Genomic DNA, 56,030 nt, shown 5'->3' with positions numbered 1-56,030 from the left:
TTCTGTTTAAATAAAAAAGAATGTTTAAATGTTTTCAACAATGATGAAAGTATTTTCATTTTCCGAATTTAATTTAGATGAAATTTGGATTTATGAAAAAATAAGTTATTAATTGGTACATGTATTACCTAGCTATCATTTCGGTATCAATAGAACACAATAATAAAAGATGAACTGCAATTACAGTGTTATTTCCTGGATTTACATTGAGAAAATATTGTTACACCTCGGGTAAATCTCAAGACTTTACATTTAATGAAAGCTAGTTGCCTATAATTAAGATAATAACTAACAGTGTTTCAGGATTTTTTCCTTATACTATTAAAGCATGGGTCCCTTCTCAAAAGTCTCCCAACTATTTCCTTGATTTAGCAAGGTATTCTTTGATATTTTTGTTACGTTTATACGCTATGATAGGTACCTGGGTGAAGATTTCACTACATTGTTTGTCTTTTTGTAGAGTGCTCCAATGTTTTCTTATAACCTTACTAAGGTTTTTTACCATTGGATTATATTTAGTAATGAGAGTGAGTGGGACATTCTTTGTCCTATCGGCCTTCAATAAGGTTGTTTTTCTGCTTGTGGTATCTTTAACGTTTCTAATAACATTCTCTGTTTTATTTTTACAGTATCCTCTTTCAACTAACTTATCTTGTAAGTTAGTTAAATGTCTATCTAACTCATTGATGTCACTATTATTTCTAATATGACGTATAGATTCACACACTCACTGTAATACTTGTGAATGTGTGTTTCGGATGTGCACTAGTGATTGGTAAATATTGATACGTTTCAGTTTTTTTAATATGTGATTTAACATCAAGATGTTATTATTATGGAATCTTTCACCTTTGTACACTTCGGTATCTAAATAGGTCATACTAGAACTAGACACCTCAAATTATAATTAAATGCGGTTCCTCCAACCAACATACGTAATAAATCTCAAGTTATTAAGTGCAAAAATCAAACTTTTTAGAACATGGCGTTGTCGCATATCAAATGAAAGCTCATCTACCCTGTTTTACATATATCATACTTCCGATCTCAAAAATGTATGCGGATGAGGTCATTAAGTGTAAAAAGCGAAAAGTTTCAGAAGGTATGCTTGTCGTATATCAAACGAAAGGTCGTACAAAGAACATTACGAAAACATCACTTTTACAGGAAAGACCTTTCAATTGTTTAAACAATTGAGATACTAGTTATTACGAATTTAATTCTTTGCACAAAGATATTAGCATTATTATGATATTCTGGTTCAATGAGTTTTCCCAGATTTTTGCCCATTAGGACTTCGAAATTCTGTGCAATTCAATGTGTACTTTGTCACCACAAGTCAAATGACACTCCCACAAGGTGAGTTAATGATAGGAGCATATTTCATATTTTTAAATGAACATGACCAAATAATTATTCATGATTATCTGTGATCAAAATTTTAATCAATATTTAGCACTGTAATTTTTCTCTATTTATTTTTAATGAATACTTGTTCAAAATTTAACAAAACATTTAACCCCCTGACATTCTACTAATAATATACTATATAAATATACTCTAAAATTTCACCCAAAAAAAATCACTCCAAAATCTCACTCCAAAAATTTCACTCCAAAATCTCACTCCAACACTCCACTCCAATACTCCACTCCAACACTCCACTCCATAAAATACATTATGCCTAAACATAGCAATTAATATCATGAATGAATGAATGAATCACAACTGAATTAATGTGTAAAATTCTTTGGTATTATCAGTCTAAATAGTACTAAAGACATCATACGATACGCAGAAAATTAAAACTTATTCACTTGATCATAAATAGTAAGCGTAATGCCTAGTTAAATGTGAGCTCAGGATTATTATGCCTGTTCACTAGCTACACATTACTTTACATAACATGACTTTACATAATCATTTAAGTACGCCGGTGTTTTGTTTATTCTTCCTGACGTCCTGAGTTGTGTTGCTGGTTCTTCTCTTTTTTTTTCTTCATTTACAATTGTCAGTGGTATTTTAACTTGCTTATAAAACGAAGAATTTCGAGTGATCGTGTGTCCATTATCTCTTTTAGCTGTTAACATTGTACCATTCCTTTCAACTATTTTGTATGGATTTGAGTTATACGGAGTTGAAAGTTTGTTTTGTTTGTCTTGCTTGACCAATACAGTGTCACCAATTTGTAAATTTGACGGTTCGGCATTTCTTCTTGTATCTGCATAGTCCTTCATTTTATCCTTTTTCCTCTCGTCAGTTTCTCGAATTTCATTGACGTCATATTTTTGTGTTAAAGTTGGTAATTTGGTTTTGATATTTCTGAGGCCCCTCATGGGGGGTCCTAGTAATCACATAATCACCATTTTTTTGCCAATATAATCACATAATCATTAAATATTTGCTTATCTTTAGTAATCAAATAATCATAAACTAAAAATACAGTCCTAGGTAATCAAATAATCATGAAATATTTGGCTTAATAATCAAATAATCATTAAAAAAACGGCCAAGTAATCACATAATCAAAAACCCCATGAGGGCCCTCATTTCTCCCAAATAAAAGTTTTGCTGGTGAAACTTCCGTTGTGGCGTGTTTTGTCGCTCTATAATTACGGAGGAATGTAAACATTTCCTGTTTCCAATTTTGATGTTGCGTGTGTGCTGCTCTGATTGATTTTCCAATGCTTCGCATAAATCGTTCGCACTCTGCATTGCTCTGAGGCCATAATGGTGTTATTTTTCTATGCTTAAATCCCATATATGTCGCAAAGTCTCCGAATTCTTTTCCTTGCCACGGGCTTCCATTATCGGTTTTTACTATATTCGGTATTCTAAATGTTGAAAATACTTTGTCAAGAAGTGGTATAACCGCTTTTGCAGAAATTGTTGTTAGTGTTTCTACAACTGGATATCGTGAATACTCATCCATTATCACCATGAGATAATGTCCACTAGGAAATGGTCCACAGAAGTCCATGCTAAGATATGTCCATGGTGCCTCTGGTAGTTCTGACATAGCTAACGGTTCAAAAGTTTTCTTTGGCGTAGCTGCTAAACATGGAATACAAGCTTTACATGTATCTTCTACACGTTTATCTATACCAGGAAAATAAACTTTTTCCCTTAGTAACTGTTTTGTTCGCACAATTCCCTGATGACCTTCGTGTGCCAATGTTATAACTCGGTCTGTAAGTTTGTGCGGAATGACAATTCTATTATCATGCATCAATATTTCTCCTTTGTCTGTGTTCACTGTCGTTAATTCGTTCTTTAAACGAGCAAATGTATCAAGAGATTTATTGTCATATGAATTTTCCCAGTTTCCCGATTTCACGGCCTTGATAACATACTGAATATTCATATCGGCTTCGGACTCTAACGCAATTTCTTCAATTGTCATTGCTTTCGGTATTGCGTTCTCTGATATATAATTCACGAGTTCTTCTGCTACCTCGGAATGATCTGTTCGATTTGCTTTGTTAATATTCGGATGTCTTGACATGTAGTCTGCGGCATTTGATTTTCCTGATTTGTTCTTAACATCGAAATTATACGTTTGCAGTCTTAATCTCCATCTTTGAATTCTCGCTGGCGGTTTCGATTTTGGATTGTTGAAAATACATTCCAGTGGTTGATGATCGGTAACGAGTGTAAATTTGTGTCCGTACAGGTAAAGATGAAAGTGTTCTATAGCCCAAACTATGGCTAGTCCTTCTCGCTCTGTCTGACTATATCGTTTTTCTACATCACTAAGCGCACGGCTTGCGTATGCGTTAACTCTGCCATCCTGAGTAAGTAACGCACCAACACCTACTGGACTTGCATCAACTATAAGAACAGTGGCCTTTCTTGGATCAAAATAAGCCATTATCCTATTGTTCATTAATTCCTGTTTAAGTGCATCAAACGATTGTTGTTGTTCTGAAGTCCATGTCCATGTCACTCCTTGCTTAGTTAAACGTCTTAATGGTTCGGTTATTGTAGAATATTCTGGTATAAATCTTCCAACGTAGTTAGTCATCGCTAAAAAACTACGTACTTCCGATATGTCACTCGGTATATTGGTGTTACGAATTGCTTCAACTTTTCTCGGATCTGCTGATATTCCTTTTGAACTGAATATATGTCCATAAAATTCCAAGCTGTCTTTATTAAATTCGCATTTCTTTTTGTTAAGTGTTAAACCTTTTTCGTTTATACGTTGAAATAAGGCTGTCAGTCGTGTATCATGTTCGTCTTGAGATGCTCCAAAAACAATTATGTCATCGGAGATATTTCTCACCCCGTTAAGACCTTCTAATGCTGTACTCAGCGTATTCTGGAATATTTCAACAGCAGACGTGACTCCAAAGCTTAGACGTTTGTATCTTCTTAGTCCAACATGTGTTGTGAAAGTAGTAATATTTCGTGACTCTTGTGTAAGTTCTAACTGATGGTACCCGTTTAAAAGGTCCATTTTGGAAAATACCTTTGCTCCATTAAGGTCAACTATTAGATCATCTATAGTTGGAGTTATGTGTCTCTCTCGTTGTATTGCCTGATTTGGTAGTCTCATATCTACGCATATTCTTATTTCACCTTGACTTTTAGGTTTGGGTGCTACAACTATAGGCGATACCCAGGGAGTTGGTCCATGTACCCTTTCTATAATGTCTAACCGCTCTAACCTTTCAAGTTCGGTTTCTACCTGTTTCCTTATATGAAACGGTATCCTTCTATGTGGCTGGACTATAGGTTTTACGGTTTTGTCAACATGAATTTTCACTTGCGTTTCTTTAAGTTTGCCCAGTCCATGAAATATATCTTTATATTGTTCACACAATTGTTCGTGTTTGTTCCCTGTTGAGAGCCTCGATATTTGCGGGATTATCTGTAGTTCTAATGACGTATCATAACACAGTAAATTACCGCTTGTCCCTTTAGAAACATAAACAGTTGCACGTGTTAGCTTATTTCTCGTTTCAATTACAGTGTCAAACTTTCCCACGAATTCTAAGTTTTGATGAGATCCATATGTATATGCGAAAATATGCGAAAACTTTGGTCTTTGTAGCTATCAATTTTGGTTTTCTCTTCATCCTGTTGTAGGTATCCTCATCAATTACATTGATACTTGATCCAGTGTCGATAAGAACGTTGATGTCCGATTCATTGATTTTGACACAAATTCTTGGTTGTTCACGTTTGATAGAATTCACGGTTCCTTTTAGCGATTCTGCCTGTAGTCCGAAAACATATTCATCATCTGAACTACTATCTATCTTTGTTTGACATTCGAAATTGTTTTCAAAATCTGAATTCTCTAGCGTATTGACAGATTATTTAGTATGATTATTTCTTTTTGACCTACACATCTTCTCAAAGTGATTAGGCTTCTTACAAAAGTTGCAGGATTTTCCTTGAGCTGGACATTTCCCTCGGTGTGGAAATTCACCTCCACAATTCCTACATTTGTTGTTTCGATTCACACGTTGGTCATTCACACGTTGTTCCGGACGCTTATCTTGTTGTAAATATCTTGGTTGATTTTTCCGAAAATTTCTCTTCTTGTGTAAAGCGTTGGTCTCAAGTTTCTCTTCTTTGTTCTCGATTTCGTTTGCTTGTCTTTCAGATAGTTCCAGAGCTCTTGCTGATGATAACAATTGTTCCAAAGTCATATCTTCTCTTAAAGATTTTTCTCCTCAGTCTTGAAGATGAACATCCTTGAACGATTTGAGATTTTACTTCCCGATTGTCATCATTAAATTCACAGTTGACGGATAATTGTCTTAACTTTGTATGAAACGCATCCATTGTTTCATTTGTTTCTTGCTTTGCCTGACGGAATTTATATATTTCGTATTCAACGTTTTTCTTCGGTGCAAAGTATTCAGTAAGCTTCGTAAGTGCTGTATCGTAATCCTCTCCAGTTTCTTGTAAGGTATCAAAAATGTCATTTACTTCTTCCCCTGCGTAATGCAAAGTAACGCTCTTTGTCTCACTTTATCCTTGATATTCATTCCAACAAGTAAATTTTGAAGTCGTTTTGTCCATTTTTTCCAGCGCTGATCAGCTGCACTTTGAGTTTCATGTACACTGAAAGGTGGAAACACAGGTAGTGCTGATGCCATAATGGAACTAATCAATACTTTTAATTAATCCAATTGTTCATTTGTTAATCCAATTTGTCTCGTCGCCATTATAAAATAGCTACTAATTGCTAGAGAGGTAATAAAGTCGTCTGCACAGTTTCATGGTTTTAATACAACTGATAAACTAATACAAGTTACACACATGATAAGACGCGATTATAACGGTCTGCATCTGTTAAAGTAATTAAGTTCTGTAGTGACCTTAGATAAACAATTTCAATACATTACAGTGGTGACATGATTCGGTTAAGTGTTTTGAAATTCGTCATAGTTTTGATTAAGTTTGTCATGGTTTAGATCCAAATTAATATATATGTGTTTCAGCTCAATATTGATAAAATTGAGAATGCGAATATGCCAAAGAGACAACAACCCGATCAAAGAGCAGACAACAGCAGAAGGCTAGCAACGTAGCGAGATTGTCCCGCACACGGAAGTGGTCCTCAGCTAGCCCCTAAATAAAATTGTGTACTAGTCCAGTGAAAATCGACATCACACTAAACTCCAAAACATATTAATCTGGGACTATTATACTAACATAATAGTCCCAGTATTAATGGAATAACATTTTTAAAAAACATAATAGACTAACAAAGGCCAGAGACTCCTGAATTAGGACAGACGCAATAATGTGGCGAGGTTAAACATGTTTTGTGAGATCTCAACCTCCCCAAACTTATAGCTAATGTAGAATCAAGAAACACATAGCCATACGCGCAGTAAAACTCTATTTAAAAGAAGTCCGAATCTGATGTCAGAATTACGGGGCGCCGAATGGGACTCTTGTGGTTTTGTCGACAAAATTCAATTTTGTACGGACAAAAGTGAGTTTTGTTCAACAAAAACGAGTTCAGTTTAACAAAATTTGTAGCATACTACAAATTTCAATTTTGTCATACAAAATTATCTTTCGGTGGACAAAAGTTAGTTTTGTCATGACAAAATTCATTTTTGTAACACAGACTTTACTTTTGTTACCTAATTTGAATATTGGGCGACAAAAGTCAATTTTGTATGCAAAACAGGTTTGGTTTGGATTCTGTGAACTAATTTGCATACAAAACTGAGATTTTGTCACAACATTCAATTTTGTGTTTATTTTTGTGTAGACAAAATTGAGTTTTGTTAAATCGTGAGAAATGAAAATTTAACACAAAAGTCAATTTTGTGCCACAAGAGTCAATTTTGTGTCACAAAAGTCAATTTTGTCTTCACAGAATTCACAAAATTGTATTTTGTGTGACAGAAGTCAATTTTGTCATGACAAAAATGAATTTTGTCATGACAAAAATGACTTTTGTAATGACAAAATTCATTTTTGTCGACAAAATTCATTTTTGTCATGACAAAAGTCATTTTTGTCATGACAAAATTCATTTTTGTGTCACAAAATTCATTTTTGTCATGACAAAATTGACTTCTGTCACACAAAATTCAATTTTGTGTTTATTTTTGTGTGGACAAAATTGACTTTTGTGACACAGAAGTGAATTTTGTAATGACAAAATTCATTTTTGTCGACAAAATTCATTTTTGTCATGACAAAAGTCATTTTTGTAATGACAAAAGTCATTTTTGTTGTGACAAAATTTAATTTTGTGTTTATTTTTGAGTTTTGTTAAACAGTACGGGGCGCCGAATGGGACTCTTGTGGTTTTGTCGACAAAATTCAATTTTGTACGGACAAAAGTGAGTTTTGTTCAACAAAAACGAGTTCAGTTTAACAAAATTTGTAGCATACTACAAATTTCAATTTTGTCATACAAAATTATCTTTCGGTGGACAAAAGTTAGTTTTGTCATGACAAAATTCATTTTTGTAACACAGACTTTACTTTTGTTACCTAATTTGAATATTGGGCGACAAAAGTCAATTTTGTATGCAAAACAGGTTTGGTTTGGATTCTGTGAACTAATTTGCATACAAAACTGAGATTTTGTCACAACATTCAATTTTGTGTTTATTTTTGTGTAGACAAAATTGAGTTTTGTTAAATCGTGAGAAATGAAAATTTAACACAAAAGTCAATTTTGTGCCACAAGAGTCAATTTTGTGTCACAAAAGTCAATTTTGTCTTCACAGAATTCACAAAATTGTATTTTGTGTGACAGAAGTCAATTTTGTCATGACAAAAATGAATTTTGTCATGACAAAAATGACTTTTGTAATGACAAAATTCATTTTTGTCGACAAAATTCATTTTTGTCATGACAAAAGTCATTTTTGTCATGACAAAATTCATTTTTGTGTCACAAAATTCATTTTTGTCATGACAAAATTGACTTCTGTCACACAAAATTCAATTTTGTGTTTATTTTTGTGTGGACAAAATTGACTTTTGTGACACAGAAGTGAATTTTGTAATGACAAAATTCATTTTTGTCGACAAAATTCATTTTTGTCATGACAAAAGTCGTTTTTGTAATGACAAAAGTCATTTTTGTTGTGACAAAATTTAATTTTGTGTTTATTTTTGAGTTTTGTTAAACAGAAGTGAAAATTTAACAAAGAAGTCTATTTTGTGTTACAAAACTCAATTTTGTATCACAAAACTCAATTTTGTATCACAAAACTCAATTTTGTATCACAAAACTCAATTTTGTATGCAAATGAATTCTCTCATCACGAAGAAGTAAGAAGGCCTCTCATTGGATATAGTAACCGCGGGTCTCGCAGGTTCAAGGATACATCATATGGATTATGCGCTATTCTGCAAAAGACTGAAAAGTAAGTATAGATACCTTATTAAGTATGTATATAGCAAATATAGGACATTTTGTACAATATTGTTTATTCTAATATGACGTCCTTCTTTGGCTAACACTGTGTAATGTATATATAAATAGGATACATCCGACGTCAGTTGTTTTATACGAATTTCGCGAAATCGCACATGTTTTCACCGCCCATCTAAACATTTCTGTAAAAAAATTAGTTGCCATTTATTACAAAAAAAAATCTATAATTCTAAGCTTGTTTCTCTTTTTTGAAATCATATGTACCTGAGAATCACCAAATAAGCTGGAGGTGGAGTACATGTATACCACCAATTTATGTATGTTATATAGTTATCAAAATCATTTAAAAATATATTTTCGGTATACTTTTTTTTCTATGGACTCTCATTTAAGTCCCACCCTATTCAACATTTTCATAAATGATCTACCTCAAATTTTTAAACAGGATGACTGTGATCCCTTGAAAATAGAAGACAAATATTCGAAGTCTCCTATTTGCTGATGATATTTTGATAATGTCTGAAACTAAAGAGGGTCTTCAGTCAAGTTTAAACCATTTGTCTCAATACTGTGATAAATGGCAGGTAACTGTAAATTGAAAAAAAACTAAAACTATGATTTTAACAGGTTGGGAACAAACCCCCCTGGATGGTGATTATACCTGTATAGAGGGATAAACCTTCTTTAGAGGGATAAAATTATCCCTCTATAGAGTGGTATTTGTGTTTGCACTGGATTTAAATTTCATGGTAATATTATTAGTCAGAATGGAAATCTTATTCATTCAGCACAAGAATTAGCCAAAAAATCTATGAAAGTAATGTATTCTATAAAAACATATTGTAATTCGATTCATCAGACTCCTGTAAATTTGTCAAACCATTTATTTAACTCACTCGTCAGACCTATATTAACTTATAACAGTGAAATATGGTATATGGATGCATACTCATCCTTTTATTAAGCTTCAATTAAAGGAGATAAAAATAACAAAAAAGTAGATACTCTTAATTTCATTGACAAAAGTCCACCTGATAAAGTACTAAATAAATTTAATAAGTTAACTTTAGGAGCAAAAAAATGCTCTTGAAATATAGCTGCTCGATCTGAATTAGGCAGCTACCCTATTGATTGCTTTATAAAAAGACAAACTCTTCTTTTTCATGATAGACTATTAAGGGAAGAAACTAGTCCCTTACTAAAAGAGACACTAAATTTGGCAAAAACTTTACATAATGCAGGTATTTATTCTTGGTACTCCTATGTAAATCATGTCAGAAGTCAAAATGATTTAGAAATTGTTAACCAAAATAAGGATAAAAATAATAGGCTAATATACAAACAAAATCTAGAAAACTCCTATGAAAATTTATATAATGATAAAATATTAAATTTACAAAAGAATAGCAAACTCCAACTTTTTAAAAAAATAAAGAAAAGCTATAACTTTGAACCATACCTACTTTCTCAAAACTTTGAATATAGACAACTAATTTCTAAATTTCAAATAAGTGACCACTGCTGATTAATAGAAACTGGAAGATCTATACAGGAAAATTCCCAGAGATTTAAGACTATGTACACATTGTGATGTACTAGATGATGAGTTTCATTTCTTTTTTAAATGTAAAATAAAGGAACATTTAAGAAAAGAATTTTTAAATGAAAATAAATATAATAACTTAAATGATATAGATAAATTAAAACATATCCTCAATCCTGAAACAAAACAGGACACTTGCAAATTAGGCTCCTTTTTAAAAAAATCACTAACACTGAGGGCAGGGAGTCCTTGATATAATTTGAATCTCTTATATATATATTGATTTAAAAAAAAGACAAATTATAGTTCAAAGTGTCTCCGTTGTTTATTTTCATTGTTTTATGTTAACTGTATATTATGTATAATGTTTTAAGCCATTGGTCCATATGGGCGTAAAGTGCTTTTCAATAAAGAAAATTATAATATAAAAAAAGAAAAAAAAGAAAATTCATTATAGAATGCACCACCAAACTGTTGACAGTCAGAAATGCTCATTTATTGTCCCCTCTAAAAAATTATGTGAGATTTTCATACAACTTGTCTCCTTTTTCAATATTTTTATACTGTTCTTACATCATGTACATATTAGAAAATTTGTTTTTCATTTATATTTATTGGTGTCAAATTTTATCCTTTTAAATCAAAAGAGAAAATGAGAATTTTCAGTTAGGACTAAATTCAGATACTAATAGTCAACTTTGAGAATTTCTGTAACTTCATAAAATGACCTGAGATTTTCATAGAATAAGGCCATTATGTCATGTTTATACTGTTCTTACAATACATGTAAAATCTTAACTCATTTAGAGATATATACTACATGTTGAATAGGCAAATTCTACAATTGTTTTCAGTAAATCATGACTGTCAGTGATAGCAACTGTTATTTTTTTCAAGTCATAAGATTGTTACAGACCTTTACAAGCATACTCCATGCAAATTAGTCCTAAATATTACATTTTGTGATTACTTAACACAAGATTTGAAAATTTGAAGTTAAATGCAAATGGAATTAAACTATTTGATAGGAAACAATTGTTGATAAATAATACTCCAAATTGACAACAACACTTCAAATTAGATACCAAGCTAGGCTTTAGAACAATTTCATGTATCATATAATAGTAAAACGAACTCAATTTACATTGTAAAGAAACTTTAATTTTCTATATTTATCTTATCTATTTAGAACTCTATTGCTAATTTCACTTTTCATTGTTTCTCTCACCATGACGTCAAATTTAATGCACCACTTTGAGTACTTCAGGGATGAATTTCTGTATAAAAATTGTCCTGATGAAGCCTGCCTTGCAGGCGATACATGTAGACCACAGCAAATAAAATTGCAGACCATTTGAAGTGTTGTTGTCAATTTGGAGTATTATTTAAATGTTGCATTCATTTGCATAATTTGACAACCCGGCATATCAAGGTATCCACTTCAGGGACTCTATCGAAATGATTCACACAGGCGTTGGTTCACCTCTTGGAGTTTAGTTGTTGATAAAGTTAATGAAATATTTAATGTTTTATATATATTAAAATGTTAATTGAATATTTTATATATAAATTAATAGAAATAAGGTTGAGTCCCCCATTAACAGTTTGATTTTTCCCAACAAAAAAGCTAGGGTCTGCCCCTGTCACTATTCTTAGTAAAAAATGATTTTGCCCTGCCCAAGTTTGCACATGCCAATCTCGCAGATAAATATTGAACAGTCCCTAAATAAAACCACATTTAAAAGAATGTCTGTTTCCCCTCCCCCGGGTCTACCCTTTGTAAACAGACCAGGAAGGCAGGTTCTTTTTTTTTTTTTTTTTTTGAACTGGTAGTGATTGTCATAGCATGGTCACATGAATAGACCACTTTCAAGTTCATCCGTCACTGGAAAAAACTCGTCAATTATACGCGCCTTTATCACCGTCATTTTTGCGTTTAGGGGCGTCGTCACTTCCTCCCAATGTTGAGAGAGTGGTTGGAAAACTATAATTCTATATTGTACGAATTATTCGGCAAATTGAATTCTCAAAATTGACAATCAACACTGCTGTCATTAGGGAATTGTCAGTAAGTACCTACAGAGCAACCATTATTTCTAGTTTATCCTGCACAAAGACGATCACTAAGACGCTTGATGAACGTAAATAGTGCAGGGATACAGGCGAGCTCCTCTATCTGGTAAGTGACGTCATAAAGGAGTGCATAATTGACGAGTTTTTGCCGGTGACGGATGAACTCGAAAGTGGTCCATTGTTTGACTTGTCCAGTCCAGGCCACTTATCAGTTGTTTGTGCTCAATTTTATTGTATTTAATTTTATTTAGATTATCAATCCTTCAGCTTTCAAGCACTTTCCAAAAATTGAAACAAATTATTTTCAGGAAAGGGGGGGGGGGGGGGGGGGAAAGGGAAACAAACATATTTTTAATTTTGGCCTAGCAAGTTTTTAAATATCATATCTTATGAACTTTTAAATTTAATCCAATTCAATTATCGGAAAAGTAATGCCCTTAAATATTGTTACTATGACAGTAAAAATTAATAACAGCTGTGACAACATCTTATAACACATAAGAATTGGTTTATTAATTTAAAACCATCTAAAATATGTATTAAAGATAATTATAAATATTCAATGCATATATTTTATTTTTGTCCTTGAGAGATAATTCCTAGGATATCTGTTAAAGATGTCTAAATTGACCAATAAGGCTAAAAAAAAATTATTATTCATTTCTAGAGACAAATGATACTAATTGATATTTTTCTTCAATTTGAGTAATTTTAAATCTTCTATTAATATCAAACATGCATACCATACTATACTTTTGACAACTATCAAGAACTGATGACCTTTTGCACACAATGTCAAAATTGAGCACAACAACGGATGTTATGATTTTTTTTTATTTACGCAAGAGAACATCGTGAGGATAAGGGGATACAAGTATCTACTAAATTAACACAATCAACTTTGACCACATTTATTTGAAGAACTGGCCCAACTGGAAAAAAGTTTGTTACATTGTCGAGAACTGATAACACTGATAGAGATTACAAAGGACATTTCGTTGAGCCGGCAAATGACGATGGCCTTCTTTAAATAATGGAGTGTATTGCTGCCGAGTAGAGCGAGGCGGAAAAAAAATAATGGTGATTGTTGTAAAAAATAAACAAAAAATAACGAAAACACATGAACTCTTCCTACAGAAGGGACTGATCATTTAACTTTAAAAGGGGGGGGTCATGTTTTTTTTTCTGGCCAAATATTTATTTTTAAGACACGTCACAACAAATTATTTTTTCAAACTTAACAGGGGGGAACTGAACACGAAACATGTGAAATAAAATTGTGAAACGAGAAATAAGATCATAAATATTAAAGCAATAAGTGATAGAAGTTATTATTCAGCCATTATTGGAGATCATGCAGTCATTATCAATGATCATGGATACTTTGAGTCACATTTTAGTGCTGGGCTGACTTATAAATCATTTCTGGCCTACTTTTCAATCAAATGTGTGATATTTTAAGCACGAGAAATTGAAGCTAACTGACACGAAAAATGGGAAATATTTAAGGGGAAACACGAAGCACACACACTGACCCTAACACAAGAAAAGGAGAAATAAAATGTCTAAACACGAAAACACAGTAAATTAAAACAGTTGGAAACCTTGCACGAATATAACCCTTCACCACCCTCTTAACATTATTTTTATGGTATGCATCCTCCCTCAGAATATTTTTTCTTCTTCCTTTGAATATTTTTTTCCCTCAAAATTTAGAATCAATTATATTTTTGTGTTGGCAAACAAATTATAAAAATTAAAAGGCTCTTGAGCAAGTAATCGTCATGGATAATCAGTTGTATAGATTCTGAAATTGTAATTGATAATTTTTAGTAGATTTTCCTATTGAATGCATAAAAATTTTTTTTTTTTATTTTCAAAGAAAGCTTTGCCGAACAATTGAGTTGTGATGAATGAGAATAATGATCCTCCACCACCTGCTAACAACAGTGTGTTGTTGCAACAATTTGGACAGGTAAGAATTTAATATATGAATGAAACTGAACACCATGAGACAGAGTAATTTGTTTGTACATTAAAGTCTGCCTAAACCAACAATTTTGATAACTGAAATTCTGTCCAAACTTTCAGGGATCACTTTAGGCTGCCACTTGGCTTCATTGACACAGTAAAATGATAAAGAACGCACTGAAACATTTACTGTGGGCCAGATAGACGCAGTACCGATTCTAAGGGTGCATGGTTTATCAAACAATGCCTTTACATAATTGCTGTTATCCTTGGAATCTTACTTAGAGGCCACCATTACTATGTATCGCATATTTTGTTGTTGTTGAACTGACCCCTTTTGTCGGAGTTATGTGACTAATTGACTATTTCTTATTATTGTACACTAAGGGAACATTTTGTGGATGCAATTCCTCATCGACCACTAATCCGATTTCTTTAAATTTTTCAGGATCGCTAGTTTCCATAAGTACTACATCATACTGCACCTCCATTTTAATATCAACCAATTTTGTTGGAGTTACATGTATGGGACCATACTGTTCTTATCCCCCCCCTGTACATTGACGGGGGCATTAAGCTTTACCCTTGTCTTTATGTACATGTATATATGAAAAATAGTTGGGTCCTGTTCTATAACTAATGTTTGCCTCAACCAAGGCAAATGATTTAAAACTTATACACAAATGTTTATTACGTACTACAATGTACACAATACAGATCAGGTTCAAATTTAGGTACTGTCACTTTTGCCGTTCTTGAGTTGTGCCCCTTTTTACCTGAGAAAAGATAGTATATGAAATGCTAAGTACCATAAAACACAGATCTTGTTCCTATTTGGGTGGCGTCACTTTCACTGTTCCTGAGTAATTCTCCTTTTCCATTTTGTTCTTGTCCCGATTATGCATGATTCAATCCATTTTGCCCGCATGGACATCCAAGTCCTTTAATACACATTCTTCATTTATTTATTTTCCCCGAGTTGTAGTTTGAATATCCTATAAATGAACAGGAAATGGTTTGGGACATAAATTGAATCATTTTAAGTGAATGGTGCAGAAGCTTAGCAAAGAGGCAAAGATCTATATTTATAGAGTTTCGTATGCACCCCCACCCCCCGTAAGATGACAGGGGCATTAAGATTTACCCTTGTCCATCTGTATGTCCATCTGTCTGTCCTTCCGGCATATTCCCTATTAATTTATTAGTTTAAATTTTACTAATTAAATATTTAATGTTCTATCTATCCTTTTTCTGCCAGTTCCTGCAGACTATTCAACCATTGCTTGCCACTCAATCTTCATCAGCATCAGATGCTTTGTCAATACAGTCTGAAGTAACTCAACCAGAGAGACAGTCACAGATTGCATCACAGACTGAGAGCTCAAAGCAGTCACATCCAAGGCAGATCTTTTCCCCAAGCCGTTTACGTATACCATCGGCAAGGATGGTAAGATAATTGCTTATTTTATGCCGCCTTTTATTGCCCCGTCTTGATGGGTTGATGTAAGTTTTACCTTCTGTTCTGTCTGTAGGTGCTAATGTATGTCCTGCATATTTTCCTCAGCTAATACTTTGGAATTTTCCATGTCCATGAGAATGGTTTGAAATTTGATGTTTAGCATGAGTTGTACTCTATTTTCCAGACATTTTTAGCTCGCCTTCCTCAAAGGTAGGGTGAGCTTTTGCAATCACCTTGCATCCAATAGTTTGCATGATTGTTTCTTAGAGTATTCTGCACAAAATGATTGTTAAGATTTTCAGAAAGATCGGTTGACAGATGTTGGAGTTATGGCCCCTGAAACATGTAGGTTAAGGTAATTAGTTGAGGGATTCAGGTTCCTAGGCGCCTCTAGTTTATATAATTTCATTGAATTTCAGTGTTACATTTTTGTGAACTAAAACGTAAGAACTGTCCATGGGAATGATTAAAAAACGTGCATACAGCGTCAGCATGAGGGTTTGTAATGTGTGTTTTTGCAACTTTCATTAAGGTGGAATGTCAATATCCTGTTCACCAAACTTTTTTTAGGCGTTGACATTCATGTTCTTTGGACAAATCAAAAAAATTTGTTTTTTTAAATTTTATCTTAATTCTTAAACTTCATCAAGAGCTAGTATGTTTTCACGTCTGTCTGTCCATCAGTCACCGCAAATCAGTTTTCCACACTTTTTTAAATCGTGCTTGAAGATATTGATTTGATATTTGGTATATAGTTTAATAAACATGACCAGTTACAGATCAAGTTCAAATTTGGTTTATGTAGGATGATTTTTTGTTGTTGTGGTCCTACTAATAAGGACTTCCACAAAAATTATCAGTTTTCTATACTTTTCAGCGTCAGGTTTATAGTTTTATTATGACTAGTTACAGATCAGTTTTGAATTATGTCCTGGTCTGATGATTTTTGGTGAAGTTATGGTCTTTGGACTTAGAGAATTTATTAATTACACAAATACTGTAAACCAGGTTATTTTCTTGCTGTCTTTTTCTTGCGATTTAATTACCAACTAAATCCACATCGACTGTTTTAAAATTACCATTTTACAATTATAAAGTGAAAAAAGTTAAATACAAAAGCATGTTGTGTCATATTTTCCTGACAATTAATATCTACCTTGAACTTTCTTAGTACATTTTAAGTTCTATTACATCAATGATTTATAATATTTGCATATGCTAGTTCTATAATTGACGCCCGTCCCCTTTTACGGCTTTCATTATACATGAACCTTAGGAATGTTAGCATGTTAACTTTATGAGTATAGTTTTTAGATATGCAATTAGTGTCATTGAGCCAATTCACGTGCAGGCTTGTTAAAACAGTTACACAATTATATGAAAGAAATGACTTGATCAAAAGAGCATCTAATGCTGTAGGTGTTGTGTTTTGTTGTTAAGGTGGTACCTAACACTACAGGGAGATAACTCTGTAAAATCGGCTAAACATTTTAATTATGTTGTGTTGTAAAAGGAATATTAAGCTTTTCCGATTGATCAAAATTGGTGTTTGTCAAATTGCTATATAACCAGTGTAATTTTTCTGACAAAACGGTTGGTTCAATTTTTTTATATTTTCATATTTTAGTTAAAGTGTCACAGAAAATACTTTGACAAAATTTTATGAAAATTAAATGAGCCAAATTTATTGTAGTGAAAGTGTTGGGTGCCACCTCAATCAGTAGACTATTTGATATGTGACAAGAAACCACTGCAGATTAACGGATTGGGGTGTGTCATGATTACATAACATTTACTGTTTTAGTGTTTATTGAGCCAATTAGTCATGTCAATTGATGTTTTAATATTTTAACAAACTTACAAATGATAAACAGTCTGTAATTTCACTTTGTCTTTTTATGAATAATTACAGATAATGTTTCAATTGGGTTCTAGTCTTATGATTTGTAGGTCCTTGGACTTAGAAAAAAGCCCAAACTATCTGTTTTCAGAACTTCTTTTTCATGTAGCTTAAAAATATTGATTTGATATACAGATTTTTGACGAGTCATGTGTTAGTCCGAGTCCATACTTGTCTTTACTGTTCAGGGTTCAACCTGTGTGGTCTTATCAACAAGCTGCACCCATTGAAGCCAGTAGGGTTCCATGTATTGTTTGCAATATATTAAGAATGCTTGATGAATGTTTGTTTTCAGAATTCTAGTGCTACATTGTCCCTTTTGAGGGCAGAGTCTGAAGATGACTTTGTGCAGCAATCAAGTATGGTGAGTATGGTAATGGTAAGTTGAGTATTTATTTGTAAGTTACATTAATTATTATATTATTTCAAGGGAAATCATGTGTAAAAAAACAACAAAATTGTGGCAGGAGACATGTCTTAAGTATTAATAATGGTTACAGTCTCTGTTCACCTGGCCTTTACATGATCTAGTTATTACCATATATACTATAAAAAAAAATCTCATGGCAGGCAGTGTTTTGCAAAAGAGGACAGCTATACTGTAAATTTGTATACATTTTTATTGATGTCATAAATAAGTTGGCATGATAATACAAATTTTCATTTGAAATATTTTTAAACAGCCTGTTCTTAGACGTCCCAAGCGCACAAGGGCAGTGGCGGTTGAAGTCAAGGGAAAGAGGAGGGGACGAGTTATCACAAAAGACGTTGTAATACTGCCTCACACAACATCATCACATCTTGACACCTACACTATGCCTACGTCAAACATGATAACAGAGTTGGCAAAGAGGAACATGGTGGGAAAAATTACATTTTCTCCTGTTGACAAAGAAGATGCTGTAAGGAGTGAAATAAATTCACTTTTTGGGGATTTCAGTTTCGCATATCTGCAGGTATTGATTGATCTTAGGTGCTGCTTGGTTTGATTGTTAATTAGTTAGACCAGGCATTGTAAGACACAAAAAAAAGAAAACAAACATTTTATGTTGTTTTGGCTGATAAAATTGACTTCAGTTGGGTGGCATTAAAGGGAAACTTCACGTTTTTTCACTTATCATCTTATGTTCATAATTCCATAAAAAAAACATATTCACCAAGTTTTATTTTGAATTAAAACTAATAAAGAAGAAAATGGGGAATTATTAATTTTATTCCTTCAAACTTCCTGACTAATTTGACGTAGTTGAAGTCTTTTTGCATGCTGGGAGTGAAATAAATCTCATTTGAGTCTTGTTCGTTAGCCATATATATGATAAGGGCATTTAAAGTGCATCAACGACTTTTAGTGTAGCTATCAACCAACTAAAAACAAGTGATAGCCATACAACTTTTAAAATGAGATTGTAGGATTTATATGCGGATTTTTTATATGAAATTTAGTAATAAAAGTTAATCATACAATAGAACATTTTTATGATGTTTTTACTACAAATATTTTAAACAAACAAATGAAACTGACATGATCAATAGTGTATTAAAAATACATGCTTGATTCTGACAATGGGTATTAGGGCTATTCCATTTAAACATACATCAACCCCCAGGAAGGCACTATGACAATAGGGCAGCCACCCAGAGAAGCATTTTTACAAATTTTGAAGGATTGTCCTCATCAAAACTTTGAAAAGGGCACCCACCACTAGAAGTGGTTTCAAAATGCCTTCCTTGGGGTTGATCTATGTTTAAATGGAATAGCCCTTATTATGTGACACTTTGTGAATGTTGAATGTGTGGTTAAACTCGAGATAATTACTGTGCCTATCCAATAAGCTTTGTGGTAGTAAACTACCTATTGCCTGACCAGTTTAAAAATTGTCAATACAATTTGTCCATTTAAATTGTACAACAGGTATTGTGAGAGCTATTATCAACAGGTGGTCATTTAACTACCTGTAGATTTACCTGGTTTGTTTTTGACAGAGCTAATTTAAATGAATTTAAATGAATGATACATGTAGCTAGCTTGCTTTCCTCATGTTTAATGTCCTGAATGAACTATTCTATTTAGGTATGGGATATTTTACATTAAATACACTATTTGTTCTTTCTAATAAAGATATGTATTGTATATTTATTCATTTTGCTTACAATCACAAATAAATCATTGCTGGTAAATCCCACTTTCATAATGAAGAATAAAGCATTGAAATTTCTATTCACTAAGCCATTTGTACTTTTTTTTGATATATATTGAAAATAAATTTTTAAACAGTAATTCCAATTGAAGTAGATCCTTAATATCAAATGAAACTTAGCATCACTACTATTCCATTTCAGGAATCTTAATATAACATGAAAATATATCCCATTAGAAAACACTACGCCACACATAATTCATCTTGTAGAATTATTCACAAATAATTGGGCTATCCAAAAAAATCCATTTCACAAACACTTTAATTCCATTTAGGATCAAAAACTTAAAATACATCCCACATTAAAAACACCATGAAGCAAACATATATCGCCTTTTTTATAAACTAAATTCACTGATTGAAATTTCCATCTTGACTATTTTGAGACACAAAAAGAAATGGCTTAAAATGTCCCATCTCTAAATAGAATAGTCTATTCTGGACATTAATCATGATGCATGAGGAAAGCAAGCTAGCTATCAGTCATTTAAATTTTACCTTTTAGGAATAGTGAAGATTTTTTTACTGGGTAGTTAAATGACCACCTGTTGATGAGCTCTCACAATACCTATTGTACAATTTAAATTTATTCTGGTCAGGCAATAGGTATTTAAATACCTCAAAGGTGATGGGATAATGAAAGTAAAAGATGAGCATATATTCCATTCTGATCTTTTAATCTTCAATCAGTGAATTCTAGCCATCACGGTTCACCGTTCCAGGTGTGAACAACTATGTATGATAAAGGGAAATGCATTAGCTCACTTTTAAATGAAGTATGACTTCTGATTACTTTTGTAACGATGAAATACTTAATTAATTTAATTGATTAAATTTATAAAAAATAATAGCCTTTTAAACACAGTGTAATGAACTTATAAAAAGGGGGCTAATATACCAGGTAAACCTACAGGTTGAAGTTGAATTTTCAAGAAGGAAGTATGCCATCATGATGAAACTCAATACACGTATGCATTTCGCTTGCACTAGTCCACATGGACTAATAATTGACTCAAAGGTCCAGATAAGATAACTGGTAATACAAATTTAAGACAGAAGCCAGAATCACTATAAGAAGAATATGTGATGTTTTATTAATTCTTAAGTTTTTAAATCAACCATATTATTCATCTAGGTTATGCCAGGAAATAAAAGTCTCAAGAAACCATTTGTTTCCAAGAGTGTCAGGTTTGATGCAACTACCTTGATAACCATGAGCCCACAGGGACGAATGTACATTTTGGCACTAGAACCTGTCCCCAGTGCATCAAGTATAGTAAGTTCTGATAAGAATGCTTATAATACATCCTGCATTGCAGGCACCCTATAGTTTTCACTTTATCCTTCTGTCACCTGTTAACAATTTGTTGTTAACACAAAAGCTTTGAAATCCTTACGAAATACAGACCTGAAATTTGACAGCACCAGAGTTTTACTCAAAATTGCATTTGGTAAATCATGAAAGTTCACAGCTTATTTTGATCTCTGCCAGCGTTTCCAATATATATGGGTTATCATTGCACTCGTCCCTTGAAGACAGCCTTAGAGATTATATGTTCGTATGAGCTCTGTACAGTGATACTGCATAGATGCCAACCATTATGATTTTGGCGTAGTTTTCCGATTTTGCGATAAAAACTACGCTATTACATTCAAAGTGGAATAGTTACAGATTACCAATCATCGTCGTTCAATTTTAAATTTGTAATACACAGATTTTTATCATTACTTTTCCGTCCTGGTCTGGTATTTAGAAAATGCCAATGTAATGCTTTCGAATTCTCGAGAGTTATCAACCAATTGTTGAGTAACTAACTGACTTCCGAAGAGGCAAACTTGCATTTTATGAAGTAGCCTTCCCCCTTTCTCTACTTCTCCTTGACAAAACGAAAATGTACCAGTCGAGAACATCTGAACAATTATTTAATGCTACAGACAACATGTTAAATGACAAATTTTAGTGCACATCACTTAACAACCACTTGTCAGTAATTTTTATTGGTAAATGTAAGTTTATGAATGATAACTGAAAGCTTTTCAAAAATACGTAAAATTTGATAATTTGTTACTGATTGTGTTAAAACAGGGTTGGCATCTATGATACTAGACATATTATCACTCACAATTTAAAGGAAAGTTAAGCAAAATAGCTATAAAACCACATATAAATGCATCATCAGATAATCATAAAACTGGAGATAAATACTGTATACAACAGTGTTGACCGGGTACTAAATGTCCAATATTTTGTTTGTTCTCAGTAAAACATTCAGTTCTTTCTATTTGAATCAGTATTATATTTTGGAAAAACATTAATTCAAACTTTGGCAGTTTTGAATATTGGGACTTTTCACTGAGCACAGCACTGCAAATGTACTGCCTAAATAATTTCATAATGATGTTCATTTTCTGGATGTGTGCTAATGGAAGAGGTGGCTACGCCATGCTATGCGACCCCTCCTTACAAAAATTGATTTTGACCAGTAAAAATTAGCCAACACTTCATATAAACAAATAGACAAAAGCTTTAAAACTGTTTTTTGCAGTCATCCTGAAGATCTATTGAAATTGGCAAAAGTCCAGTAAAATTAAGTTTGGTCCAGTAAAAGTTGTTGATGAACTTGACTAGATGTCCAGTAAGTTTATCTAAAAAAATATCAAATTATGTCCGTTAAAAAGGTCTTTGGTCCAGTGAAGAACCTACTGTTTTCGTACTATTAGTTAAAAGTTTTTGGTGTACTGCACTGCCTAAAATCAGTGGTGGATGTTAAGCCTATAATTGTGCATATTCACTAGTTTCTCTTTAAAAGATTAATGAAATTTCTATTTCATTTGAATTTAAAGGAGAGCGATGAGGATGACAAGGAAAACAACTTGGATGGCATTGAGAACCACAAAGCAGGTGAAATGGAGTGTCATGAAGCTGACAGAAGCACTAGTGTCCATAGAGTAGGTTTTATGGCTTATTTTAATCTATTTGTGCCCCACAACTTGAAGTTTAGTTGCATATTTTTTAACCCTTATCTGTCAGTCTGTCCTATTTAGGGGATAACTATTCCCGCAGTTTTATGCTAGAATGTTTTTACCTGCATCACCTGTGGTGAAAGCAGGTCTAGTACTCACTCCGTCGGTCAGTCCCTCTGTCTGTCAGGTTTTAACTTAACGGGTGGTTTTTTTTCTACAAAGCTTGAGATATTGAGCTGAAATTTGAAATATGAGTCTACTATGATGAGTTACAGATCAAGTTTGCTGTTTGTTTGGGTCAGCTGGTATTTGGCAAAATTACAGCCTATGGATTTAGAAAAAAAACAACAGTTTAATGCAAGAAAGATTTTGATTTGTCTTATGTTTGTTCATGTGTTGAAGATATGTATATTAGGATTTTATAGTTCACGTTAACAAAGTTTAGGTTGACTATTGGAGTACCCTTGGCGTTCTTGTTATATGGAGCTGATCAATTTCCAGTTGCTCTAGATAATTAAGTTTGTTGTATAGTTATTTGTTTTCCAATATACAGACAAGTGTTTGTTTTATTTTCAGACATGCCCAGCTGGTCACACTCTGGAAGGTCTTGGTAGTAACTGTCTTTGCTGTGAGCAAGACAGAGAGTATGCACAGGTTTTGGCTATTGACCGTGAAATAAGAAGAAGAGAGGAAGCAGAAAGGAGGCAAGCTACTGAAGCTGCTGAGGCAGTTGAATTAGTAAGTAATGTATATGCAGTGATGTGTGTGAGAAAGAATTATTCCCACAACTTTATACTTACATTTTTATACGCCCGGGCAATAACTCAAAAACACTTTCACCAATTTCCCTGAAACTTAAGTGAATTGTTATATCTACTGAGGTAAGCTCCCTTTTGTCTTTTTTTAATTTCAGATTTTTAGTTTTGGATTTATGGGGCTTTATTCATAAAAAAAGGGGGGATTTTCAACACTTTGGACAACAACTCAAAAAGGCTTTCACCAATGTCCATGAAACTTTGGTGAATTGTTTATATCTATTGATGTAACAAGTAGCACTTAATAAAATCTGATGAAAACATAAAATTTGTAAAATCTTTAGTTGAATTTAAAACATTAAATTTCTTGTAAAAAATAGGTTCCATGAATGTCATACGTTAGTACTTATTATTGAGTAGTTGCAAGGATGAAAGCACATTAGCAGTCCCTGAGATTCTAACTGTTCCCTGAGGCATATATCATTTTATGATAACATACTTTCATCACCTATTTCCTCATTTAGATCATAACTTTCAGTAGAGTCACTTTCACCATCTTCACTTTCACTGTTTCTTCTTGCTGCTCCTCATTGTCATTGTAGTCTTTTTTGTCATTTTTCTATGCCCGTCGTCTTTCAGACGGGACGTATTATGGTATACCGTTGTCCGTCCGTTGTCCACACTTCAGACAATAACTCATATAAGCTCCCTTTCCATTTTTATACCCCACGCAACGAGTTGCGGAGGGTATAATGTTTTTGATCCGTCAGTCCGTCCGTCAGTCCTGTTTCTTGTCATCGCAACTCCTCTCAAACCACATAACAGAATTCCACGAAACCTTTTTCAGATAATAAGGACATACTATGTAGTTGTGCATATTGACAGAAATTTGCGATTCAATTTTTTTTCTAGGAGTTACGCCCCTTTGAACTTATTTACTTTAATGTACTACTGCAACAGTTTGTCATCGCAACTCCTCTCAAACCACACAACAGAATTTCATGAAACCTTTTCAGATAATAAGGACATACTATGTAGTTGTGCATATCGACGGGAAATTGCAATTCAATTTTTTTCTAGGAGTTACGCCCCTTTGAACTTATTTACTTTAATGTACTACTGCAACAGTTTGTCATCGCAACTCCTCTGAAACCACATAACAGAATTTCATGAAATTTTGTAGATAATAAAGACATACTATTTAGATGTGCATATTGGCAGGAAATTAATTTTTCTTATACAATTTTTTTTTCTTAAACTTATTTAATTTCTCCAATGACAATTTGGGGACGTGGGGTATGTGAGCGTGCTCTGACACTAAGGTTCTTTAATATAAATATAAAAGGTACTTGGTACTCAGAAAGTGTGTTGTGAACAAGATAGAATGTATGGATGAAAAATTAAGACAACAAACTCAGTTAAATTTGAGGTAGCCTTAATAGTGCCAATTTTTTTGTGCATTTTTATTTATTATTTGACAGGGCTCACACTATTTCTAGTTGATCATATAAATTCATTAAAAGACAAGTTAAAAGAGCAACAGGCGTATCATGCGCTAAAGTGCAGCCTTTTATTATCCACTGCCGTGAAAAAAAAGAATTTTTATTTCACAACAGATTAAGTTAAAATTTTGACACACTTTTAAAAGCTGTATGCATTATAGCTTGAACAGTCTTAATTTCATCATTTTCATCCATTTTTTATATTTGGTAAATGCCTTTTACGTGATTGAAAATTGCAAAATTTTTCTTGTTAGTGTTCTAGAATTTGATGTTTCATTTGAACAGTAGTATCTAATCATGTTCACACAAGTGTTGATATTCTCATTCTCAAATTTTAACTTTACTTGCTTCCTATAACAGATAAGATTGAGGAGGCAAACAAGATTGCTCGCTGAGCAAACAGATTCAGATCATGGATTTGAAATAAAGATACGAACGCAAGAGGGAGTCCTGTCCAGAAAATTCTTGGAATGTCAGGACATTCAGGTAAATTTCAGTAAAATATGAACAGAAACAATGCAACTTGAACCCCTTTTGAACAAAGTTGGTTGTGCAGGGTCTGTAGATTTTCTGTTGTATTCTCTACATATTTTATACAAATCATGCAGGAGCTGCTCCATGCGTGTTAGGCAATTTCTTACAAATTCCACAGACAATTTATTGTGTGAATCAACATTTATTTTTAGAGTCCTCCCTTCCAAATTGTCATTACAATGAACATGATGAATATTATAAATGGTTAAAAATGTGACCATATTGTCAATTCTGGCAATTTTGAGCTTGAATAAAACATTCAATAATGTCACAAAATGACGTCACTTTTCATTTTTGGAGAAATCAAAAATGAAAATTAGGAAAATCTTCATTTTCACAGAATTTGATACATAACGGATTCCAGAAGCATTCTGTCAAAATATCAGTTCATTTCTATAATTAACTTTAAAGATATTGGCATCTGAATTTAAATTCCAACGAAATTAATATAAGTTGGGCGTTTCTTTTGTTGGTTAGTATATTTCATTGTTTCAACAAGAATCATGAGCTCTAGGAATTAAATCACCAAATATATTGCAGTGACTATCAAAAGATTTTTTGAATAGAAGTTCATGATATTTTATTTTCTTCGTTAGGTGCTGATGGACTTCATTGGCTCACAGTCAAGTGCAACTGAGTTTTTTACTGTTAGGGGTGCAACAATGGAGATGGCACTAGAGTCGTCTTTGTCAGGCAAGCCATTGTCACACTTTGGGATAACTGGCCCAACGGTGCTAAATTCTGTCTGGATGACAGAAAGCGAGGTAAGAAAACTGAAGTTATATATTTGTACCCTTTTCATTTTAGTGTACTGCTTTATTATGTCCCAACCATGTACAGGATGTGACATATAGTGTTACCCTTGTCCATAAGTCAGTCCGTACATAACACTTTGGTTAAGGTCCATATCTCAGAAAGTAGACATGGTATAGTTATGGTACTTCACCTGTGGAAGTGTCATGGGTAGTGTGCCACGGTTCAGAAACTCTCAGGTCACTTTGACCTACATTTTATGCTTCATTGACTCTGGTTCAGTTCTTTTGAGTTGAGTTTATATCTGGGAAAGTACAATCTATGGGAGGGACATCTACAGGGTGCTGAATGGGACTTGCACTTTTTGTAATCAAAATCAATTTTGTGTTTACAAAATTCAAATCTGTCATTACAAAACCATTTTCGTCTTGCAAAACTATGTGATTCAGACTTGTTTTATGAGAACTTCAATTTTGTAATGATAAAAATTCTTTTTGTAGACAAAATTCTCTTTTGTAGATAAAATTCATTGTTTGAGAAACAAAATCGACTTTTGTGAGACAAAGATATACTTTTTTTGAGACAAATTTTGTCTCAACAAAATAGATTTTTGAGAGTCAAAATTCATTTTTGTTGAGACAAAATTCATTTTTGTGAAACAAAATTCACAAAAATGAATTTTGTCTCACAAAAGTCAATTTTGTCTCAACAAAAATGAGACTTGTTGAGACAAAATTGACTTTTGTTGAGACAAAATTGATTTTTGTGAGACAAAATTGACTTTTGTGAGACAAAATTGACTTTTGTGAGACAAAATTGACTTTTGTGAGACAAAATTGACTTTTGTGAGACAAAATTGATTTTTGTGAGACAAAATTGACTTTTGTGAGACAAAATTCATTTTTGTGAAACAAAAGTGACTTTTGTCTCAACAAAATTGAGTTTTGTGAAACAAAATTCATTTTTGTGAGACAAAATTAATTTTTGTTGAGACAAAATTGACTTTTGTGAGACAAAATTCATTTTTGTGAGACAAAATTGACTTTTGTTGAGACAAAATTGATTTTTGTGAGACAAAATTCATTTTTGTTGAGACAAAATTGACTTTTGTGAGACAAAATTGACTTTTGTGAGACAAAATTCATTTTTGTGAGACAAAATTGACTTTTGTTGAGACACAATTGATTTTTGTGAGACAAAATTGATTTTTGTGAGACAAAATTGATTTTTGTGAGACAAAATTCATTTTTGTTGACAAAATTGACTTTTGTGAGACAAAATTGACTTTTGTGAGACAAAATTAACTTTTGTTGAGACAAAATTGATTTTTGTGAGACAAAATTGATTTTTGTAAGACAAAATTCATTTTTGTGAAACAAAAGTGACTTTTGTCTCAACAAAATTGAGTTTTTTGAAACAAAATTCATTTTTGTGAGACAAAATTCATTTTTGTTGAGACAAAATTGATTTTTGTGAGACAAAATTGACTTTTGTGAGACAAAATTCATTTTTGTGAGACAAAATTGACTTTTGTTGAGACAAAATTGATTTTTGTGAGACAAAATTTATTTTTGTTGAGACAAAATTGACTTTTGTGAGACAAAATTGACTTTTGTTGAGACAAAATTGATTTTTGTAAGACAAAATTCATTTTTGTGAAACAAAAGTGACTTTTGTCTCAACAAAATTGAGTTTTGTGAAACAAAATTCATTTTTGTGAGACAAAATTCATTTTTGTTGAGACAAAATTGACTTTTGTGAGACAAAATTCATTTTTGTGAGACAAAATTGACTTTTGTGAGACAAAATTGACTTTTGTTGAGACAAAATTGATTTTTGTAAGACAAAATTCATTTTTGTGAAACAAAAGTGACTTTTGTCTCAACAAAATTGAGTTTTGTGAAACAAAATTCATTTTTGTGAGACAAAATTCATTTTTGTTGAGACAAAATTGACTTTTGTGAGACAAAATTCATTTTTGTGAGACAAAATTGACTTTTGTTGAGACAAAATTGATTTTTGTGAGACAAAATTGATTTTTGTGAGACAAAATTGATTTTTGTGAGACAAAATTGACTTTTGTGAGACAAAATTGACTTTTGTGAGACAAAATTGACTTTTGTCTCAACAAAATTAACAAAATTGACTTTTGTCTCAACAAAATTGACTTTTGTGAGACAAAATTCATTTTTGTTGAGACAAAATTCATTTTTGTTTCAATTTTGTCTCACAAAAGTTGATTTTGTATGCAAATTAGTTCACAGAATCCAAACTTAACTAATTTTCGTTCAAAAATGACTTTTGTAGCCCATTTATCAAATACGGTAAGGCCTAAAAAAAAAAAGATCTGTGTTACCGGTAACATCATCTTGAAAAATAGGTCAGTAGGTCTCTAAATTTTTATTTCTGATATTTTTTTTTTTTACATTGTTAATGAAATCTGGAAAATTATCATGGTTTTTCTCCAAGGATGGGTCTGTAATTAGTTTCAAATACCCAAAGTGCAGCCATTTGCAATGTTTTTGAAGCACCTGGTGTGCAAATTTCTTGGATTTAACCTATTTGGAATACCTTTTTAACATTAATAAAATGGTTTACTGGCTTTCTGTGACAATAGAGGCAAGGTAAATAAATTATTATGTTGATTAACAGAAGCCTGTGTCAAAAACAGGGTCGGTTGATACCTTTTTTGTTTTGATTAATCTAATAAAATAATTAGGGTCAGGGCTTAAAAACAGGGTCAGTTGGGTTACTGGAAACTTAGATTTTTTTGTCTGCCTAACAATAGTCAAGTCTGTGATACAAAATTGATTTTTTTCATGACAAAAGAAACTTTTGTCCACTGAAAGATAATTTTGTATGACAAAATTTAAATTTGTAGTATACTACAATTTTTATTAAACAGAACTCATTTTTGTTGAACAAAACTCACTTTTGTCCATAAAAATTTGAATTTTGAGTACAAAACCACAAGAGTCCTTTTCGGCACCCCAAAACATCTGGTTTTACACACACATTTTCTAGTTGGCAATGCTTTATCACTGCCTCACTACAACTATAAAAGTTTTTCTAGTCGCTTTCCACAAAGCAAGTTTTAATCATTTCTTCAGTTTACTGATGATATTAGTAGCTTTTAAATGAAAGTATATTTAACAGTGTGTGTATACGCTCGTCTTTTAGAAGGGACGTATTATGGTATACCATTGTCCGTCATCCGTCGTCCGCACTTCGGACAATAACTGAAAAACACTTTCACCAATTTCCATGAAACTTAAGTGAATTATTTATTTCTGTTGACGTCAGCTCCCTTTCGTTTTTTTTTTATTTCAGATTTTAAAGTCATAAGAAACGAGTGACCGATGAAAAATAATGTTCTTCCAATTCTTGAACCAATGCATACAAACATCATAAACTTAGTCTTCTGTGCTCGAATTTATCACTTTTTTCGTGTAAATTTCGTATAATCGTCAATTTTTTTTTCAATCGGTCAGTGTTGTTGTGAAAATATGGCAGGTAATTAAAGTTCGTGTTTTGAAGCCGAAGTTTAACGATTGTCACATGTTTGTCAACAATTGACGAAAAATAAACAAAAAAGCATGGAAATTGAGCACGTGTTTAACATGTATATTCAGATAATAGTTTATTTTAAGGACATCCATGCGTATTGTGGTCACCGGATTTTTACGAGATGGGTCACACTGAGGTCACCTTGCATACGGATAATATGTCGGGGGAATTGCTTGCTGGAAGGAAGCAATTCCAATAAGTAAACTTTTTCTAAATATGAATAAATTAAAGAATTTTCTTCAGAAAAAAGTATATGTACATAAGTTTTATAATGAGAACTATCCATTGAGTTATAAAAAACATATGCATTATTATTTTTTTATTTGAGGTTTCTTATGACTTTTAGTTTTGGATTAATGGGGCTTTATTCATAAAAAAAGGGGGATTTTTAACACTTTGAACAATAACTCAAAAAGGCTTTCACCAATGTCCATGAAACTTTGATGAGTTGTTTATATCTGTTGATTTAAGCTCCCTTTCAATTTTTATAAATTTCAGATTTTACATTTCCGTGTTATGAATTTTTATGCTTAAAAAGGGGGGGATTTTCCAATTTTGGACAATAACTAACACTTTCACAAAATTTTATGCAACTTTGTTAAATTGTTTATATCTATTGACATAAGCTCCCTTTCCATTTTTATAAATTTTAGATTTTACGTTTTCTTAAGAAATGAATTTTTATACTTATAAAAAGGGTATTTTATGCAACTTTGGTGAATAGCCTTAAGGTGGTACCTAACACCTGAACTAAAATTAATTTGGCTCGTTTAATTTTCTTAAAATTTTGACAAAGTATTTACTTTGACCCTTTGACAAAAATATAAAAAAATCAAAAAAATTGAACCAACCGTTTAATCAGAAAAATTACACTGATTACAGATTATATAGCAGTTTGACAAACACTCATTTTGATCATTGAGAAGCTTAATATTCCCTTAAGAACACAACGTCATTTAAACGTTCTGCTGAGTTATCTCCCTGTAGTGTTAGGTACCACCTTAATAGTGCCAAATTTTTTGTGCATTTTTATTTATTATTTTTTTTTTTGGGGGGGGGGGGTATTTGACAGGGCTCACACTATTTCTAGTTGATCATATAAATTCATTTAAAGCATAAAAGACAAGTTAAAAGAGCTACGGGCGTATCATGCGCTAAAGCGCAGCCCTTTATTTTATATTGTTGCACTATTTTTTTTTTAGACAGCTGATAATGGTGAGCAGACATTTGCTGATACTCCAACTATTGGTAGTGCTTCTACTATTGAGACTATGAAGGTACTTAAACCTAGTAGATGTCGAGATATTTACAATAGATTGCAGCAATCTGAATAAATTCTTATTTCTTCACAATTCAAGATTTGATAACTTAAATAATAGAAAAATTAATCGAAATGGGAATTTGTCAAACTCAAAGGGACAACAACCCATCCAGCGAGTAAGAATAAATCACAGGAAGACACATCGGTCTTCAATGAATAGTGAGAAACCATCACACCAAGAGGTAGGACGTAACCGGCCCTGAAACCTTTATGTAAACTGGTTCAGTGAAATGGGCTTCTTTCTAGACTTCACATACCTGCCAACTTTTGAAAATGCCCATGGGGGTTTTAGTGCGCGACAACAATTTCAAAGGTTGCAATTCTTTGCGATGACTATTTTGCGCGTGCTGTTTTGTGGTCTAGAAAAAGTGTCATATTTGTAAGATGAGCGTACATGCCTTTTTCTTAAGTTTATTTGCATGATTCTAGTTATTATATCAGTAGAAAATATGAACATGTAGCTGTAAGACCAGGAATTATTTTCATGTGTAAGAATACTAAATAGTTGTTGACTTTTCCAATTTAAAATTATACACAAAGACGGACCAGCTTTATCAGGTTGGGAACAACACCTAGGGATACCCCCTCAATGTTAGGACATTAAAAACCACTTTTTTTTCAGTACAAATGAGTACATGTAGATCATAAGATGTATAGTTCTTTGGGAAAAGTGTCTTCAAGTAATATGAATGTGTGCTCATTTGTACTTAAAAAGTGGTTTTTAATACCCTAACATTGAGGGGGTATCCCTAGGTGTTGTTCCCAACCTGATAGACCACAAAACAGCACGTGCAAAATAGTCATCGCAAAGAATTGCAACCTTTGAAATTGTTGTCGCGCGCTAAAACCCCCATGGGCATTTTCAAAAGTTGGCAGGTATGTTATCACAAAAAAAGATCAAAGGAAGAATCCACAAAATTGCGATAAATATTGTTATTCTTCTTTTCAGGCCACAATTTTTTCTCACAGGCAGAGTTCTGCCTGAACAGTTAAGATTGAAACTTATTTTGGTCAAAAAAGCTGTCATTGTCGTGAAAGCTGTCAAAACGCGTTAAAATGTTTTTAAAAAAATGGTCATTTATCTCCAAAACTGTTAAGCAGAATATGATGAAACTATGTATAATTGTTCAATAGGCTATGAAGGTGGAATTGATGGGAAAAAATAGTAAGAATTGTTGATATTTTGGCAACCATTTCGAAAGATGGGCTACAGATGGCTACAAACTCAACATTGTCTTTTTTCAACAAAAATTGATGTTTTGGCTAATTTTATGATTGTGAACAACATGCAGCCATCAAAAATGACCAGTGGCAACATCAACTATAGCTTGCAATTCTAGTTATGTTTGACATTGTTGCAAATTCAAATATAATATTAAGTCATATATTAAGTCATTATGACAGATAAATGTAATAAAAATTTATTAATTTACTTTTGTTGGGGCACTTTAGGGCTTGGTACATGGTGTGGATTGAAGACCATGGGGTGACCCCTGGATGAAAGTGTTTTTTTTTTTTTTGTGATTGATTCTGTATTCACTTATTTACTCCATATCATTTAATTTTCTCACATAATATTTAGAACATAGCACATAAGCAACTACTTTTCAGGAGCCTAGAAAAATAGATGATCTCATTGAAGCATGCAGTTTGAAGCTTGATCCGAACATATCAATTATCTCAATCCTGCGTGAAGATGCTATTGACACCCTTCTTGTGGAAGTTGCCCGTTTTAAGCCTGGATCAAGGTTACATATTGAGTTTGAGGCGGAGGATGGCTGTGATGGTGGAGGGTTATTGAGAGAGCTTAACAGCCTTGTCTTGAAACAGTGGGAGAAATCTTCTCTCAGCAATGGTAAGAGCAGAACTGGTTCCAAAATCCTCAACTTCAGGTTGATATTCTTCTTTTGACCTTTTTAACTGTATTATAGCATATTAATAGACCTTTTTAACTGCATTATAGCATATTAAAAGACCTTTTTTAACTGCATTATAGCATATTAATAGACCTTTTTAACTGCATTATAGCATATGAATAGACCTTTTTAACTGCATTATATCATATTATATAGGCCTTTTTAACTGTATTATAGCATATTAATAGACCTTTTTAACTGTATTATAGCATATTAATAGACCTTTTTAACTGTATTATAGCATATTAATAGACCTTTTTAACTGTATTATAGCATATTAATAGACCTTTTTAACTGTATTATAGCATATTAATAGACCTTTTTAACTGCATTATAGCATATTAATAGACCTTTTTAACTGTATTATAGCATATTAATAGACCTTTTTAACTGTATTATAGCATATTAATAGACCTTTTTAACTGCATTATAGCATATTAATAGACCTTTTTAACTGTATCATAGCATATTATATAGACCTTTTTAACTGCATCATAGCATATTATATAGACCTTTTTAACTGTATCATAGCATATTATATAGACCTTTTTAACTGCATTATAGCATATTATATAGACCTTTTTAACTGCATTATATCATATTATATAGACCTTTTTAACTGCATCATAGCATATTATATAGACCTTTTTAACTGCATTATAGCATATTATATAGACCTTTTTAACTGCATTATATCATATTATATAGACCTTTTTAACTGCATTATAGCATATTATATAGACCTTTTTAACTGCATTATAGCATATTATATAGACCTTTTTAACTGCATTATAGCATATTATATAGACCTTTTTAACTGCATCATAGCATATTATATAGACCTTTTTAACTGCATTATAGCATATTATATAGACCTTTTTAACTGCATTATAGCATATTATATAGACCTTTTTAACTGCATTATAGCATATTATATAGACCTTTTTAACTGCATCATAGCATATTATATAGACCTTTTTAACTGCATTATATCATATTATATAGACCTTTTTAACTGTATTATAAAATTGAGAATGGAAATGGGGAATGTATCAAAGAGACAACAACCCGACATTTTATCATCAAAATTATGGTTTTTAGTAGAGTTAACCAAGTCAAATAGACATATACTCCATAATGTTTCCTCCCATTTTCCTCAGCATCTGTAAATCACAGCTGCAATGCAACGCAGGTGCAGAAATCGATTGGTCTTGTTTAAGCATAGATGACTACATGAACCTATGAAATCAGTACCTGCTTACTCAGAAAAACATCTAATATTCTTTCTGAAATTAAGCAAAGAGTCTGCTTATTTATAGAGTTAAGCAAGTAGCTTCAATAATTTGTCCTTAAAGCATATAAATGATGCCATGATTTTTTTTTGGACATTAGCTTCTGGTAGCGGTTTCTCCATAAATGCTTCTGCCTTAGACAACCAGGACTTTCAGACCCTTGGACGCTATGTTGGTAGTACAGTTGCCCAGGTATAGTTCTTTTCAATACGACTTTGATATGTTGGTACTTCTTGATTTATAGGACATGAGTTGAATAACATTTCATTATTTATGCCCAATGAAGTATAGTTCTTTGTAAGAAGAATTGGATAGTCCTTTGAATTGCTATAAATAAACATGAATAAAAAATTCAACTTGGCTCTCCAACATGTCTTAGTTTTGGGTAATACTGTGGATTCATTTATTTTTGTGTGTATTAATTTTTGTGGATCGCTGAAAATATGCATATTCGTGGATCTTAGATTTCATGGTTTTGCCAATCTCTGTTTACAAAGCCTATTGAAAATATGATAGTCACTGGACATTTGAATTTCGAATTTGTGGTTCACGAAACCCACGAAAATTGGTATCCAACGAACAATAAAGATTCCACATTAAACATTTTTCCAATTATCATTTCAGCAAGCTTTAGAATTGATGTAACTTTGTTGTCATTCAGCAACCTAACTTCTGACTGTCAATGCCTCTGATATGTGACTTAGATAACCCTGATGCTGAAAGTCGAGCAGCATCATACTCAGGGTCATGCATTCATTTTACAAGCAGTATGAAGATGAATTATTTTTTTAACAGTAATGTGCTGTTATCATACTTGACAATTTCATTAATATCAGTTAATAAGAAATTCAGAGACATCATGACTAAATAAATGTGGCACTCAGAGAACAGAATTTTGAGGAAACTGGTAAGAGATTTATTAATAATCTGCAGAGTTTTGTATTTCATCATTTTGAACAATAATACTAGGAACTTGTAGGAGGTATACAAAAATTATTGTATAGAATAAGAATTTGGGCAGGATAGTCAGAAACCAATTATAACACTATCCTAGGGGTTAGTACATGTTTGTACTTCATGTGTTTAGCACTGCACTACAAGGCTAACATTCTATACTACTAATTTTAGGGCACAGTTGGCTTGCCTGTATTTACAGAGCCTTTAGCTAAGTTTATTATTAAAGGCAGTCTAGGAGAAGTGACAAAGCAACACTTTGAAACAAAGGAGCAGCAACAGTTAGCAGAAAAGGTAAAGAGGGGGTATATAAAGAATTTTTTTAGATTCTATTGTAATTACTTTCTGTATAGGTAAGAAGTTCTGACGTGGTAATTATAAGGGTAAATATTTCTTCTTTAAAATGTTTCACAGTGGTTACTTGTTCTTGTGAGAGAAAAAGTTTTTTCAGAGGTCACAAAGTAATATCTCTTTGGTTCCCACATTCTGGTAGATTTTGAACAGCTCTGATATAAATATCCACATTCTTTCCAGATTTTCATATAAAATACTTTTTTTTTTGGAAAGTGTCATTCTTTACACCAACTGGCTACAACCATTCTTGGAAGGCTGTTAATTTATAATTGGAGGTATTAGTATTTACATTCTAATGTTACCATGGTCTTTTTACAGGTTCTGAATTGCAAATTAGATGAGATAGATGACATTGTGGATAGGCTTTCAATTGGTTGTTCGAAGCCTTCCTCAGCCCTGTGTGAGGCTGACAGAAAATGCTGGCTCCGAGGCCTCTACAGGAGAGATGTGCTGTCCATGCAGTTGCCTGCCATCATGGATTTTCAGAGAGGCAAGTTTGTTAGTGAGATTTATATATATGGTCTAGCATGACGGCTGCAGTGCAGGCGATTTGGTGTCACGATATCACAGTAGCATGGGTTCGAATCCCGGCGAGGGAAGAACCAAAAATTTGCAAAAGCAAATTAACAGATCTAACATTGTTAGGTTGATGTTTAGACGAGTTGTATATATATATATGTGTATACAACTCGTCTAAACATCAACCCAACAATGTTAGATCTGTGAGTTTGCTTTCGCAAATTTTTTTGTTCTTCCCTCGCCGGGATTCGAACCCATGCTACTGAGATACCATGACACCACAACGCCTGAATTGCAGCCGTCCTGCTAGACCACACAACCACCTGGGCTTCACAATAATAAAGCTTTCGATGGCCATGTGTTACCTTTCCTCATCAGTTTTAATCTAGCTGCGTACTACAGTACATGATATATAAGGCATGGAGAGGAGATGCATGGATATACATATGTGTATATATATAACTGATGTGGAAAGTTAACACCTGGCCACTGAAAGCTTCATTTTTATGAAGCCTAGATGTTCATGAGGTCTAGCGGGACGGCTGCAGTGCAGGCGATTTGGTGTCACCATATCTCGGTATCATGGGTTCGAATCCCATCGAAGGAAGAACAAAAAAATTGTGAAAGCAAATTTACAGATCTAACATTGTTAGGTTGATGTTTAAACGAGTTGTATATTTTCAGATATATATATAGGGTGGAGAAGTCTTAACTTGTATATATATATTATATAGGCGTAAAAAATAATTTTCACATGTGCAGATGTATATATTCATTAAATAAAATAGTGAAATAAGTTAAAAAGTTAAGTTGAATGGAACTGTTAACTATTAACTTATTTTACTATTTTATTTAATGATATATATATTGTGTACATGTTGTATCTACTTTAGTCTCCTGAGGTAGATTCATGGTATACTGCCATCTTGGATTGTACAATCACAGTACAAAATCGGTCTAGTTATTTGCCTAAATCTGCAAATATGGAGACAGATTTGCAATTCAATGGGTTAGAATGTTTTTTTCTATTTAAAGGAAATTTGTAAATTAATTGTATTGTACAAAATACTTTAACAAATATCATTTTTTGTGGTTTTAAAATCATTTTTTTTTTCAAAATGAGCCATTTAAGGGGAGATAACTCTTTTAGTACAAAATTTATACTGGGCTAATGGGAATTTTTTTATTTTTACTTGTAGCAAGAAATCAAGTTCGGTGACACCATGTTTTCTTTTTATTTTCTTAAAACATATTATGAAACCTTTCTTCTTACAATTTATTTCAAAATTCTTTTTATGCACACTATTTTTTCATGAACAAACTAACCAAATTTTGGCAATTTTCAAAGACTCAAAGCTTGAAAAATAGCACAGTGACCCCTACTTTTTATTAAATTTTTGAAAAGAGCATAGTAAAATCTTCATTTTGGCAAATTATAAAAAAAAAATGTCTCAAATAATATATACTTGTGATCTACCTAGCTGCACAAAAGAATTCACTGAAACTCTCTGAGAGTCTGTCTCCTACTATTTTATATTTTGACATGTTTGATGACTGTGAACTTAGGGGTTTCCCATGGCAAAACATGAACTCCACTATTAAAGCCTATAGGTTGTTCATTTTGCAAATGTCTATGCAACAACTCATAAACTTATCTTCTGATTTCAGTTTTATAAGACCACAAAAAGTTATGTTATGAGGTCTGTGTTTGTTGTTGTCCATTGACTTGAGTCTTTTTCAAATTTCAACACAATGCTCCTCGTGACAATGTGAACACAAAAAAGGGGCCCAAAAGGGTGGAAAATCAAATGCTGTTTAAAAGTAGGGTTGTAATATATCATTGGAAAGGTAATACTTTACTAAAATTATATTTTTGAGGATCCCAACCTTTTCTGCTGTGCAGAAAGATGTCAAAAGGGTGAAAATCAAAAATTGTTAAAAAGTGGGGTTGTAATATATTAACTTGTAGATTACAAAAAAAATTAAATTTTCAAGGATCCTGACCCTTTCTGCTGAGAAAAAAGGAGCCCCAAAATATTTTTTTTAAAGCAGTGTTGTAATAAATCATAGCAAAAGTATAAAGTTATAGATAATAAAAAGGAAATATTTGAGGATCTAGACCTCCTTTCCATCGAGAAAAATGGGTCCAGAAGTGTTCTCACTCAGACATCCAGTTGGCATTTGCAGATTATTTCTAAATTTCAGTGTTGTTTTTAGCACACCTGGCCAATAGCCTATGTAAACTTTTGCCATCACTCTGCCTCTTTCTTCCTTTGTCTTAAACTTTTTCAAACGTTAACTCCTCTGAAACTACTAGGTGGAATATGATTAGCCTACTAAACAAAGTTGATAAACTCCCATAACTCCTGTCAAAATAATTGAACAGTGATGATGTTGGAACTTGTCCAAGGTATTAGTGGTAGTAACATGTGGTATAAATTTTATAAAATTCAGTTGAGTAATGTCAGCATGAGAGCTCTTACAAAAGTGTGATAGACAGACAGACACATGGAGGCTAGCATTGCTATGTCCCTGTTCCGCATTACCGCAGGAAAAAAAAAGAAAGCAGGTGGTATGACTAATATTTTATTTATTTTTTCTTTCCAGGTCTGCAACCATTCCTCTCAGTCTGGAAATCAACGCCAGAGGCAGAGGAAGCTGCATTGCATTTTTTGAGCCTTGACCTCATTCCCAAAAAAAACCAGAACGAGTTCTTAGAACTCTTCAAGCTAAATAAGTATGGTGCATGTGGTTCTCAGCTGGCAAGACAAGAGGACAAGGCATATGTCTATTTCAAGTCCTTCCTGAAAGATGCGTTCGCAGGGCTTGCTTTGTGCAAATCAGAATCACCACGTAGCGACTATGAGCCTGCCAAGGAGGATTTGCAAATCTCAGCTGAGGAAGTTTTGCGCTTCTTCACCGGCAGCACCATGGAACCTCCAGGAGGATTTTATAAGCCAATACTCATCCACTTTGATCCCAACTTCAAAAGTCCAAAAATAAGCACCTGTGCTCTGAATGCAACATTCCCCTTAGATTTAAAAGCACAAACTCGAAAAGCTGGGGAACGTTACTGCAAGTGGATGGTAATGGGAGATGGGTTCGGTCTTAGTGACTGAATAGTGAGATCTTAACCTTTACAGCAAAATAATTGCCATTTGATTAAAGAAACTTTATATTATTTTTTGTTACAGATTAACACAAAAAATGTGTTTCGGTTTTTTGATAGATGCTTTTTGGTGTGGAGAAAAAGATAAGTCAATCAATAATCAGTGTAACATCCTTTGATGTATACATATTGTATTACAGTACTCATTGAGTCTCATCAGAGCACTACTTCTGACTATTTGTTGCCATAAGCAAGTAAATGTATTTTAGAAGTCGGTTACAGACTCCACAATTAAAGGTGGCATTAATTCGTTTGAATTTCAGTTGAACAGTTTTTGTTTGTGTTAATTTATGTATGGTGTTTATATATTATGGTTTTCTCGTAAGTATTTCTGATTTACTGCTGAAAATGAAGGCGTAATTTGAAGTTTATTTTTGTCCAGGCCTTTTATAGTCCAGTCAATTGAGCATAAATTTGACCTTAACCTTAAAGTTATTGCAACAGAAGATTTTTTAGTTTTAATCTTTAGCATATTATACCCCAAATATACACAGAAAAAGTCAAACAAGATCTAATTTGTGGAAGACTAAAAAATCACGATTTTAATATTCCTATGGAGATTTGCATTGAAAATGAGAGATAAGTCTGCAAAAAAAAGGAATATCAATACAAATTGGAACAAAATTATAACTTTACCGTTTCTATTCATCAGAATGTATTGATTCTTGATATTTTAGCCGTCTATATAGAGAATAACAAACAGCTCTAAAAGTGTTTTCATATCTTTAATCAAGCTACAACCAAGATTTCAAAATTCATTAGTTGACCATTTATTAATTTTTTCAACTTGTCATGGTAAAGAATATCAAACTTCATAAAAATAATTAAGCATATATTCTTCTTTTTGGGCTTTAAAGATTCTTTAAACAAAGAAGTTGCCGAACAAATATAATTTACAGAAATAAACCATACCAAATTTTCACATTATTATTTCAAAATGGTCATAAAGCAACACATTTGCTATTTCTTTAATGAAAAATGTGCAAAAAAAATACCCATAACACTTTGGTTTTGTGCATTTCATGAGCAGAAGATTATATAATATAGTCAAATAGGAACTTATAACCCCGTCAAAGTTTCATACTTTATGTGAATTTTAAGAAAATCAACAAAAAATTGACAACAAAAAAAGACTTGTTTTTAGTTATCTCCCCTTTCCAATGTTAATTTCCATAGGAAATTAAAAATGCTGATTTTGAGCTTTCCTCAAGTTAAATTTTATGGGACTTTTTTCTGTTTATATTTGTGGCTTAATGCTATAGATTAGAACTAAAACATTTTCTGATGCAATTAGTTCGAGGTTAAAGCTTAATTTGACTGGACTAGTATGGTACAGTGTCCATTGGTAAACATCTTCATATTGATCAATTGTACATTGTAATCTATTTTTGATGCACTCCACCATCAACTTCCTGTCTTTGCTGGAATTGAGTTTTTTTTCAGTGAATGAGATGTTTTATGGATAACTTTCATCACAAACAAAAAAATAAAATGGAATGATATCAAAATTTGATACATAGCTTCACATTCATCAGTTACATGAAGTAAGCCATTTTAATTTTACCATAAGTAACAAAGTTGCGGAGGGTATAATGTTTTTGACCTGTCCATCTGTCTTTCATCACTCTCTCTGTCCGTCCTTCAGTTCTGTTCTCGTCATCACAACTCCTCTGAAACCACACAACAGAATTTCATGAAACTTTGAAGATAATAAGGATGTAGATGTGCATATCTACAGGAAATTTCGATTCTATTTTTTTTCTAGGAGTAATGCTCTTTAACTTGTAATTTTTGCCTAAATATACTTCTGCAACAGTTTGTCATCGCATTTCCCCTGAAACCACACAAAAGAATTACGTGAAACTTTGTAGATGTGCATATTGACAGGAAACCATGATTAAATTTTTTTCTGGGAGTTATGCCCCTTTAACTTTGAATTTTCGCTGAAATTTAATACTGCAACAGTTTGTCATCACAACTCCTCTGAAACCACACATCAGAATTTCATGAAACTTTGTAGTTAATGAGGACATAATATGTAAATGTGCATATCCACAAGAAATATTTTATCAGTTGACTTTTGTAGAGTTATGAGTCTTTGACCTTAGGAATCTGTGAAGATTTTGTGTGTCCAGTGAGAATATGGGGGCGTGGGGTATGTGAGCATGCTCACAAAGGTTCTCTAACTGCTGTCCAACTTTGAGGGGGGATATACCTAGTAGTGCTAGCACATGACGGGCATCTTTCATGCTTCAGTTATGTTTACATTGCTTTACATTCATTTATGTTTTGATTCAAATTTTAAGAACTATCTGTTATTTAAGAAATAATTTTATTTGTTGGAAATTTTAACATGGCCTTGATATTCCCATTTAAGGTAGTTAATTAAGGATGATAGCCTTGCGCATCCAATCTGCGCAATTTGGAATTATTCATAACCAATATACTTTTGTTATGATTATTGGTACAAAATATCAAAAATAATATATTTGATTTGAAAAATACACGAATCATATTGAATTAATGCTTAATTTGTAAAATTGTACATTTTTTGGATTTTACAAAAAAGGGAAATAATTCGCATATATTGTGCAGGAGTGCCTTTGTTTTACTTCACTTTCCACAAAATATAAGCAATGGACCAATGTATTAATTAGTAATATTTTATAAGCATATTATGTAAGGCTACTATTCTAGAAAGTTCTTTGACTATATAGGTAACAAAATATTTATATTTTTGCAGAAAATTACTTTGAAAGTATTATCTCCCCTTTCCTGCCAAACACAAATTACTATATATTTTATGCTGTAACTTTTGACATATCAATTTTTATGACTCTAATTTGAAGCTATCTATTAAATCAACATATACTTAAAAGTTTGAGGAATATTCTTTGTCCTGTTTGAGAGTTATATCACCTTAGTTGTAAAATTTCGGTATTTCCATATCCAGGGTAAAATCAAGAATTTTAAAGGATGATTTCATTTATGTTAACTGTGACATAGGTTGTCAGAACTTAATTTTGTTCAAAACAAATATTACACCTAAAAACAAAACATGACAAGTGGGTTTATAATTCCACAACCAGTACCCTTGCTCCTTCTTTTCGCTACTAGGACCTTGATTGTTGATTATTAATGCATATGTAAAAGGTAAAAGTCCCAAACATGGTCCATTTTTAAAGCTCTGTATCTTTTAAAGTATATCCCTGACCCCAAAGTTTCTTTGCAAATTTTGATTGCTCATTGAACAAAGTTTTATTATACAAAATCTTGTTCACATTATATGGCAATGATCAAGACCCCCCCCCCCCCAAAAAAAAAAAAAACTACCTTAACCCTGAGCGGTAGTTAGTGGTTAAATAATGAATATAAAGGACCAGGTCATCTTAAAATGACAACAAATTAACTTTTTCAGGAAACAATATCTATATAAACAACACATCTTATTGTAATCCACCACAAACAAAAGTATTAAAATGCGCAGCTACGAAAAGTGGTTTATTGAGCATTTAAACAGAGTTTAGCCATAAAGCAATTACAGCAAATCATATTAGAATGCATTACTCGAAATATCAATCATATCACAATATTATGAGTTACATTAAACTTAAAACTTTTGAATGTATAAATGTTGTTTTGATTATCATTTATGTTTGAAGTTGTTATCTGATGTTTTTTTGAATATGCATTGATTTATAATAATAAACTGTACGGTAATTTCTATGTTGTTGAATTGATTTATATACATTAAATCCTTCAAGGCATAACATTTCCTTGGCTTCAATTTGAGAGTATGGCTGGCAAAGTGAAAAGATTGGTAATCAACAATTACAAAGTTTACCTCTTTATGGAACATCAGTTGAAAGTAAATCATTCAATTGTAAAATATAGTTCATACCCACGGTCCACCCAATTGTAGACAAAAAGCAAATTCTGCTCATGTACCACCCCTAAAGCATACATGATCCGATCATGCATAGTTGCTGAGATATGAACTCAGATGTAAATGTACGGGAAATGTAGGTCACAGTGACATAACTTTGTCTGGATGCAGATGTATCATCCCAATGCATGCACATGCAAGGTCAAAGCATGATCCTATAATGTGAATTGCTGAGATATGAACTTCGATGTAAACTTTAATGTAAATTAAGTAAGTCATTCATTCAAGCGGAAAATGTAGGTCACAACGACTTAATTTTGACTGGATGCTGATGTTTCATCCCTAGCGCATACATGTGCACGCAAGGTTACATGATCCTTCCATGTATAGTTGCTGAGATATGAACTCGGACGTTAACTTGAATGGAGACATAGACGCTTGCACCTTGAGGCGAACAAAAAAAATAACTTGGGCACTGCCAGGCTACGATTACTCTTGAGTAGTAAAAATAAAAAAAATATTAGGATTGATTAGCAGACTAAATGCATACCGGCATGGGTATGCATTGTAGGGAAAGGAATCGAATATTTCTGGGTGTAACAAAAACATAGGTTATGTACAGTTACTTCCTCTTGTTGTTATTCCCATGTACGACAAACTGAGACATAAAATACTGTTGGCTCACTGTGTTGAAATATATAGTTAGTCATTGCAGATAAAGGGTCGTCTTCCCAAGTCTAGCGCTGTCGATCCGCTACTCTGAATAACCAAATGAATCCGAAAACCTTCGACTTCGGAAGAGGGTAAAGGGTAAATACATTGTCTATAAAAGTACATTTTCACTCACAAGTAAACACAAATTAAAGAGAATGTTTTTGCACATTTTGGATATGTCGGTAATGTTATCCTTAATAAATGAATTGCAATATTTTACATCTTTATCTTTGTCGTTTTGTATTTCCTACCAGTAATAAATTATATTTTTCTATAAATCTTTCTTTTTTCTGTGATTTTTGTCGAGCCTGCAACTTTTGTTGCAGAAAGCTCGACAAAGGGATAGTGATCCGGCGGCGGTGTTAGCTCACTTCTTAAAAGGTTAATATTTTAGAAGGTGAAAGACCTGGATGCTTCATACTTTGTATATTGATGCCTTATGTTACGAAGTTTCCGTCAGTCAAATGTCCAATGTCCTTGACCTCATTTTCATGGTTCAGTGACCACTTGAAAAAAAGTTCAGAAATTTTGTAATGTTGAATTCTCTATTATTATAAGTAATAGGATAACTATATTTGGTATGTGCGTACTTTGCAAGGTCCTCATGCCCGTCAGACAGTTTTCACTTGACCTCGACCTTATTTCATGGATCAGTGAACAAGGTTAAGTTTTGGTGGTCAAGTCCATATCTCAGATACTATAAGCAATAGGGCTAGTATATTTGGTGTATGGAAGGACTGTAAGGTGTACATGTCCAACTGGCAGATGTCACCTGACCTTGACCTCATTTTCATGGTTGAGTGGTTATAGTAAAGGTTTTGTGTTTTGGTATGTTTTTCTCATATTTTATGCAATAGGTCTACTATATTTGTTGTATGGAATGACTGAAAGGTGTACATAGATATAGGAAGATGTGGTGTGAGTGCCAATGAGACAACTCTCCATCCAAATAACAATTTAAAAATTAAACCATTATAGGTTAAAGTACGGCCTTCAACACGGAGCCTTGTCTACCTGGCAGATGTCATCTGACCTTGACCTCATTTTCATGGTTCAGTGGTCAAAGTTATTTTTTTAAGTTTTGGTCTTTTTATCTAATATTATATGCCAAAGGTCAACTATATTTGGTGTACTGAAATATATTATGATCTAAATATCAGTCCCGCAGGTTTTATTTGACCATGACCTCAATTTCACAGTTCATTGCACAGTGTTAAGTTTGTGTGTGTTGGTCTATTTTTCTTAAACTTTAAGTAATTGGTCAACTATATTTGTTGTATGGAAGCATTGTTAGCTGTATATGTCTGCCTGGCATGGTTCATCTGACATTGACCTAATTTTCATGGTTTATTGGTCTTTGTTTAAGCCATCTTGGTTAATGTTAAGTTTAAGTGACAGTTGTAATAAAGCTTTATACTTAGGACTATCAACAAAATATCAATGATTAGTAAAGAAGGCGAGACATTTCAGTGTGTGCACTCTTGGTAATAAAATAATCCCCCAAATTGTACCGACGTTACATACCAGCATTTAGTGAGCGAAGTAATCTGAATATTTTCTTATTGTTACTTTTCCGAAGTAATCATAGCCAGTACCTGTAACTTATAGGTTGCCGGGACAAATGTTATACAATCAGTCTGTGTGCAGAAAAACTAGAACCTTGTTCTTACGATAGTGTTTTTTTTTTTTATTTCACATACATATTCTTTGTGACAAGAAATCTCTTTTGGTAAAATTATTTTTTATATCTTGCTTAGTTTTATCTACTTCAAAAAACTTTAATCTGCACAATTTACAAGATTACATGACACCGATTACATACCAGTAGTTGTAAAATACACACTTTTCAAATATTCAGACTTCTGTTCTTGTTTATCTTTTCATGAAATTGTTCTTATGTACGAAGCAAATACTTTTCAATAGTTGACACGACTTCTAAATACAACCGACGTCCATCTCTTATTTCTAAAGCTGTGCCTAGTGCACAGAGTTCCTCACGGAGTTCTGCTGGGAATCGTTCAAACTCGTCACACCTAACATGTTGTAATGGGCGAGCCAAGTCATCAGGATCTTGGTATGAGCAGACCACACCTTCATGTTGCTCGATGGGCTTGTTTTCATAAGCTGCTTTGAGGTGCATAAACTGAATTTCGAGCTGGCAAGGTGATCGCTGATGTTCTGTTGAAATCTTCCGCTTGTTAAGTGCCAACACTTCCCTTGTAAGGTTGGCCTGTATTAAGGGTAGAAATACCCAGTGAAGGCACATAATGTCCGTATCATTGTCTGTATTCAGTAAACCATCTCTAGCCATTGAATCAAAGAGTACCTTGAATGGCAATGTCACCCTGTCATTTATAATGCCCCATAATTGTTCAATCGGCTGGTTGTGGACAGAACTACCTACTAATGCTGAACGAGGTCCACGCTTATCAAGAATAGCCTGCCAAATTAGCTCGTTTTCTCCTCCAAAGTCTGTCCTTAATCGAATTGGCCAGTTGAACTGCTCGGTAGCAGCAATAAACCCTCTGTGAACAGTTGTGGCTTTGTTATTATTGGATATATTCATGAACACCACTAGTCTGGTAAACCCATCAATACCTGAAAATTAACTGAATATATAAATAATTGACAATACTGGAAGATACAATTACTGGGAATCCAGTAGTGCCAAAACTGGTATAATAAATGACCCACAGAGGCGAATTTAGGGGACAGGGGGCCCGGGCCCCATCCTTTTTGGGGGAAAAAATGGTTGCTGATATAGGGAATCACAGGAGCGGGTCCCCACATTTCTGGATCCGCCTCTGACCCAGTATTGTGACAGTGACCAGTATCGGGATCGTTCTCCTTACCTAACCCCACATCAACTATTTATTTATTATTGCACTCCTAATTGTAGAGCGGTCAATCTCATCAAGTTATACCATGCATCCACTATTGACAAAATTATACTCTCAGCATTCAAATATTTTAAATAAAAGTGATCAAAAGTACATAAATAAATGTTTTAAATAATTCTTAAAATTATAGAATTTTAATGAGCCATCATACAGCTCAATATCACGACTCACTGAAAAGTTAGGGTTTGTGAAGTACATTGTTATCCCTTTATTCTGCATGTCAAGATTGACAATAATTGAGCATAAACAATCATTTACAAAGGTTTGCTGATGATTAAATCTCACCTTTGATATCATAAACAAAGAAACAATAATATAATAAATTGTACTCGGTTGAATAACGAATTGTGAAATTTAAATATGTTATGGTGGCCGGATGCGGCCATTTCGTCTTTTCGTGTTTTCGCGTTTTCTCCTTTCAATTTCACCCGAAATCGGGAAATCGGGAAATCATGGCCAGAAATCGAGAAAGCGAAAACGCGAAATCGAGAAAGCAAAAACGCGAAAACGCGAAAACGCGAAATAGAGAAATCTATTTCATTTCGCGTTTTCTAGATTTCGCTTTCTCGATTTCCCGATTTCGCGTTTTCGCGTTTTTGCTTTCTTGATTATTCGATTTCGCGTTTTCGCTTTCTCGATTTCTCGATTTCGCGTGAAAGTGAAAGGAGAAAACGCGAAAACATGAAAAGACGAAATGGCCGCATCCGGCCACCATATTATTTTGTCAAGATTTTTAATGATTCCTACGTTACTGATACTTTAAAATTGAATAATAGTTATAAATATTCTGTAATCGAGTCTTGGTATTTAGTAGTTTCTATGTAGTGTGATAAATTTGTACGTTACAAGTAATTCTTCAAAGATCTTCAAAGTTTCAGGAATAAAAAAAAATGTTAATTTCATGTTACCAATACTTTGACTTTTTTCGCCTAGCAATCTCCACATTAATGATTTCAAATGCATTCAAAATTCCTTAGATTTTACTACATTTATTTTTCCCGATTTTTGGACCCCCAAATAGATATAGGAAGATGTGATGTAAGTGCCAATGAGACAACTCTCTATCCAAATAACAATTAAAAAAAAAAGTTAACCATTATATATATAAATAGGTTGGTGTACGGCCTTCAACACGGGGCCTAGGCTCACACCGAACATCACGCTATTAAGGGCCCCAAAATTAATAGTGTAAACCCATTCAAACGGGAAAACCAACGGTCTAATCTATATAAAAAAAAAGAGAAACTAGAAACGAGAAACACGTATATATCACATAAACAAACGACAACTACTGTACATCAGATTATTTAAACGAGAATGATTGAGAACCGGAGATATGGTCCTTAACCAAGAAATTAAAAAAGTGATATATATACGCAATGTAGGTGGTGTCCTGCAACCCAAAACACGTATGCTGGTCAGATATCATGACAGCTCTTTTATGTGTGATGCCCGAGATATTTACCTAAACTAAGAACTTAACTAAAGTCGTTTATGCATAAAATGTAGGTTGCAAAGACCTAATTCATAGTGGGTGGTGTTGCACTACCCAAGACCCATCTACTTGTCAAATGTCATTTGTAAAATGTAGGTCACAATGACCTAGTTTATAGTGGGTAGTTTTGTACAACCCAAGACATATATCTACTGATCAAATATAATTGCTCAACTACTTGAGGTGCCTGAGATATGCACTCGAACCAACAACTTAACCGACGTCATTTTTTATCAAATGACCTAATTCATAGTGGGTGGTGTTGTACCACCAAAGACACATATACCGGTCAAATAACATTACTCTGCTACTTGTAGTGCCTGAGTGATGGACCTTAACCAAAATTTAACCAAAGTCGTTGTTGCGTAAAATGTATGTCACAATGACCTAATTCATAATGGGTAGTGTTGTACTACCCAAGACTCATACGGTGTTAAACTATCATTGCTCTACTACATGTAGTACCCAAGATATGGACCTAAACCAGGAACTTAACCAAAGTGTGACCGACTGACGAACGAACAAAGGTAACATAAGTCCCGACTATTATACGTACATAGGTACTCTCTTGATATTAACATTCATCTTACCTCCATGGATTACCATTTTCCACTTTATCAGCTTATGATTTCCATCAATGTGCCACAGATAATGTGGACATGGCACAGAGTACTGGCGACGTTTAATTGTAACCGTCCGCCGAGCCTGAACCCCGGCACTATCAACAAAATGAATAGCAGCTCTTAGTCTCCAGCGCTGGATCTTGATAGGAGGGGTACGGGCCTTGAGGTGACCATCCAACAGAGCCTCGCCATCGTTTGGGTGATTTTGTTTGATCTCTATCACAATATCTACCAGATCGTCATCATTGATATCAGAGAATGGTATTCTCGTTATTCCAAAACTCTTCATTCGTCTGTAGATTGTTTTTGTACACACATTGAAGTCTTGTGCAATCTGCGTGATTGGCATATCTTCATCTAAAAACTTTTGTAGCCTGTCTATATTTATGTTTTCGTCAGGCAGGCTACTTGTTGAGGCCATCGTTATCAGTTTGAAAATTAAAATATGGTTTAACCTACAAATGGAAATTACACCAAAGCATATTAAAATATAATAAAACTAAGTAATCTCTATTTCAGTCGGGGAAAAGTAAACCTAAAACATGAGTTTTTTTGTTTATTTAGACATTATATCTTCTTCTAAAAACAATGAAATACAACATGTATGTACGATTATTTATCCGATATGGAAAAGGTAGAGGGGTCAGAAAAATCTGAAATTGGAGAAGGGGGTCCAGAGGCTTCTTTATGAAGGAGAGGTCATGTTTATTTACTTTATTTTTTTTTAATTCTATTTTCAAAAAGCACCAGCATTTTTTTTTTTCGATCGTCTTTTGAAAAACCAGTGACATCGAAAGTTCAATTTTGACGTCATTTACGTGCATCCCTAAGTAACATGGATTTGTTGACATTAAAGCAAAAGAAGGACGTCATACTAGAATAATATGACGTCCTGCACAGAATATCATATATAAACTTCATTAGGTATTACTTACTTTTGCGGAATAGTGCATCATCCATATATGACCTTGAACCTGCGAAACCCGCATTCTCTATATCCAATGAGAGGCCTTCTTGCAAAATCGTGACGAGATAATTCAAGTGCAGATCCAAATTTGCATACAAAATTGACTTTTGTGAGACAAAATTGAGTTTTGTGAGACAAAATTGACTTTTGTGAGACAAAATTCACTTTTGTGAGACAAAAGTGACTTTTGTGAGACAAAAGTGACTTTTGTCTCAACAAAATTCACTTTTGTGAGACAAAATTGACTTTTGTGAGACAAAATTCACTTTTGTGAGACAAAAGTGACTTTTGTGAGACAAAAGTGACTTTTGTGAGACAAAAGTGACTTCTGTGAGACAAAAGTGACTTTTGTGAGACAAAATTCAATTTTGTGAGATATTTGTGAGACAAAAGTGAATTTTGTCTCACAAAATTAACAAAAGTCAATTTTGTCTTACACAATTGATTTTGTGTTTTAATTTCCATATCAGGTAACAAAAGTCAATTTTGTATGCAAATGAGTTTATATTTGCATACCTTTTTGACAAAATTCACTTTTGTCATAACAAAAATGAATTTTGTCTACAAAAATGAATTTTGTCTACAAAAATGGATTTTGTGATGACAAAAATGAAACAAGTCTGTATCACATAGTTTTGTAAGACAAAAATGATTTTGTTAATGACAAAATTGAATTTTGTACAAAACCACAAGAGTCCCATTCGGCGCCCCGTAAGAATAGGTATAACAAAAGAAACTAAGGAAAATGACATTGATACATAAATGATACATAAATGAACAAAGGACTAATAGCTGTTACTGACATGCCAACTCCAGACCGCAATAGTTTGATTGAATACGCTTGTAATTAAACGAAGTTACAGAATTCACTAGCTGAATAAGAAAAAAAAACAAACTTATAAACAAAATTTGAAGCGTACAGGCTTTTTTTCTGCTATTTGATCGAGTTATTGTCTCTTTGACATATTCCCCATTTCCATTCTCAGTTTTATTAAACAACTTTACTTTTCGTGACCTGTCTTTGTATGCAGATCGTCCTACTACGAGTGTCTTGTAAACAAATACGAAATAAATTAGCACTCATGTAATCTAACATACAAAAACATCATTTGACAAGGATGAGATTGTCGAATCATATTATAGTCCTTCGTGGCTACAATGAATATTACATTGAGCATCAAATCGGAAGACTCACACAGAATATTGTGCTATGGTAATTTTTGTTTTCTTGTCTTTCGTTTTTGATTATGTGCTTTGTTTATATGTCTTTTTGTTTTTCTTTGACATATGTGTTTGTTTTTACAGTTATTTCAAAGATTATAACACAATGTTGACTGCTGTAATCCTATTTTTGACATTTTTACCTATCATGTTTGTTTGTTTGTTTTGTTCACGCATCGTTGTCAATATAATGGAATTTTATGAGAATGTCATCCAAGTGAGAAGCAGGCTATAAAACTAGGTTTAATCCACCATTTTTTTACATAAGAAAATGCCTGTACCAAGTCAAGAATATGACAGTTGTTATCAATTCCTTTGATGTGTTTTAGCTTTTGATTTTGGTGGACTTTCCCTTAAGAATTTTCCACGGATTTCGGCATTTTTGTTATTTTACTTTTTCCTGTGACATAGTTTAGATAGTCACTGTTCTTTTAAACTAGCTTTCGATATAATAATTACAAAAAACAAAACAGAAAGCGCTGCTGCTATTTCACATAGCTTGATATTTTTTTAATACACTTTCGAGGCTTATATACATGTACAGCGAATTTGTAAAATCAGGGACTGTTTAAATACCTTTTAAATGCAAAGAGTTTTCAATTGAATGATCACTGAACTGATCAATGGTTATATAAAATCACTGATTTTGCCTAGGTATTTGACAATATCAGCTGAATTATAAGATTTTCTTCGCAGATTCCCTGATTAATTTCATGGTATTTGTAAACAAAATAGTACATTAATTCTTTGATATTCTTTTTGTATGAATAATTTCGTGGGGAAAAGAAAATCCTACTACAATAGAACTAAGTAACCACTTGACATTCTGTAAATAATGCAGTGCTCAGGCACAGATGTCATTAAATCATGAGCAAACTAACACAAATGATACGTCAAATAGTTATGGAACTGGGATTAATATGAGGAAACTCTAAAATTTATTGCCATAGAACCACAAAAAGAAGATAAAACAAACTTGAAACGGGAAAAAAATCACACTGTGATGCAAAAAGTTAGAATTTTAATATATTGGTTTAGCCTAGGACATGGAATCCAGTGGCAAATATCACAAGCAGCATATCAGGATAAGAACACGCCAATGTGACGTGGGAAAAAATGAGTTTAGAAACAAAATAAGCCAGTGCTCTATTATTGATATGCCGCATATGGAAAGACGTGTAACGGACAAATACCATATATAGTAACTATACAAATCCTTGTTTTTATTATTAAAAAAAATATTCTAAACATGTAATTTAATATGGATTTTACAAAATCCAAAGCAATATTTTCAGTCAGATTTTATAAAATCTCTAATTATTCAAGGAATGTACAAAATTCCTGATTTTTATAAATTCACTGTAACTATAAATATTGTAGGATTTTCACAAACCAGGCATTGAAATACGCAGAAATGTCTGAATGATTGGTTGTTTCCAATGATGATTTGGTCTTAATATTTCGTCTGCAGTTGGTTTTTCATCTCCTGGTGCATCTTTGTTATAAAACAGCTAATAGAAATTAAACCAAAAATAATCCGACAATAGTTTTCGCAAAAAGCATATTTTCATAGGTAAAAAATTGTATGCGAAGAACACTTTATTACGGCCATCTTGCACTGTATAATGGTGAAAATGGTTCTGGGTTCGGGACTTTTACGACTTTTATCACCACCGCACTCACAGTCGTCTCCCTTACCCCAAGGTCACCATTTGATTTGCATGACTGTTTGAAGTCATCAAGAAAGGTAGTTTTCAGTTTAATAACACACAGAGAAGTTAAGATAAACCTTAAGTTGTCATAATATTTGGTATTGAAACAGTTAATCCACGATTTTTTATTTTTTTTTATGTTTTCCATAAAGAAAAAATACCATTTTTACACCTCAAATCTCTTGACACTCTGGAGTTCTAACAGACTGACCGACAAACCTATGTCTTTGCTGCTGGTCAAGTTACTAACATTCTTATAGATATAAATAAGCTAAAATACATTTTTTATTCAAAACAATTAAATCTATTTTGTATCGTGAAGAGCATTTTTTCATCTCTGCAAAACTGCCACAAAAGTAGTCCAAATATTTATGACATATTTTAACTTTTTTCTCTGGGACGCCATCCTATGACTTCATAACGCTGAAGCCATTTTTTACGTCAGGACTTTTAAGAGCAAATTTTTGGGGGAACTTTGCGACCTTATTTTGACATGAAATTTTCATTGCCTATTGTTGCCTGCTAGAAATTTTTACGTAGTCACAATGTCCTACCTGAAATATCCAAAAGAAATGATAAAATTAGATACAATTTTATTTGAGGTGGACAAATATTTATTTTGCTTTCTAAATGATATCCAAGAATTACCCAAATACGTCACTTCCAAAAAGAGTATAAAATATTAAACTCGGTAAAAGTTGACAGACCCGAATTTTCGTATAATGTAAATCAAACGTTCTGGAAATTCAGGTCTATTAGATTTGACCGAGTATAATATTTTATATTAACAGGAAGAGACATTTCATTGGGAAACCTAGGATATCATTAGATTGGTTAATTTATTGATAAATTTATCTCCCCAATGACATACAATTGCAATTTTACTAAATAAATCATAGTTTGAAAATTAATTGAGAAATCTGTATTTCATTCCATTAGAGCTGTTAACCAGGCTTCATACATCCAGCTAAAATCCAATGACGAGCACCTGAGTTATATTTGATTGATATATGATACACTTATTTACACATTAAAATCACTTAAATTGTTGTGCAACTGTCCATTGTCCATGTCAATCTAAAAAGGTCACTTATATTATTAAAAAGGTGAAGACGTCAATAATTTTTACAAACTTTTTTTGGCACCTTCTGTGGGAACAATAAAAGAGGAATCTCAAAATCTGTAAAAGCTGATAATTTTCTGAAATATAGGTATACATACAATGCATATGAATATCAGCTATCTAGTTCCTGCCATAAACTTCATTAAGTGCAAAGGTCTCGTCTGTAATCAGAATAAAATTTGTGATGTAAATACAGTTATATTTGCCAAAAGGTTATAATATACATGATATATTTTTACATATATCCCAAATGAATTTGAAACTAGAAATCTTGAAAGATTTTGTCTAAAAAAATGCTGCCTTTTAACATGTTTAATCAAACTCCCTTTGTATGATTTATTTTTATTCTGGACAACCCCTGGATAAACCATTGATGGTTTAACATGTTAAATATTTTGGATGGATTATTTTTTTTGTAACTTTAATTTCCACAATTTATTGAAGTAGCTTTTGATGATGTCATACTCTTTATGATTAAAACAAAAAAGGAAAGGTATTGAAATTATAACTTTTTTCTTCTGTAGGTAATTCAAGATGAGTTTAGATGGATTACCAGATTCAACATTCAAAGGTCAAGGATGGAAATACCACTTCAATACATTTACCTTAAGAGGCAAATTTAATGTGAGTACTGGTATACATGTGTACAATGCATGTCACAAAAAATATGTTTTTATTTTTAAGCCTCCCAACGCTAGGTGAAGGAGCCAGCCATTAAGTGTTTTCTGTCTGTCCAATTTTTCATTTCCACACTCTAATTTAAGTTTTGCTCATCTAAATCGTATCAAACTCATACATAGTACTCAGAACCAAAATTTGCAAACAGTTCGAATTTGGGCCTTGAGTCACTTCCCTTTTTACTGTAGATTTATACCTCTTTACAATTTGGAATATTGCTAATTTTAATTCTTTTCTAGATTTTCCTTGTGGAAATTTTACAATGATCAAAACGTATACCTGATTCAAGTTTTAAAAAATTAGCTGAATTGTAGGCTCCTTACTTATAACATGCACACAAAGAATGTGAAGGGTTGAACATGTTTGCTGTCACCAAACCTTCACTATAAAAAGAGACTGTGGTGTAACAGTACAATCTAAGAACAAACTGTAAAAATCAGTTAAATTGTCAGATTATTACAAACCACATAAAAACCATAACAAAAACACAAAAGAATAGATCTGAGAGTACCACCAGTAAGCGAAACTAGTTCATAGCAAATAAACTAAGACTTTACTATCAATTATTGTAATTCATAAATACCATACTATGTGTATTCTTTTTCTTTATTAATAATAAACCTGTCATTCTGTTTTCAGCTTTCAGTTTTAACACTGGGTTGTTATACACTTCTAGGATTATATAAGATGGGAGGAAAGAAGAAGAAAGCAGTACAAGGAGTGAAAAAATGACAAAATTCTAATTGTTGTTTGTGATATTTTCTAGAGTTGAAATGTAAATTAAAATATGTGCCTGATAAGCTTGGTTGTATTCTATTTCTCACAACTACAAATAATGTCAAACTACAAGGTATCTCATCTATATAAGAAAATAAACCATAATAAAAATAGTTTGTAGCACAACTTGAATAAGAAAGGTTCCCATGGGCAATCATAACAACAAAAGTTTACATATATTTGTATATTAAAAAAACATCATACACCTCTATGTCACATGGTCAATCTCCATAGGTTCATCAGATATTGCCATGTATACACCCCAATTTTACTACGAGAACAGACAAATCTATGTGTTTGGGAAAGTTTTAAGGCATG

At 32.8% G+C, this 56,030-nt stretch overlaps 1 protein-coding gene and 1 long non-coding RNA gene across 2 annotated transcripts; both read left to right on the top strand.

The window, feature by feature from the left end:
- The first annotated feature begins 8,491 nt into the window (after nt 1-8,491).
- Nucleotides 8,492-40,482, top strand: LOC143073767 (uncharacterized). The gene is made up of 16 exons (XM_076249523.1): nt 8,492-8,861; nt 14,371-14,463; nt 15,718-15,906; nt 18,114-18,182; nt 18,502-18,774; nt 21,152-21,292; nt 22,861-22,965; nt 23,557-23,718; nt 25,598-25,723; nt 26,368-26,535; nt 31,294-31,368; nt 33,024-33,267; nt 34,721-34,812; nt 35,749-35,868; nt 36,247-36,418; nt 39,055-40,482. Exons 2-16 carry the CDS (start codon nt 14,398-14,400, stop codon nt 39,564-39,566), a joined length of 2,514 nt encoding a protein of 837 aa, XP_076105638.1. The 5' UTR covers nt 8,492-8,861; nt 14,371-14,397; the 3' UTR covers nt 39,567-40,482.
- A 12,551-nt stretch (nt 40,483-53,033) lies between these two features.
- Nucleotides 53,034-55,735, top strand: LOC143073166 (uncharacterized). The gene is made up of 3 exons (XR_012977414.1): nt 53,034-53,169; nt 54,782-54,881; nt 55,575-55,735. It is a non-coding gene; the product is annotated as an uncharacterized LOC143073166 (long non-coding RNA).
- Nucleotides 55,736-56,030: the final 295 nt, after the last annotated feature.

Source organism: Mytilus galloprovincialis, chromosome 4 (assembly GCF_965363235.1).
Source record: "Mytilus galloprovincialis chromosome 4, xbMytGall1.hap1.1, whole genome shotgun sequence".
NCBI classification, from domain to species: Eukaryota; Metazoa; Mollusca; class Bivalvia; order Mytilida; family Mytilidae; genus Mytilus; species Mytilus galloprovincialis.
Note: the sequence above shows the minus strand (reverse complement) of the source record. Positions and strands in the feature narration are given on the sequence as shown.

What these genes read in the sequence shown, in the direction of transcription:
- LOC143073767 (XM_076249523.1), top strand. Translation starts at nt 14,398, where the DNA reads ATGAATGAGAATAATGATCCTCCACCACCTGCTAACAACAGTGTGTTG. An exon ending in GAAGCACTAGTGTCCATAGA is followed by an intron (nt 22,966 to 23,556) that starts GTAGGTTTTATG and finishes TTTTATTTTCAG; the next exon opens with ACATGCCCAGCTGGTCACAC. An exon ending in CTACTATTGAGACTATGAAG is followed by an intron (nt 31,369 to 33,023) that starts GTACTTAAACCT and finishes ACTACTTTTCAG; the next exon opens with GAGCCTAGAAAAATAGATGA.